Below are 50847 nucleotides of genomic sequence, written 5' to 3' on the forward strand. Positions count from 1 at the left end.
TTTACTTTTTTAAAAAGAAATTATGTACGATATATTTTAAAACTTTGTAATAAATATATCATATTTTATTTTTATAGCAAGATTTTGTAAAATAATAATTCATTTATTTTTCCTTGCAGGAGGCAGTTGAACAAGTTAGCACGGACACAAGAGAAAAATGACTCCATGAACACAATGGTTACAAAGGGTTACAAAGTTACTAGCAAAGAATCTATCGATTGTTATAAATTGTGTGTGGAATTACCTTATACGATGGATTCGGAAATTAGTATCCAGGTAATAAAGTTCATGAAGCCATTAAAGAAAGGTATGTTTAATCAAAATGTTGACAATTGCAATGATAACAATACTTTTGTTATTAATAATAAAGCCCTTCCAAACGCTTCTTGTATTCAAGAAAGCTTGCCTAAAGGCCATCGTATTGTAGACATTGCTACTCAGAACATCAATAACGAATTTATTCGAGAATCAGTGGAATCACTCTGATGTGGATTCGGAAATTGATATCAGAGTAATGGAATGCCAAGTAGATAAAGGAAAAAGTAAAAGTACATACAGTAAAAATGTCGAATATTGCGAAGATAGCTATGATTTTGTTATCGATAATGACCCTTTGGATATGAATCATATCCAGGAAAATGTGCGTGAAGGCCGTCGCATTGTCGACTTTTCTTTCATGTGGAATGAAATCCACAGAATTTTTGATAATCATTTGCGAGGAATAGAGTGCCTATTTAAAGATTGGAAACTCGTAAGTTCTCGTTGCCGTGGGTTAAAGACGCAGTTTTTTTCAAGTACCAAATGTGCAATTATGAAGACAGCGTCTGGTCTGAACCCTCAGAGTCAGAAACAATGGACATTAATACGGCTGCTGTAGCAGGAACTATTACAGTTGGAATTAGTTTTGCCCAGCTGCAAGAGCAGTGTGCAGCCATGAATGTTCTTTGTATGTCCGAACCATCTTATATTAAATACAGAGAAAATTTAGTTGATGATTTTAGAAAAACAGCCTTGGATAATATGAAAATGGCTGGCGAAGTTGAAAAACAACTCGCTCTTGAGAGAAACGATACTATAAACGGTATTTCGTATATACCTGTTGTAGCAGATGGTAGTTGGATGAAGAGATCATATGGTACCGCTAATAACTCCGGCGTTGGAGCTATAATTGGTTACCATACGAAAAAGATTCTCTTCGTTGATGTTCGCAATAAATTTTGCTCAATATGTGATATGGCAGAGTGAAAAAGTATAAAATCTAGAGTTCACAAATGCTACAAAAATTTTGATCGGAACACAAGCTCCACAAAGATAGAGAGCGATGCAATCGCCGAAGGTTTTAAATATAGCCTCGAAATGCATGGTCTGATTTATAAAACGGTTATTGCCGATGGTGACAGTAGCATATATCAGACCATTCTTGATAACAGATCATATCGTGAGTAACTGGTGACGGTAAAACAAATGGAATGCACCAATCATTTGCTTCGCAATTTGTGCAAAAAGCTGAAAACTGTGGCAGAGACGACTCAGCCAAAAACGCAAAGACAGCGTGGCTTTGTACAACTGCGAAATGTAGTGAAAAATAACATTTTAAATATCTGAAAAGATATAGAAAAGGCAGCAAAGCTACGAAGAAAAGAGGAACGAATATCTCAACATTATAAGGCTATGGAATTGCAAAAAGATATCTTGAGCATTCCTAGCCATGTTTTTGGTGAACATAAGCGATGTGAAGCACGCGGTCGTATATGTAAAGAGAGTGGAGATGAAACGAAAAAAAATTATGTGCCATCTCTGAAATTATACGTTCTATATCAAAAAATAGAAAGTGCTATCACATACATAAGCGGTTATTCCGATAGCTTATTGTTGCATTTCACCAATAATCCTGCAGAATCATTCAATTCGATAATCTGCAAAGAAATTGGTGGAAAGCGTATTAATTTTGGCAAACGAGGCTCTTATGATGCTAAAGTTGCGAGAGCAGTTGTGCAATATAATACACAACAAGTCCTTACGCAATTGTATGAAAACATGTGTAAAGTTGTTCCACCTATTGTCGAGAATCTTGAAAAAAGGCGACAAATAAAAGTTGCAAAAACCAGAGAATCTCGAAAGGAACAAGGAAGACAAAAAAAATTCAAAACAGAGCCAGGAACAGATCTTCATTATGGTCCGCAATCGCAAAAACCGGATCTTCCATCTGAGGTATTCGAACAACTTCGACAAAACCATTTAGAAAAATTGTTCGAAAATGCGAAAAACTGGCAACAAATCGAATTCGGAACAAGAAATCAAAATGAATCAGAATTATGGTTATCACTAAGACGAGAAATGTTGACGACATCCAATTTTGGAACCGTATGTCGCATGAGACCGACAACGTCTTGCGCATCAACGATAAAATCCATTTTATATTCTTCATTCACTGATAATGCAGCTGTAAAATATGGTCATGACAATGAAAAAATAGCGAGGAAAGAACTAGCCAAAAAATTAAACAAAGGAGTGAAACCTTGCGGATTATTCATCGATACTGAAAATTCATTTTTGGGTGCTTCTCCTGACGGACTTATCAATAAAAATGGTTTAGTGGAAATCAAATGTCCTCTGTTGGCTGAAAATTTAACAGCGGAAAAAGCCATTGAGACATTGTCTTTTTTACAAATTATTTTTGATAAAAAAGATCCACACAAAATGAATCGAAATCACCAATATTATTATCAAATTCAGGGTCAGTTGAATATAACACGACGAGAATATTGCATTTTTGTCATTTGGACTCCAAAAAAAATGAAAATATTGCGTATTGATGTAGACAATATTTTTTGGAGACAACAAATGCTTCCCTTTCTTAATACGCTTCTATAATGAATGCATGCTTCCACAAATCGTGAACAGTCGTCATAAAAGGCATATGCCTATTAGAAATCCAAGATATATTGTAGAAGCTAAAGAAGAAGCAGCACAAAAAATATTTAGTCGAACAAGTAGACGAAATATAATCAAAAACGAAAATGGCCCAGAAAAGAGCAAAAGATTCAAACCGAACGTTTTGCCATTGGAAGCAACAATAACAGATATTGTTGCTATTACTCTGAGTGAAGAGCAAGATGACGATTGCATCGTTGTTAGTGATTCGAAAAATGAAGAACTAACTGCAGACGATATGACAAAACAAAAAGAATTTCTAGACAAAGCGATTGCTCCTTTTAATTTAGTAAAGGATAATGTATTACCTATATATAGCAAAATAAACGACGAATCATTGGATCGATTTTTACACGTCGTAAGAAATAAGTCTTGTTTCGAAACACAAAGTGTGTTATATTTGGAATATCCTCACTTAATTGAAGCAAGTGGTAGCGACAAAAGCTTACAAATTATTGGGGGAAACTGCAGTGATCACTGGCGATGTATATTTTTTGACGGTACCAAACTTCGAGTGTATGACAGTCTACCCGGTTGTACATACGATAAATTGGTACCTAAAGAAAAAAATTACATTCATTGTCGTTATCCACAAATAAGTGCAAATAATATAATATTTGAAAAGGTTCAAACACAACCTGATGGCACATGTTGTGGAATTTATGCTGCAGCTTTTGCTACAACTATAGCTTTAGGAGGAAATCCTTGTAATGAAATATTCTAATCGGGTTGAATATATGAGGCAACATTTTCTAAACATTATAATAGAAAATGAACTGTCGGCTTTTCCAAAATGGTAAAAATTCTAATGAATATCTTTGGAAAAAGATGTCTCAATGCAAATGACTCATTTGAAATTAGTCAAAGACGAAAAAAATACATATTGGTATATTGTGATTGCGTTGTCATGGGAATGGACGCGATGAAGAGGCCTTTTGTTGTCCATATTTTCAATATACAAATATTGTATAATTCCATGAATATCGCAAATATTGGGCGTTTGCAGGGGGGAGGAGCAATGGAATTACTTGCCTCCTCCCTGGGTAACAATAAAACCCAAAAAACTTTCTCGATTTATATCTACCTTGTCGTGGTGAGAAAGCTTTATACTAAACGGTGTAAAATTATGAAAGCAGCTTTAAATAAATGTGGAGGTGACATTTTATGTCATTTTATGTCACCCTTCTCCTTTTGAAAAAAATTCTGCTTCTATTTTTAAAATATATGAACACACACACACACACACACGCACGCACGCACGCACGCACGCACGCACGCACGCACGCACGCACGTACGCACGCACACATATAAACATACATATCACTGTATACATATACATATAAAGGATGTCTCATTTGAATTGTCGACCTCAAATATTAGTAAAAAATATATTTTACAGAAAAATGTTTTAAACAAAAGTTATTCGGTTCGAAAGAGGCCGCAGAATGATGCCATTAGTTTGATCTTGAATAGTTGTTTGAAGGTCACTATCAAATAAATGGAACTCTCTAATATTCTATTGCAGCTTACTTCGAAAGTTTTTCAAAACACTATGATAAAGTATTTTGTTAATAACTTGTTGAATTATAAAGCTTGAGAGTTGTAGCAAATACAAAATATCTTTATTCATTTTTCGATTATCTTGCTTTATTTTTATGCACAGAATAATGAAACAAATCAATTAGTGAAACTAAAAAACACATAGTTGTCTTTAAAAATATATATGAATTTGTAACAAGCAGTTACATATTTTTTAAGCTTAATTATTTGTTTCAATAATTGTAAGAGCTTTTATGACAAAAGAAAAAATAAACAAATGTACATCATAAATGGATGCAGAAGTTTTATATTAGATTCAAAGTTAGACATATAATTTTTTTATCAAAGTAAAAATTCAGATTGAGATCAAGTGTACATCTCTATCACATACAGAAGTGACGTCTTTATTTATAGTTATTTAAAAGCAATTAAGTGCATATTATGATTCGTGATTATTAACAAGTATATTTTATTGTAAAAAAACAACATATATGCTTTGAACGTTTATCCATTTAAGGTTTCTATCTTAATATTGAAATTGAATGACGTTCACGACAAGATTAATAAATACAATGTGCACGACAATAAAAATAAAAATTTTAATTTTAAATCTCTAAAAATATAACAATTAAGATTATACTAAAGTAATTGATAAGTTAGAGAAACAAAAAAATTTTTGGAGTTTCTAATAATGAAAAAATTAACAATATATGTAAAAAAACATATAATGTAAAGAACTTGATAAGGTTGAAAATATATTATTTACGAAAGTTTTTATTTTCTTTATTATCTTTTACAGGTATAACATTTATGTAACACAAAAATATAGGATTACATATATGATACACATAAAATACGGCCAATAGCAATTTTCTGTGGAGCTTTTTATCGAAATCAATTTTTTACATGAAAAACAAACATTGATTGTACACATTTAATAATAAAAGTCTACAATCGAATTAGTAAAGTACACAAATGTTGATGAATCATTTGCCCATAATAAAAAAAATAAAGGTATAAAATAATTTTTAATTCCTCATAAATGCTTTCCAGAAGTTTTTACTTTAAAATTAAATGTATAGTGGGAGAATTAATTAAACCATATATTGATTTATTACTATATACTATTGCGTTTATTGACCTGACCTCTTTATTATTTTGACTTTAAAAATTGTTTACATATTTATTATGATGTCAAATATTGTTAAATTTCCGCAGCTTAAAGAACAGCAAAATCGAACAGATACAGGTATATTCTCGACATTAATAGTTCACAGAAATAAACACTTAATAATTAAACAATTGTTATTTAAAAACTGAGTTCTTATCAGCAAGCAATTTTAATACATAAGGTGAGTTATCAAAAAAAAAGAATACTTATTTATAGCTTTTTGTCAATAAATAAAATATCTACAATTTATACATTGAGAACAATTTTAATAATTTCAAAACGAACTGGAAAGTAGAAATAATGTAAAGTTTTTATCACTAATCGTTTTTTTTTAATATTATTGAGGCATAGAGAATTTTAATGTAGAATGTTTCAACTCTGTATTATATTATCTTTAAAATATAAACTCAATTTAAAATCAATAAATTAATATTTTAGAAAATTTAATATTGTTATACAAAAATATATGAATTTGTAACAAGCAGTTACATATTTTTTAAGACAACTATGTGTTTTCGTTACACCCCGATAAAAAATTTTTTATGTATAGTTATGCAGAATTGAATATAATTATACAGGATTCTATACAATTGTGTAAAAATATGTATAATTATAGATGACACCGTATAAAACGTTACGTATATTTATATATAAATGGATTGATAGCTGCAATTAGAATTATGTATATATAAGCTTATACATATTTATTCACAATGCTGCAACATTTTATGTATCATTATATATAATTATATATAAAATAAACAAATTTCGTATATAAATTTGTATAATTAGATTGTTTAATTTTGTCTGATTATATATAAAAATTTTTTACCGGGACTAATTGATTTGTTTCATTATTCTGTGCATAAAAGTAAGGCAAGATAATCGAAAAATGAATAAAGATATTTTGTATTTGCTACAACTCTCAAGCTTTATAACTCAACAAGTTATTAACAAAATACTTTATAGTATTTTGAAAAGCTCGCGACGTAAGCTGCAATAGAATATTAGAGAGTTCCATTTATTTGATAGTAATCTTCAAACGACTATTCAAGATCAAACCAATGGCATCATTCTATGGCCTCCTTCGAACCGAATAACTTTTGTTTAAAACATTTTTCTGTAAAATGTATTTTTTATAGATGTTGAGGTCGACATTTTAAAATGGGACATCCTATATATGTATATATACACACACACACACACGCACACACAATAAAATAAATATATATATGTAGGTATATGTGCACGTATGTGTGTGTATAACATACTATGCATATACATATATGCATAAATAAATTTAGTCATATATGTACATAAATAACTAAATGGCTGCGTTCAGCAGAGAATGCAAATTAGTGAGCGCTTAGTGATTCTTTATTGTGATTGGTTTCTGCACTTAGATCCAATAAAGATCTAAATGCAAGAACCAATCATAATAAAGAATCACTAAACGCTCACTGATTTGCTTTCTCTGTTGAACGCAGCCAATGTTATTTGCGTCTAAACTCCCCAGTAAAAAATTTCTCATATATAATTATATATAACAATATAAAAGTATATAGATAATACAAAATTATGCATACTATACATAACTATACAGAACTTATACAGAATTTTATATATTTCTATATAATTTTATATGGTCATATATCATATATGATTATACATAACAAATTTTTTACCGGGTCTAAACTTATAATAATATATATGTCAATGTGAACAGTTCTAATTATGTAAAAAAGTCAGACTCATATTTATATTTTACTGTTATCGATGCTTACATATGCGTATAAAATGATAAATCAGAAAAAATATGCGATGTTGTCTGATTTCAACATTTTGAACACAAGGAGAAATTGTTCTTTATGACATCTATGAAAATAATACATATGTCGATAATGACGTAATTAAAATTATCGATATTGTCGACAATTTTAATTCCGTCGAAATGGCGCTATCCCGTCGGAGTTCGGCCGTCTTTTTAGGATCCCCTTAAAATAAATATTAATCCATCATTTTGTTTCAGAATAAAGAAAATGTAAATGTCTTTGTTTGTAACACGTGCCAACAAACTCCCACGAGAAAGGACAATTTAAAAAGGCACGTGTTATACACTGCAACGCACAGAAGAAAGTAAGTAAAAAACATTATTAAAAAAAATATTTTTTAAAAATTTTAATAATATTAATTATTGTTTTTAATTTTCTGTTGCAGTAATAAACAATGAGAGTGGAAACATTTTATACCGACAATATTTTTTTTCAAGATGGATATATCGCGAAGTGCAAGTAATGTTGAGTACGGCATGTAGTATATACTTTAATAATGTTAGCTCGTTGTTATTATAAATACATGAGATCTCAGTAAACACAAAGTAACGTAACATCAATGTTACAATTTCCCACTCAACAATATAAATGTTATGTACAAAGCATGTTATACTACAATTACATGGATGTTACATTACTGTTGCTTTGTGTTCACTGAGATTATATTAAAAAGTTGATCATTCAATACTTATGTAATTCTTTTTTTTGATACTGAATTCTATGCTTCTTACGTTATGAATTATACACAGTTTTATCATGTAGCACATATAATCGTGTATAATTATATAATTATATAATAATACATATAATTATATACATATAATTATTAACAGATGTGTTTATCTAGACGTAGGTTTAATAGTTGTGATGATAATAATAAATAATTATAATTCATAATCAACTCAGAAAATCGTGATAACGCGAATATATTAAAGAATTTTTAAATTATAGACGTTTCAGATAGATAAATAAATCGAGATCATACATTTTACTGATAAAAATATTTAAAAAATAAATAAAATAAAATTAACACTCTCATAGATATTAGTTTCAATTATTGTAATAGAAAAGTAAATTTCGAAACAATTGTATATTGTACGTAAAATACGAGTCTTCTTGTATACACAGAGGTCGTATAATCACGTCATGGAGAGACTTGGTACTCATTTTAATAATAGTAAAGTTTTTATACTTTTGAGCGAAAAGTAACAAATATTTTGGTTTTCGGCCGTTCGCAGTTATTATTTGTTTTTGATATCTTTATTTGAAAGTTTCATTTTCTTCTTCTTTATTATCTAACATTATAAATTATAACTATCATAAAATTACAAATTTTTTGTACAATATAATTATTTTGTCAATTATTGCAAGCATTATTACTTGCATGCAGTTTAGACATCGAGTAAATAATAAATGTACAATGCATTTCACATTATGGAGTTATAAAGTTTTTGATAATATTACGATTTTTTATTGTATTTATTTGTGATTTAATAATTTCAAACAGGCCATCCTGCTCGTCATGTCACACTTAACAAAATTAACATGACAAAATATATTGTATAGCGTATGCAATGTTTTACAAAATGTTACATCGTTGCTAGTTTTTTTATGATTGCTGCTTTTTAGTTATAAAGAATCAAATTCTAATTCAAGTGAGACTGTTGTCAATGAAAGTAAATGTAGTTAAATGAATTTTTCGACAGCTTGTGTTCAGTATAGAGTGTGTTAAATAAATACATGCGTTTGCAGAATAAAATCTTATTAAAAATAACGCTGGTTCTTATCACAGTAATTACATTAAGATTTACTTAATAATTAAATATAAAGTGTATATAATTATGCATAATTTTAATAATATATTTGAAGCCGCCAAAGATGCTTCCAATTAAAACATTCTCCGTCATGAACTCATTCATTATACGTAAACGAGAGAATAATTTTTGTTGCGGATCATTTGAACACTGCTGTAATCATCACCATACTGTCACTATGTATATTTGATTATCGTTTGCAGGATAAATCTGGACGACTTACGCAATAGTAAAGTAGAATCAGCTCAGAGTACATTAAACAGATGCTAATTCGGAAAAAATCGTCCCCTGTCCATCACTTCGATCGTAAATTTTTAAATTTAGTCCATGTAAATATTAGCGTGACCAATGTTACCAAAAGTTGTCTAGCAATGTAAAAGTTGACTACTAAGTTGATTGCTGGATTCGTTGATCATATTTTACTTGGGTATTCCGTTGAATACAATCGCAGAGATCTCAGCGAGACACAAAACGTCGAAAATGCTGTCCAAAAATAGTCAGAGATTATTTCCAAATTAACGCAAATTAACCATTCTGATGCTGAGGCAGACAAAGACAGCAATAAAAATCTTCTATCTTGTGTCCACATTGGCAATGCAGTGATACACGGTACAGTGTAGTGTATTCCAGATTTGCAGGAAGAGTCTCGACGAAGTGATTTGAAGATCAAATGGAAAATTGCTCATCAATCTCTGTAATGATGCCGTCTGCTATGACAAACAGAGGTTGTTCTTGGAGCCAATTATGTTTTTCAATAGCTACACGAATCTATCTTTCTGATAAAAGTTGGATTTTGCAAGGATAGAATAAGTTGTTTTTTGAAGCAAGCCATCCATCCACCCATTTTTTAACTTGTTCGTAATTGGAGAAGTGTGTATCAGAAGTAGGCATTATTCGAATGTATTTTTATTTAGTTTGTTATTTGAATAAAATTTTATTTGTTATTTGTATTATTCATTATTTGTATTATTCATTATTTGCATTATTCGTTATTGCGTTATTCATTATTGCTTCATTGGTTATTTGCTATTCGTCATTTGAATTATATTACTTTACTTTCCGTTTGTGTTATCTATTATATATTATGTAGTTTTTATAGAATAGTAATTAATAAAATTATAATATTAACAACATTATTGCTATTAGAGCAATATTATTTAAATTTCCTAAATGTAAAAATAAATGAGAGAGAGAGAGAGAGAGAGAGAGATTCTTCCCCTCGATTCCCTTCTCTCCTCTCATCCTATCATTCATTCTCATTCTCTCCCCCTCTTTCATTCTCATTCTTACTATTTTCTTCTCTTCCAGCCCTCTCTCTCTCCACTTCCTTCATCCACTCCTCTCCCTCCCCCTCCTCTCCCAAAACCCATCTCACATTATCTTGCCAGCTCCCCTCTTCTCTCTTCCAGATTTTATAACTCTCCCATACATGCTCCCACGTCTCCTCCTGCTCTCCACACAGTCTACATTGTCTTTTCCTTTCCTCTTTTCAGTATCTACTCTCCTTCATCTCTCCTCCCAATCTAAATCTTGCCACCCTTCTCCATCTGCTCTTTCCCCGATTCTTCTTTAAATATCCCAGTATCCCTTCCCCCTTAACCTCCTTATATCATCTATTAAATCTTGCCTCCTCCACCTTTCTCCTTCTTTCTTTCTTCTGCCTTTCTTTGTCTCTATCTTCTATTCCTTTATACCAGTTCCCCCCGTCTTCTCCTTTTTTTCTATCTCCTCCACTCTTATCCTTCTATCTTTAAGAAAAATCCTTCTCTTTCCTCCTCCCACTTCGACCCCACCTTCCCTTAGCCTTCTCTCGTATCCCCATGCTCTTCTTCCCGCTCTCACCCTTAATTTCTCCCTCTGTAGCTCTTCCCCTTATCATATATCCCGGCGTCCTGTTGTCCACTCCCAGTACCCATTTTAAGTATCTCTCTTCTATTCTCTCTATCCCCTCCCTGTCTTTCCATCCCCATATCTCTACCCCATACCTCAGTACCGTCCATACCAGTCTGTCAAACAGCCATATCTTCCTTCCCTAGTCCCTTCCAAATCTTCTCTTTCCTATCCCCTATACCTGTCCCATTATTGCAGCCGCCCTCCTAACCCTGTCTCTCACCTGCGCCTTCTGTCCCCCATTCCTCTGCGTATATCCTAAATATTTATACTCAGACCTCCTCCACCTCCTTCCCCTTCCATCTCCAGTTCCTCTTTGATATTCTTCCTCCCCTCCCTCTCTTGAATCTCATGATCTTCCCTATCATCGTCTTCCCTATATTCACTTCCAACCCCTTTCTATCCATATACCTCTCTAGCCTATCCATCAAGCTCCTCATTCCTTCTTCTTCTTCCGCCACCAGCACCAAATCATCCGCATACGCCAGCGTGTATATTTTCTCTCCCCCTAGTGCAACCCCTCCCCACTTTACTTTACCCATCTCTTTCTCCAGATCTGCGATCATTATATTAAATAACATCGGGCTTAATGGGCATCCTTGTCTCAACCCCCTCCCCATCCAAAAATTCTCTCCCATTCCCTGTTCTACCCTTACCCTACTTTTTATCTCTCCCAGTATCTCCTCTATTCTCCCTCAGTCCTTCTCTCACTCCTCGCCGTCCCATCATTTCCACTACTATCCCTCTATCCACCGAATCAAATGCCGCTCTCAAGTCAACAAATAATGCCATCATGCCTCCCTTTCTCCCCTCCAATTGCCTCCCTATCAAATAGTTCAATACGTATACATTATCCATCGTCCCCATCCCCTTCCTGAAACCCGTCTGATTTGGCGGTATAATTCCGTTCCCTTCCACTTCTTTTCTCAATCTCTCCGCTAGTATGGTCGCATATACCTTGTATATATGTTGGCATCAATGTCACCCCTCTGTAGTCTCCCACTCCCTCACCCTTCCTCTTTTTTACTGTCGGAACTATCACCCCCTCCTTTCACCCCTCTGGCCACCCTTCTCCTCTCTATACCCTATTACAAAACTCCCATGTCCACTTCTCTAACCCCCTTCCCCCGTATTTCCACATTTCCCCTGGAATCCCATCTATTCCCGCTGCCTTCACATTTTTTATTCTCCCTATTACCCCTTTAAATTCTTCTATATTTATCTCTTCTTTTTTCTCCTTCTCCCTCCTCTTCTCCTTATATCCTTTTACCACGCTTTCCTCAATTCCCCCTAGCAACCTCATAAAGTGTTCTCTCCACTCATCCCTCTCAATGTCCTCATTCATTCTCTTCCTATCTCTTTTCCTTTCTCTATTTACTAATTCCCACACTTCTCCCTCCCTCTTAATTTCCCTTGCCCTTTTCTCCCATTTTTCATTATCTTCTCTCCTTTTCTTTTCACACAGTTCTTTATACTCCCCCTTCTTCTTCTTGTACCTCTCTCCCTCTTCTCCTTTCTTCCTCCAAACCCTTAGCTCTTTCCTCATCTCTCTCTTTATTTCCTTACACTCCACGTCCCACCAACCTTCTTTTCCCTTATCTCTTCTTCCCCTATCCTCCTCCGTCTCCTTTATCGTCTCCTTTATCCTTCTTTCCATTTCCTCCCACTCTTCGTTCTTCTTTTCTCTTCGTTCTATCTCTCCCATCTTTTCTCTGAACTTCTTTTTCCTCTCTGATCCCATATCCCCTCTATAATCTCTCTCCTTTTTCTCTCCTCCCTATCTCTTCCTTCTCCTCTTACTTATACTTCTATCGGGTGATGGTCTGAGTCTATCTTGTCCCCTACCCTTAAGCTCTCTATCTTATTCTCCACCTCCCTATTTCCTATCACATAATCAATCATCGTGTCCCCCTTTCCTCCTGTAAACGTGAACTCCCCTTCCTTGTCCCCGTTCACTTTTCCATTTAGGATTCCCAGTCCCCATTCCTCTAAAAATTCTATCAGACATCTACCCTTTCTAGTCTTCTTTTTATCTTTTGAACGCTTTTCCCTCTCTTCCTCCTCCTCCTCCCCCACTGCTCTTCCTCCCTCCTCCGCCTTTCTGGCATTGAAATCTCCCTTATTAACGTTTTCGTTCCCTCTTCTTCCACCCTCACCCATCTCTTTAATTCCCTTGTCATCCTCCCTACTCCCTCCCTCACATATACTCCTATCATCTTCCATCTTTCTTCCCCCCATTATACCTTCCACTCCCCCTTCTATCTCGCTTCCTTTTTCCATCCATTCTTTCTTTACACCCATCAACATACCTCCTTTCAGTCTCCCTCTCTTTCCCTCCCTTTGCGCTAATTGTACCCCCCATTTTAGCTCCTTCGGTAACCTATTTTTCATTCTCTCTCAACCCTTCTCGTCTAACCACGTCTCCGATAATACCACCACATCCCACTCCCTCAACCCTTTCCAGAATTCTTCGTCTTTTTTCTTCAAACCTGCCACATTCCAAAAAACCACTTTCCATCCTTTCTCTTCCCCTCCTTTCCCTTCCTCTTCCTCTCTTCCCTTCTTTTCTACTTTGTTCTTCTCCTCGTTTACCCTATTCTTTAGTTTTCCCCTTGTTCCTCCCCTCTTCTTCTCCTTTCCTCATCTATCAAGTCTCCCTCTTCCTCATCCCATCTCCACCACTTATCCTCTATCATCATTCTCCCGTACCCCATCCTTATCCTCTTTCCTGCCTTTTTCTCCTTTCTCGCAATCTCTTCCATTTTTCATCTCATCCTCCTTTCTTGCCATGTCCAGTCTTCAAAAATTTTTTCTTTCCTCCCCCTTAACCCACTCTTCTTCCATATCTCCCTTCTCTGTTCCTCATTCTCTAATCTCACTAAAACCATTTCCCTATTCTTTTCTCTGTCACCTCCCAATCTTTTTACCTTTTTTACCTTTACCTGCGCTCCTATGTCCCTTACGATCTCCTTCATCACCTCCTTCCTTTTCCTTTTCTTTATCTTCGCTCCTCTTATTATTATATTTTTCCTTTTCTCTTCCCTATCTTTCATCTCCATCTTCCTTTCCATCTCCTTCACCCTTTCCATCATCTCCCCTCCTTCCCCTTTCCCCTTGTCTTTTTCTAATTCTATTACTCTTTTCTCTAATCCCTTAATACAATTCTTTAATTCCTCCCTTTCCTCCTTCCACCTCTCTTCTATCCCTCTCAACTCCTTTCTCATATCGTCTATCCACCCCTTCATTCCCTCTCTCATCACCCTCTCCATTTCCTCTTTCCATTTCCTCATCATTTCCTCTAAACTTCTCTCTTCTTTCTTATCTGGTGATCTAGCCGTTTTTCTGCTTTTAATAAAAATCTCCTCATTCCCCTCCCACTCCTTCCTCTTCCTCTATCCACTCCTCCATATTCCCCTCGCTCACTTCTTCTCTCCTTTTCTAGCTTCCCGATTCTCCCTATGCCTTCCGCCATTGTTATTTATTTCACTTTCTTTCTTGATTTCTCGCTTCTTTCCATTCTCCCTCTATGTTCGCACTTTAACTGCTTACTAACCGTCTTATCCCTCTGTCTACTTCTTCTATGTCTGAGCGTCTTGCCCGCCTGCCCTTCTTCACTACTCTATCCTCTATGCCTAACTGTCACTACTCTCCGTTACCTGTTGATCCTCTTTTCTTCTTTATACCTCACTCCCTCTGCTCTCATTCACCCGTTACTCTCACTCTTCCTCTCTCACCCTCGCACACTCTCAGTCCTCTTCTCTCACTGTAACCCCTGTACATTTTACTCGAAACAAACTTTCACTTGTCGTATCGTCACTGAACGCACCGGAAGCGGAAGTCCCCAATAATTAATAGTAATTAAATAGTTATTATAGTTTAAGATTATTCTTTTGAGTTCTATGCATTGAGTATAGTTCTCAGATTTTGATATATGTGTGTATTGTTTCTTCATATATTTCTGTGTTTATATATTTTTGTATTTTTATATATACGTTTATATTGATTTATATTGTGTTTATGTTATACTTTAATCGCACCATTTCTGCGATTCTATTTATGTTATATATATATATATATATATATATATTATGTACATTTTCTTGCTACTATAATTATTTCTGTTCGACAACATTTATTTGTTTGTAAGCATACGTTTCAAGTAATATTTTTGTGTTCAATCATTTATACTGGTTTATTTGATTACTTATTATTGTGATAAGTATTTGCTTGATTCAAAGTTTTTATATCTTTCTTTAAATTAAAGATACAGTCCAAAAATTGTTACAACTATTTCTCTTACTCCTATTTGTCTATATTTTATTGTCGTACGTATGCTATATACGTATGTGTTGTTTATATTTTTCAGTCATTGTCGTTAAATACTTTGTCGTTATTATTGAATCGATTAACTAGGTATCCGATTATATCTTATATCCAAAGCCAGCACCTTCGAACCTTTTTATACATAATAATAAATATACAAACAGCTTTATTTATATTATCATAGTTATATAAATAATTGTTATTTTCATATTAAATGATTATTATTATATGTATTTAATATGATGCAATATAATTATTTAATTGTTTGTATTATTCAGATGAATAAAAAATAATACGAACATATTAGTTAAATAATTATTTAGATAAAAATTTATTTAAATACTTATTTAATTGAATACATTTTTATTTGAATACAAATGTATTTGTCATTTATAAATAAATTATATTTTGCTTCTTATTCGTTATTTATTATTCGAATAAAATTTTGCTCACTTCTGGTGTGTATCGGCGAGCGCGTGTTGCATCGATCGGAAAAAGTAATCTAAAGGAACCAAGTCTGGAAAAAAGGCTGGGTGCAAAAGAACTTCCCATTCGAGCTCCAATAGTATTTCTTTCACGGTTTTTGCAACATGTGGTCGTGCGTTGTCATGCAAAAGAATTACTTTGCACCGATTATTGGCTACTGATGGCCTTTTTCACATCAAATCATTCGTACAATTGGTACAATTATTGTTGATAGCCGTCAGCCGTCACTGTTTCATTCAGTTGCGGTAGCTCGTAATAAAGCACGTCTTTCTGGTCCTACCAGAGCAAAACTTTATATAAATATTCCGTTTTGACGTTAATGTGAATGATTGACCGGAGTCCATTCATGATTTTTTCACTTGGGATTATCAAAATAAATCCACTTTTAATCATCAGTTACAATGCGTCACTTAAAACTTTTTTTTTCTTAAATAGATGACCTTGAATTTATAACAAAGCATGATCAATTACAAATGAGTAAACACATCTTGATCAAATTCGGATTATGTGCGCTATTAGCGTGGTGAAAAGAATAACAGCTTAGCTTCAAATAGTGTAGTGACAATTATTTGATGCAATACATTGGTCTTCATAAGCAGTAAGGATGTAAGCAATTAGGCGTTTTGTTTGTATTTTTATTCTTAATCTCTGAGAAATATTATGTTTGCATAATCTCACTCATCAATCAGGAAGCATCAGTAAGTTGTGGAGTTTCAGCCGACATCTTACAGTTCCAGTGTCAAACTATTGAAGCACATAAACACATTCTAGAAATAAAAATTTCTCTTCGATACAACTTGTCTAAGCTTTTTTATCAGTTGTATTGAACGCTTGATCTCAATAAATGCTTCAATACAATTGTTCTAACCAAGTTAATTAAATGAGACTTTTTACACGGAGCGCTACTGATTATTAACCATCCTAGAGAATCAATCATCTGCGAAATTGAGTGCTTGATTATCAAACCAACTCGGCTTGATTTTGAATGAAAAAATATCCTTGTATAGTTATCTAGTCATTAGATATTCAGCGTAGATTGGTCGGAATCCTTCCACACATAAAGATCAAACTGCAGTCAATGTAATTGTTGTTGAATCATCTAAAATGCCGCTAGTAAATCAGCAATGCACTTAGTAACATCACTTCTCCGCTTCTTTGCCAGCTGTCACATCGAATGGTCAGCAATAGAAAACATAAGTTTGTAGGTTATATTTAACTAATATTTATGCATGTCCTCCTTGTTATTGTATCTTACAATACTTGCTGCAAGTCGCGATTGTGTGGATGCATCACGACATAATGATACACCTTCTCGGGGTCAACCATTAATAATCATCAAGTACTTGTGGAACCGTTATCGAAGAAGTTGTTGCATATTGCGTACCAGAAGTAAAGAGATTTTTATCGAGTAATTTACTTAATAAAGTAAATCAAGACATACAATATTAAAAAAAGAAAACGATAGATAGAAGTAGTGATATAGTAGGGATTCTAACTCAGGAGCTCGAGGGGGGTGCGAGGGCAGGGGGGAACCTTGGGTGCGGGGGGGATGACGTCACGCAGGTCCGCAGCGCGGTTGGTAGGCGAGGGGTTTGCGAAGAGGGGAAGAGGTCCGCGGCGCAGTTGGTAGACGAAGGGACCGCGGAGAGGGGAAGAAGTCCGCAGCGCGGTTAGTAGGCGAGGGGACAGCGGAGAGGGGAGAGAGGTTTGCGGCGCGGCCGGTTGACGAGGGGACAGCGGAGAGAGGAGAGAGGTCCGCGGCGCGGTCGGTTGACGAAGAGACAGCGGAGAGGGAAGAGAAGTCTGTGGCGTAATCGATGGGTCCGCGAGTAGGGAGAGGGATAGAGAGAGACGGCGTGATATGTATTCGCAACGCGATAGAGAGAGACGGCGCGATAGGCGTTCGCAAAGCGGTAGACGGAGACGGAACGATAGACGTGTGGTATAGGATAGGATAAGGAGAGCGCTATGTGCATTGTACATAGCGTAGGACAAGGAGAGCGCGCGTAGTGGGAAAAGGAGAAGATTACAATAGAAAGATAGTGTGAGAGAGAAAGAAGGAGAGTGAAGAGAAAGGATAGCGGAAGCGCAATAAGTTGGAGGCTAAGGCGTACGCAAGAAAATAAATTTTTTTTTATGTTAAGTCTTTTATATACTAAAAATATTAACTTATTATATTAAATATTAATTTATTATATCTAATTATATATAATATATGAAGGAAGAAGGATGGGATAGATAAAGGAAGCGCAAGCAAGCAATATATATGTTTAACATAATTTTTATTCAAAAAGTATGTGTATTTATACATATAGTGTGTGCATGCGTGCGTGCGTGCGTGCGTGCGTGTATGTTAAAATTAAAAATATGAAAATATTAAAATATAATGTAAATAATGTAATATAATGTAGTATAAAATATAAAATATAATATAATATAAAATCTAAAATATAATATAAAATATAAAAAGATATAAAAAGATATAAAAAGATATAAAAAATCTAAAATCTAATAAAAATATAAAATTTAATAAAAAAAACTAAAAATTAGTGGGAGAGAGGGAGAAGGGAAACGCGTGACGGCTGCTTCTGTAACAGAAAAATGAACGTCTTTATTAATATTTTTAAAAATATTTAAAATTTGAGCATATTATATTGAGATACTTACAATACAAGGGACTCCACTCCGAATAACCTGCGGAGGCAGAAGATGTCCGTGTACAAGTATGGGTAAAACTCATCTAAGAGGCGGGCACGGGGGCTATCGCCCCACAAATCTTCTCATTCCGCATATTTGCGGCGGAAGGTCCGCACCCGACGCACCTCTTTCATGTGCGCGATGTTTATGTATCCCGGGATGAGATTGTGATAATATTTATATTCCTGTAAAAAAAAGCATAAAAATATAAATATATTATAAATAAAAGATAAAGCGTATAAAATAATAAAAATTACTTATATCACCGAATGGGATGTGGTAGTAACGATATTGGTAATGCTGAAAAAGATAAAAGCGTATAAATATAAATATAAATATAAATATAAATATATTTTGAGGGTAAATATATATATATTTATTATAAATAAGAGCGTATAAAATAATAAAAATTACTTACATCCTCGAATAGTACATTCAGCAACGCTCGGAACAGAGCACGGGCCAAATTCCTGACCCAGCGAAGTTCCACGTGACGGTATCCCGTCTCGAAAATAGCATCCAGAATCGACATTATGCTTGACATTTTTTTAACTTTTATCGAATCACATCACTTGACTGGATCACAGACAGGCACTTTATGACAGCTCCAGCGGAGGCTAGATAACGTCTCGGTAAAAAAAAGGGGATGAGCATGACATAAGAGTTAGCAATAAATGCTTACTCTTTATAGCTGATAAAGAATTAAAAACTGACGCGAACTGTCGCTCCACACAGCATTTATACAGATAATTATAATTATATAGCGACACAATTAAATAAGCATCTGACATCTATTGAAACATTGATCAACATCGATCTAAACATGTTTGAACCCTATCATATATCAAATAAATATCTTAATATCATGACGAAATATAATACCAGATGCAGCTGCATCACTGAAATGTAATATTCACCACACAGATGTATACATGGCTAAGACATGGCTAAGAGATATAATACTTGCTACAGATTGATCCAACTATGTTTGAACCACTATTATACATCAAACAAACATCTATCGAACCATGTTTGAACCACTATCGTACATCAAACCTACGTCGATCAACATCAATCGAATTATGAACAACATAAATTTTGATATTTTTTTTTACGTTTAAAGATGTCAAATATTCCACTTTCATTGTCTGCTGAAATGCAGACTAATAGAAAAATGCAGCACGTACTGTAATATAATACATGCTACAAGGAGAGGATAAAAAAGATAATAATAATAACACACATGTATTGTAACAATAGTTTATTATAAATATGGATTGATCGAACCTTTATGATGATGACTCGACCACTAATTGAATAATTTAAATACATTTTGTAAAGCACAATTTCGTACATATCTATCGCAACGCAGAGTAGCATCTAATTTATTTAAAGCAGGAACGTCATCATAGTCGTTATCCAATGTCTCGATAATAAGACCGATTCTCGCATCATCTTCCAGTAAATTTGTCATCCATTCTCGTTTTTCATGTCCTTTGACATACACTCGAGAAGATGCATCTTTCAACGTCACGGCGTCAGTGATTAAACGTTTGGCCCTGTAGTACGGAATGTTTCCATCTTCTCATTGCAGATTGTGATGTTTTCCAATCAACCATGTAACTTGAGATCTCTCAGATCTCATGAGCAATACGGAATGGTGTAAGACTCGTAAAAATATAATGAGAGAGTACAGAGCCTTTTGTCAGAATCGCAATTTCTTTCACGATAAATTTTCCTCCAACGATAAATCCTTGCAGATCCACGAATGGTTGGCACAACCATAATGAAATGATATTGGCGAGAACTACGACGGACGACTGATGTCGATCATCGAGTATTGCTAGTTTTATGTTATAATGTTATAACATTGGAGGGGATTATTCCTGATTCATGTAATTTTGTGGACAACATTTGTCAACGGGTTATATTCGACAATGCGATCGTGCAAGATGAGGCAATATGCGATAGTATTTGCGGGTACGTCTTGCTTACATTCAAATTCTATCCTTACGTTCACGGTATTTTTGACAGACTTGTTTTGTCGCGAGCAGTCAATAACCGTAAGAAAACTGCACTCTAGAAAATTTGCTATGGTAAATAATACATTATCATTATTGCATCCGTAATAAGATTTACGAAAGCGCGCGTACATGTCGAATAGGATAGCGTATCTCTTTTTATCAAAATCCAAATTTAAATCATTATACAGATAAAATTCAGAGTTTAGATAGAGTTTAATGTTTGCCAATTTGCAGTCGTCGAATTTGGTAATATCTTTCGACGCGACATTTTTTCTATCAGTCTGTAGTGTAAAGATTTCGTATCGCGGTTTCTCCAGCTGAGAGGCAGTTTTCACAATCCACGAATGCTTGGTCGTACTATGTAGCAAAGGAAATTCGTATAGCTCCCACGAGCGGAAACTCATGTTCAAGTATCTACCGCTCTCCAACGCTCGTAGCAAGGACAGTTTACTAATTTCGTTCAATATTACGTGAGGCATACGCCATTGTATTTTGTGTAATTCAATCTTCGCTTCAGCCGCCTGAGCTCCAAATAGACAATTGTTGTCGTTGCGTGAACGTATTAGAATCAATTCATGACGAGCGTTAATCATAACGCGCTTATAATCCTCGCAAAATCCAAGCAACCCAAAGACTTTAAAAATTCACGATTCACCGCGCTGAGCTTCTTTTTAGCATAACCAGACACCTGATTATTGTCACCAGACACCACTCGCCTCCTCGCAAAAGTATTGTCCCTCGTAAAGATATTGTCTCTCGCGTGCTCCGTTTCGTTCAACACGAGCATACTATTTTTGACGTCGTCGTACGGTAATTTCCTCTCTTCGAAAATCGAGCAATCGACTTTCTTGATCTACAACACGTATTGTTAAATCAGTAATGCTTCGCACGACGATCGGTAGATAAATGATTTGCGCGGGTGTTTCCGATATCTTATATCCCGGTGGTACCGCTCGGAGAAAATTCATGTATCGTGTGCGCGCTTGTTATTGCTATATGCATCAGCGGTCACACTGCATTCTATACGAATAATATTTACGTTAATAATATTTATCGATATATCCGATTCGTATCATTTCTGCGGCTGCAATACACGATTTGAGAATCCCAACAAAGATCCTATGTTGTTGGGCTTATTAAAATTTATTCTGTATGTGCATTTAATTTCACTTTTCAACGTATTATGATTAGCGCGAATCACTATTGGATATTTCTCATCATTGTTATTAACAATGTTGTGCGAATTATATTGTAAAATTGCATGCGTTAAATATTCATTTATACTATGCAATTCGTACGATTCCTCGGGAATCGTAATTTCCTTGTCGTCATTGTCAAAGTAAAATATATTATTCGAGGAATTCACGTTCGGTATCGTATGATAAGTTTCAAAATCCGTTAAACCAAGTTCGTAATCATCATCGTTTAAATTTATGGCTGGAAAGTAGCTTACGGCAAGAACGCTACTCTTACCAGTCAACGTAATCGTTTGAAGAAATTGTAGACGCAATTGTCCGCAAATACTAATTATAATAAGTAAATAATAAAGAGGCAATAGGAGCGAGGAGATGTGAATATAAAATTATAAGTTTTTTATATATAGATGATATGTCGCAATTGTATTGACATTAAGTACATTAGTAACATTCTATAGAATGACGGAAATTATAATAAAGATTTGAACGTTTCGATTCATGTTTTGAATCCTCTTCAGCATAATATATAAATTAAATAAATGAATTATAAATAAAAACGAAATTAATGATAAAACATCGCATAATAAAGGCGTAAGACATGTGTGAACAAAAAATCCGTGATCGTATTCGCATGATTAAAAGGATCACTGCCTCAGAACCGCTGTACATATTTATCGCATGTTAGTTGTATAAATTACATATATATAAAACGATCCAACTTGTTCGGCTCTTTTTTTGTACGGCTTGCATAATAATCCCGCGAGGCAATTCTCCGAGGTTTCCAGACCGAGGGAGGTATGCAGTTAGATTGAGGGATTAAGTCTGTATTAATAAAATGAGTATAATAAATACCTGTTTGTAATAAAGTAATTTACCGTTAGTTTGTGTATAATGGTGGTGACTCAGAAAAAGCTTACAGAATATGCACTCCGTTTGTGTGTTGTTGAATCTATGGTATATATATCGCGACAACTGATGTTTAACGTGTGGTTATGCCGATGGTACAGATGGTAATGAGCTCAAGGGCGAAAAATACATTTAAGATGGAAAGAGTTAGATAGGTGACATTAGATCTTAGGCAGTTTGTTTATTATATCATCGTAAATAGCTGGCAAACATTCTATATCTGTTTATAGATTTATGCTATTTATTTGTCGTTTAATGTATAACATTTCAGATATCAGTCTTTTTGTGTAATAGGGCTCGTTGTCTAGTATTTGTGCATTGTCCCAATCAAAGTCATGATTGTATGTTAGGTGGTCAGTGATCACTGATTTGTTGTTATTGGACTTCATTATGTTGGTCTTATGTTCTTTTATCCTAGTATTCAGCTTTCTGCCCGTTCCATTTTTTGACGATAAAATCGACACAAAAATTGAAATCGTACCAAAATTTGATAATCTACATCAGAACAACATATTTGACCTCAAAGACAATTGGTTTATAAATTTATCCTCTACACACTTTCCTAGAGAGATACAAGGCTTTCTACAATTAGGCGATAATTTCAGCGTACCTTCCACCTCTAGATCTAAGATAGCTACCGATTTTATCAAAAATTTTGAAAACAGTCTAAAAAAAGTTCCTGCCGAAAAAAGAACATTGTTGAGAAGTCGAACACAAACCATCATTAAATCACTTTCCACAACATCCTTTCCACAAAATGAAACCACTAAAAAACTAATCAACTTACAATCAACTACTAACAACTTCTTAAAAGAAAACTCGAATCTTATCCTTACCAGAGCGGATAAAAGTAACGTTACTGTTGCTTTGGATAAAGACAAATATACCCAAATAATGGAAAATTTATTGTTAGATAAAGAGACTTATATTTTATTAAACAAAAACCCTATTAATAAACTAATCTCAAGCCTCAATGACATACTGAAACGGTGGAAAAAACAAGAATACATCTCGACCATTGAATATCGTAAAATGTCCTTCAGTGAAGGTAATTTACCGCGAGCATATGGGTTACCAAAAATTCATAAGATTAACATCTCTTACAGGTTGATTGTATCATCTATTAATAGCCCATTATACAACTTAGCCAGTTGGTTACATAAAATCATGTACGACAGCTTCCCGAAACCGAATAGTCACATTGCAAATAGTTTTGATCTAGTCAACAAATTATCTAATTTACATATTGATAATGATTATGAGCTGTTTTCGCTAGATGTAATCTCATTGTTCACTAACATCCCGATCAATTTAGCAGTAGAAAGCATATCAAAGAGATGGCAACATATCACAAATAATTGCAACATCCCAGAATCAGAATTTTTAACAGCAATAAACCTAGTCTTAAACTCTACATACTTTGTCTTCAATAACAAATTTTATCAACAAACTTTTGGTACACCAATGGGCTCCCCACTCTCTCCGATCATCGCCGACATAGTCCTATAAGACATAGAGGAGAAAGCATTGACGTTATTGAATTTTACCCCTCCCATTTACTTCAGATACGTGGACGACATATTAATATCGGTACCTCCAAAATTTATTGACGAGACATTGACAATTTTTAATTCTTTCCATAACAGAGTACAGTTCACTGTAGAAAAAAATGACCACAACAAGATTAACTTTTTAGACCTAACACTCATTTTAATTAATAACCATCTAATATTTGACTGGTACCATAAGAACACATTCTCGGGTAGATATCTCAATTTCTATTCCCAACATCCTAACAACCAAAAAAGAGGCACTGTAATAGGCTTAGTTGATAAAGTATTCTTATTATCACATCCCACGTTCCATGAAAAGAATATCCAATTTATAATAAAGATTTTACTGGACAACTCCTATCCAACCGATTTTATATTCAGAACAATTAACAACCGCATAAAGTTTTTAATCAACAATAGACCATCCGACAGAAAATTACAAACACTCAATAATAACTCATATTTCACAATTCCATATTTGCATACAGTAACTGATAAAATAAAGAATGCTCTAAAAGATGTCGACATCAGATTAGCCTACTATAGTATAAACAAAAACAACAAATTTATTAAGACACACAAAGATCCTATCCCTAGTCCCATGAAAACCAACGTGGTATATAAAATTAATTGTCTAAATTGCGACGCTTCTTATGTTGGTCAAACGGGCAGAAAGCTGAATACTAGGATAAAAGAACATAAGACCAACATAATGAAGTCCAATAACAACAAATCAGTGATCACTGACCACCTAACATACAATCATGACTTTGATTGGGACAATGCACAAATACTAGACAACGAGCCCTATTACACAAAAAGACTGATATCTGAAATGTTATACATTAAACGACAAATAAATAGCATAAATCTATAAACAGATATAGAATGTTTGCCAGCTATTTACGATGATATAATAAACAAACTGCCTAAGATCTAATGTCACCTATCTAACTCTTTCCATCTTAAATGTATTTTTCGCCCTTGAGCTCATTACCATCTGTACCATCGGCATAACCACACGTTAAACATCAGTTGTCGCGATATATATACCATAGATTCAACAACACACAAACGGAGTGCATATTCTGTAAGCTTTTTCTGAGTCACCACCATTATACACAAACTAACGGTAAATTACTTTATTACAAACAGGTATTTATTATACTCATTTTATTAATACAGACTTAATCCCTCAATCTAACTGCATACCTCCCTCGGTCTGGAAACCTCGGAGAATTGCCTCGCGGGATTATTATGCAAGCCGTACAAAAAAAGAGCCGAACAAGTTGGATCGTTTTATATATATGTAATTTATACAACTAACATGCGATAAATATGTACAGCGGTTCTGAGGCAGTGATCCTTTTAATCATGCGAATACGATCACGGATTTTTTGTTCACACATGTCTTACGCCTTTATTATGCGATGTTTTATCATTAATTTCGTTTTTATTTATAATTCATTTATTTAATTTATATATTATGCTGAAGAGGATTCAAAACATGAATCGAAACGTTCAAATCTTTATTATAATTTCCGTCATTCTATAGAATGTTACTAATGTACTTAATGTCAATACAATTGCGACATATCATCTATATATAAAAAACTTATAATTTTATATTCACATCTCCTCGCTCCTATTGCCTCTTTATTATTTACTTATTTATTAATCGGAGCTCTTTATATAATTTTACTAATTATAATTTTAATAAGACGCATAATTGTATTCAATTTTTCTTACATTCTGTCTAAAATATTGCACCAATTCCTCGGGCAGTCGAAGATTTCCAAAACTGTCAAAATATACAACATTATTTCCCCTCTTTGCGTATGCTACCCAATGAGTACCAGGGCCCTCAACGTCGTCCAAATTGACAATGCAGCTCTCGTTTCGTTGCACACCGCTTATCGGTAAATTATTGTGCATGAAAACGCAATAATTCTAAAGAAAGGTATGCGCATACCTCTTGCAAGTTGTTCCAATTGTAAGTTAATTGTTACACCCGTAGGCATTTTTAACGTTTTTTTAACGTTTTTTTTCTTAACAGTCGTTGAGAACCGCTGTCCACGTTTGTACGGAGCGAGATAAAGTCCACGACCTTCCATAGCATGATTGTGACGTTGTATTTCTTCGAATTGGCGTTGCGCGGCCTTGCTATTGTTTACAGCCTTTGCGATTCCCGTTGCTCCACCAGCCAAAGAACCGACTACTCCCAACAATGGTAAAATCGGTAAAATACCACCACGCTTCGCTACTGGAAGTATTCGTTTTTTCAACATCTTTTTCTTTTGTGGTGATTTTTTCATCTTCATTCTCATACCAATTTTCGTTTTTGCCTTCATGGTCGTCCAAACAGCCGTAGCAGCCGCTCTTTCACCAAGAGTCGAATCCCTCGCGATAATACGTTCCCGCACCTTCACAGCTAGTATACGATCCGCAACGTGTCGTTCGCCGAGGTCGTTGCTTCGCGAGTAAGCTATACTGTGCTCGCGACACGCAGCGTCCAATGGATTGATACCTCGATCGCCTCTAGCCAATCGTTCTTTTAAATGAGTTCTTGGTCCGCAAAACTGATATCCAGGAATATGCAATTCGATAGGAAGCGCGTTTATCGCACGATTCAATAGACCGCTACCTCTTATAATTCTCGCTGACATTCGTAACAATTTTTAATGGTGCTGGACCGTCGATATGTGTTTGCTGCCACGGTAAATTATAATGTCGCAAACATCTACGATACCGTTGTACTTCAAAATCAGCCTTTATATGTTCGACAAATTTGTCCCACAGTTGTTCCACGTAGCGGTTAAACTGTCTCAATAAAATAATATGTGGTATATATTGCAACTGTTCAGAGGTAAGCTCGAGAATATGACTGTCGTCCGACAGATGAAAAACCATTTTCAATACTGAACGGTTTCGATTCGGTGCACATTTATAAATAGGTCCTCCCATGACTCATTCTCAAAATGCGATTTGTGCGGCAAGCGACGATAATCAAAGTTATAAATTTTGATAATAGACTAATGCTTGAAAAAAAAATACGCAAGCATGGAAACATATTACCAATTACTACACGCGGTATTATTTGCGGTCCTTCGAATTGTGGTAAGATTAATGTATTGATAAGTCTAATTGAAAGTCCTTATGGTATTCGCTTTGAGAACCTGTACGTATACTTAAAATCGCTTCAACAACCGAAATATCAATATTTGGAAAATTTATTGACACCGATAGACAAAATTGGTTATTTCACATTCTCTAATAATAGTGAAGTCGTTCCTTTAAGCGAGGCGCTTCCGAATTCCATTTTTATCTTTGATGACGTGGCGTGCGATAAACAAGATACGATAAGAGAGTACTTTGCAATGAGTCGACACTCGAACGTCGACTGTTTCTATCTTTGTCAAACGTATGCCAAGATACCCAAGCATCTTATACGCGACAATGCGAATCTGTTAATTTTATTTAAACAGGATAGTACAAACCTGAAACATGTGCACAATGATCATGTAAATACTGACATGTCATACGATGATTTTCACACATTATGCTAGAAATGCTGGCAGCACAAGTATGGATTCGTAGTTATTGATAAAGACAGCTCGCAGACCAATGGACGATATAGAAAAGGATTTAATGAATTTGCGATACCGTAGAGTGGTTAGTCGATGTCAACACATCTAACAACGTCTACAAAATATCCATCATGATAAACAACAATGATGATGATGAACGTGAAAAGATTGTGAGAGAGATTGCAAAAACGAGCGAATCAATTCGCAAAAAATATCACGCTTTAAAAACTGGTAAAATTGAGGAAGACGTCGCTTTGGAGAAACATTTTAGGCCAATCACTGAACCTCTAAAACAAATTATTGAGAATACCATCGATGTGGAATCTGATGCGTCGAAAGTGGAGCCGTTTGATATACCCAGAGAAGAACAAGAGAATATAAAGCAGAAACGATCAAAAATTTCACTGACTTATGAAAAAAAATCAAATGGGGGACGAAAACGATCAAACAATTCATTGATAACTTCTACACCAAATCAATCAAAGCGAATGAAACAATCGACTCCGATGAAAGCTGTACAAAAACCTCAAATAATCTCGTCTCCTTCTGTTGAGGAAATTTTTGAGACCACACCCAAAGCGGTTGTGACGTCGGTTCAACGTCAATTACAAACATCCGAAGGTTAGAATATGTTGCAAGAACATCTTGGTCCGCTCAGACAAAGATATATTGGAGCAATTTTGAGCCAAGATGAAAATAACGAAATGGATTACGTATATGGTGTTAAATTTTCCGACGAAGAAATGATGCTTGGCGATAAACATTTCAAAGTGGATAAGAATGATAATATAATTATCGATGGAGTAAAATATGCGGAGACCCTGGGTCTCTACGAATTAATTTTCAAGAGAATTCCCGACGATGCTGCATATACAGAGAACGATATGCATAAATATAAAAGTATATTACTGGCGACAAACGCACATAGACGTGATAGCAATGTGCGTAATCCAGTATTGGGTAACAAAGGATACAAATATAAATATATAATCGCTTCATTATTTCCTATCAAAATAAAAATTGGAAAAGGTATAAACCTATCACACACTATAACACTGAGTGAGAATAAAATTGAATACGTGAATTGGAACGATCCCAACGAATTGGTAGATCGTTTGCGGCTGCTGGAAGCTTCGCGTCGAGCAGGTAACAATGCCCATGACAATGAAATCTTGTCAATTATCGAAGAGTTTCGCGAGGCGGGTCTTATAAATTAAACAACATTTGGCGATACTAGTCATTCTGTCAAAACATTTGGTATTGAAATGCCAATTAATAAATTTGGAGTATCGCTCGGTAGGTCGAATAAGGCATACTATGAATGAAACGGATTACTAAAAAATTATGTGCGAGATAACGCTCTGTGTCTGACTAGCGCCAGCTTTGACGCAAGATTGCGCAAGATACGACGTGTAGCGCAACCGGAAGATGATAACGATGCTGCTAACAAACGGTACGTTGAAATGAGTGTTGAACTTTTGAGGAATCAGCAGAAAGAAATTGAGGAAACAATTATTGCGTTCGAAACGCACGTGCAAACGCTTCAGATAATGATGCATGAAATGCAGAAAATGCTTCAGACACGTGTGCAAACTACATCCGACTTAAGAAAAGATACATAAATAATTATATATGAACTTTTACATTATTATGAAATATGCCACGATCAAACATGCAAGAAAAGAAAAACAACTCTGAAAAGCGACAGCTCGTGGAAGAATTGCACGCTCTGGCGAGAAGAAATTTTTCGTGTAGACGCGTCATAGTACGCGGATACGATGATCTGTGGCAGGCGGACGTGGTGGAGATGCGTCCTTATGTACGAGCCAACAAAGGTTTCAATTACATACTCACTGTTATCGGATGTGCTGAGCAAGTATAGGTGGGCCATACCGCTCAAAAGTAAGAGCGGAAACGAAATGTCTGAAACAATCGCAAAACTAATTCGAGATGGTGGAAGATGTCTGAAAAATTTTCAAACTGAGAGTAAAGGAATTTTACAATGCAAATGTGCAAAAACTCATGAAGAAACATAACATTAATCATTATTCAACGTATTCTATCATGAAAGCCTCGATCGTGGAACGATTCAACCGCACTTTAAAGAACAATATTTGGAAATTGTTTTACGCTAAATGGTAATTACAAGTAGATCGATGCTTTATCCCGACTCGTTGCAGAATATAACGCGCGAAAACATCGCACTATTAATATGAGAACTATCGATGTTACTCCTACAATCGCTGATAGACTTTTAAATACAATATACAACAATGTAAAAATTGCTGCTCCAGCGAGATTCAAAGTAGGTGATTCGATACGTGTGAGTAAATTCAAGACCATTTTTGAAAAAGGTTACACACCAAATTGGTCGACCGAAGTGTTTAAAATTGTCAAAATACAGAATACTAATCCCGCGACATATCTATTCGAAGATTTGCGCGGAAATCCAGTAGCCGGAGGATTCTACGAATACGAGCTACATAACGTTGCTAACCCCGACGTGTATCTCGTGGGAAAGATGATACGTAAAAAAGGAGATGAAATTTTTGTGAAATGGCTGGGACTTGATAAATCGTACAACTCTTAGATACATAAAAATAATTTATTATAAACATATAACATAATAAAAATATACATAAATTTACATGAATGAATATATATATATAATTTATATTTACAATAAATAAATAAATTATTTACAATTATTTACAATTTTATAATGTCCCCACGGTAACGTATCAGTAGTTGTAGGTACGATATACCGCTTGTCGTCGTACGGACTTAGAGCAATTTTTGTTTCGCGAATGGTGTATACCTCGTGTAATCTTATACACGATTGACTATGCGTTATTTCAATCTCTTCGTTCAAACACCGCGTGTAATCGTCAAACGTTATCGTTCTCGCAACAACGTTACTCTTGACGCCTTTTATCTTTTTCGTATCCTTCTTACCATCCACGCGCAACGCATACATTTTTGCTCTAAGCCCGATAAATTCGGTCATTATGGTACCGTTGTTTTCATCCTTCATTAGACCCGGTACCTTTTTATTCACGAGCGGTATACCGTACGCATTGTCTATCGCATAGTCGCTCGTATCAAATCTGCTGATGTCGCGTTTCATATTCTCGTACACATCGTCGCACTCAATGTGATATATAAGACTATCCGTGTCAATGTACATGACTTTGCATCTCTCCCGATACATTGGTACCATATAATCGTGGTGAAATTCGTACAAACATGTCTTGGATATATCGAGAATACACATACCCACGTAAATTGGTTTGTAGAATTTCACCTCGAGTTTACGTAATTTTACAGTGATTAGATTTTCCGAAAAAACGCTCCTGCTATGAAAATTTGGTTTTGCAATTAATGCCTCTGCGCCGTATCTTCCGTTCCATTTTGTTAAAAGTTTAACATCTACGCGATTGCGCACATTTTCCATCGTTTTGCCAAACACGGCATTATTTATTAGCTTGTACAAATTTTTTTCAAATTCATTTTTCGCCAGTGTTCTAAATTTTGTGTTAAGTTCTATATAAGTACGGAGCCACGGAGATTGAGTGAATTGTAATATACGATGAATTTTTGCAACACGAAGACCGTGACGGGAACATTGCTGCAGGTTGCGGTAGTGTATCACGTAACGCTTCTTATCGTATAAGGTTGCGAGAAGCTTGTCCTCGCGCTTGCCAGGTGGTTTGTCGCGTGTCGGATAAAACGGTAGGTTGGTCAGTGTGCAAATTGTGAAGATGCTGCGGATACTCGAGGTCGACTTCGAGGATGTAGCCTGTAGACGAATCGAGCGGATCGATGATACATCAAAATTAGAGACATTATTGACCCACTGAAAATCGGTATAGGGCAATGGTTGACACATTGCCCATCCGTATAAATTATTAACATCGAAATACATCAAATACGTTGATGGTTTCGATGAGTCATACGACTGCATGTACTTGTTATTAGCACGCGCGTATCTGTTGGAACATTGACTCAGACCACCGCGTATACCTCGTTTGATAAACATAACCATGTCAATGTCTGTGAGTAATTCAAATATAATTTTCGTATGTTTTAACATGGCGTCTCACGTGTAGCCGGGAAGAGTATAGTGTTACGTCCCAGCACCAAAATTTTTTCCATTTACTTTTAAGAAACACCAAACTTATAATTTAAATCCAAACAACAAGTTACCGACTACATTTTAGCCGATAAGGTATTCACTACAACAAGTTATAGTGAACTACGACAAGTTACCCATTATAATCGTTACCGACTCTAGCCGACAGTCCGAAATGTTAATCATAAAATAGCCGCTCTCCCACCACCATAGGACTCCCCCGCTATTCCGAATCCTTAGATAACCCTTCTTACGCGTCCATCCCACTCTTCAACCCTGACCCGCACAAACCAAGGGACCTTGAAACAGTCCCAAAAATCGACACATCAATTCGAGACTCTGAGCGATGCACTTCTCTCTCTAGAAGTGCTTCTCATCCTTGCAATTCTATTTCGATTCCATTTCCATACCCTGTTCCAAGTCAACACGCTTTCCACATCCACATTCGTTTCCATTTCAGTACGCGATCCTATTCCACATACAGTTCTATTTCAACATCATTCTACTTCACGCGAGCGCATATTATATCGTTACTTCATTATACTACGTCCGCACAGCCTGCGTCAGTTCTCTGTGCCGATAACTCTCTGATTTATATTCACGCGTCACGACTGTAACCATCCAATGTAAGTTTAGTCAAAATATACTATACATACATTTACGAAATTTCATTGTGTATTAATACCAAAACGTACCTGAACCTAGTCCGCATTTTCTACGTTCGGCGTCATATTAAGTTCCTATCCAACCCTCAACAGACCTGGTTTCGACCATTAACCAAACCAATGACATAGCGGTGCAGACAATTGCACGCTCGTTACTACCCCTACCCAGCCGATATCGTGCTAATATTCTGCACATACGGCACTCCTACCCTAAGACTAAAGCTTACACCTTCTCCTGATAGCATCGTGTTAATATTCTGCACATGCCACCTCCTTACTTCAAAACCAATGGTCGAACCCAGCGAACACGTGAAACTAATTTGATCTTTTTGTAGATGCCAAAAATAAGAAGAGGCGGACACAAATTCCACGCGCGACGTTTATACTACGAATTCAAATATTCGCCCCCGTCAGTGAAGCGGATAGTGAATTCTTAGGGACGGATCGCCTATATTTTGACTTAGAATACGAGGCGTACTTTAACCCGGCTCTACGAGTGAAGCAGGTCAAACCTCTGAGGACGGACATCCGCATAAAGTCTATGGGATATTTCCCGTGGCCGCGCAAACTAATACCGTTGGACACGCAGCTACCGTTTCCCCCTCTGCCGCCCGCGAATTACGTACCGAGAGATCCGAGGAAGACCCGCTACCTCCAGATACGCGACGAGATATTATACCTAAACTACGGGTGTTCCATCCCCGAGCACTGGGGTTCCGCGGAACAACCGATAATAATAGATTAACATTACGCGGAACGAAATATAATAATATCTTGTAGTAGCGTCACTTAAAATACGAAACTTGGAAAACCGAGTTTTCTTGTGCCGACACTTTTTACGACCGACCCTTTTTTTTTGCTTCCTGCGCTTTGCTTGGGCCAGCTTGCCTTCGGCTAAACCCTTCCGAAATAGTATTTTCGCTCCGCGCTACCGAGGTCGGTTTACGACCGACCCTTTTTTTTATTATTTCCTGTGTTTCGCGTTGACCACTCTCTCTCTTGTCGAGATTTTCCCGAAAATAATACTTGCTTCCAAATTAATACTCGTTCCAAATAATGTATAACGTGCGTTTTATTTTATTCATTAAATTGTAAACAATCAATATCTAAACTGAATAAATACAAGAAACCTATCTTTCGTTATTTAATTATTTGTACTTCTTCCTTGTTCCGACCGCAACTAACAACAACACTTTATACGGACAACAATAATAATATTTAACCATAACTTATTGACAACACACCTACATGTGTTACAGACGACTGCGTCCCGCACAGGAAGGCCACCCCTCCCCTCCCGTCGTCGAAGCGCGTCATCGATTAGAAAACGTCCGTTGCACCTACATCTCGGGATTCGCTCACAAATTAGAACTTACCCCGTATTGCGCATTTTGCCTTGTAAATTTCGACAATATTGATAGAGACTCTTACGCGTACTTCAACGTACACCTCGCGATCGACAGCACGCGCTATTCCGGCGTGTATTGCACGGCCTGCCTCCGTAATCTAGCAGAGTTTTTCCCGTTCGACTGCGACCGGTGCGTTAACGCTTACGCCGACTTCCTCAGAGATTTAAGAAATATAAACATCTCTTACTATTCGTTAGCGGACCCTATTAAAGTCTTCGTTAGCGGAACCATTCCCGAGGGGTTCACATCGCGCGACTTCCCTTAGTCGGTAACCGCCATTTCCTTTTTTTTGTGTTTGACATTGCCGCATCATCATATACGGTAACACCACCTCCATATCTCTATTACATCGCCTTTGGTAAGGGAAAAAACATTTATTATCCGGATAGGCCTAGTTGCGGGGAATCCCCAGAAGCTTAGCTTCTGAAATACGCGACCGGTCAGGCGAAAGGTTCGAGCACTCTTAGGAGCCGCGACCCCGCTTGACGTAACAATAGTAATACGCGGGGTCGAGCCCATAACTCTTGATACAACTCTCGCGGAAATTTTCAAAAATGTCGACTAATAACAAGACATCAATTTTGAGGTATAAATCGCTATATTCGCCTAGCGTTTGAATTGAGAATTCCACACAATCTCAGCGTGCGCGTAATCGCTCTCGGATACTGTGTTACCTGTCAAAGAGCTGTAAAATGATTCTCGCGCATCTTGCAATTTATCTACGCAGTCAATGTACTCGTACGGGAAGACACTTTTTCTTGTCAGTAAATTGAAATCCTCGGCGGATAAATTTTTAAATTCCATTTGTAAAATTTTGAGTTTATCCTTGCTCAGAAAAAATGTCGAGACTTGTTGTGAGAAATTTATATGAATCTATGAAACGTAATTTAATGTGATTTCCCGGTTTGTCATTCGTATCCTTAATATCTTTTGTAAATGAAATATATTTTTCTTTTGTTACCGGAAGTAAATCGATTTCTCCTTCGAACGCTGTGGCTATTTCCTCGATTATAAAGTGAGAATCATAACCGGATAAATTGTGAAATACTATTGGAATGCAAAAAGATTCTTTGTAATTTAGATTGCAATTTGAATGCGCGGGACCTCTGTACCGTCCGGTCAAATGACAATGATCGCGTACGCGCATATCATCATTTTCCACGAATGGTTTCTCACATATATGACACTGAGTCGCACTTCGAAATTCTTTCCATTCATCTTGCGTTAAATTTACCATGGGGACATTGGTTGTTAAAATATTTTCTACACGTTGCGCCAAATTTTTAAGTTCGTCGGCGAACCACGCAACGCAATTGGCTTCGCGACGAGAATGATACGCGGATAACGAATTATCGTACGAGCAATGTACATAATAAGCGATACTACATACTTAGTGATGTTGATAAAAATTTTCTTCTTTTTTCACCAAAATGCACTCCAGATTGGCATATACGACGAAAGGTAGTCGCTCCTTCCTGTTGTAGTTGGCGAATGCGAGCCACCTGTCTTTATCGCTCGGTAACCGGATAGCGCAGTCGTTCATCTTTCCACAGTCTACTGTATGCGACTGTAGTTTCTAGTCCGAGTAAAAATAGTGCATGCATCTGTAAAATAAAAGTTAAAATTTTTATATCCTTGTTTTAAATATTTTTAGACAGTTTTATTAAATATACATACGGATCGCAAATATATTTTTTAGCCTTGTGTTTGCTGAGTTGTGAACTCACGAGCCTGGATAAATTCTTGATCCACGCGAAATGTCCGATCTCGCATCTTGCACGTAGAGCAAGTTGACGTGCTTGTCCCTCTTTTGCTCCGTAAGGCGTAACGGGATAATGTTTTCATTTTCGATGGTATACACATTGATTGAAATATCATTATAAATTTCAAATTTTTTAATTTGATTAAGAGTGACTAGAAACTCAATATCTTAGAGATTCAGTACTGTTGTATAATGTGGGTACGATGATTGTCGGTCTGTGTTTCTTTTAACTGGATACAGAGCAGCCACCACCGCCCACGCAAAACATGCATTGTCTTGAGGTTGCACGTTAACCATTGCTCGTTTTATTATTATCTTTCGCGGTAATTGCACGCAACATCTGGCGTGCATAGGATTATATTTATTTATATTTACAGTCAAATTTAGTATATGCGATAATGCCCATCCGTTATCGCGTTCCTGAAATTCTTCGAGCGATGCAAGGGTGGGCTCGATGACTCGCCGCTCATACCACTCGCGTAAATCGGATGTATGAAAGAGTTCAAAGTTTCGCGTATTAATTGATTTATCGGCGCGCTTATCGCCCGCCACAAACTCGTCGTTAAACACTGTATTCACTTTCACACTGCTGTGTTTTTGCATAACGGTTTGCACGTGCTCGAGCACAATGTCGCTCGCGTCTTCCAAAAATTGATGAGGTTCGATGTGATTATAATTTATAACCGCACCTGTCAAGATACGACCTTCGAACGCCGTATCGATCTCTCGCCAAATCGATTCATTTTCTCGCGAACTGCATCCTGCATCCACGTGTACGAAACGCCTGTGCAACACATTTTTCAATCCTTCGAGTCGCGCGATTTGAGCAATCAGCGATTGTCGATTTCCGATCGATAATCGTGGTCGTTTAATTCGACTTTGTTCTTCCAACGACTTGATACATTCGTTACATTGCGCCTCCCACGCAATGTACTCCTCCACTGAATTTACCCGGGTGGATTGCTCCCACACAATTTTCCGCCATGTTTTTTAGACCGAAGAAGATGCACGATTCGAAAATAATGGAGGTGCACCTATTTGCAGCGATTTTATATCGCGATTCATAGACGTTTCTATCACGCATTTCGCGATTTGTCATCTAACGATGACGTTATGTCAAAAAAATTTTTTTGCTTTATTTCAAATATTAGCAGCTGCACATCGATGCTCGAAAGTTTTGCAGTATCAAATTACATACAGCTGCATTTCGCGATTTGTCATATCTCGTTGGATTGTTACCTATGGGTGACGTCATCTCAAAGATTTGTCATATTTCGAATATTAGCAGCCGTATATCGGCGCTCAAAAGATTTGCGGTTTCAAATTACATATAGTTGTCATTTAACCTTGACAATTTTGCGGTTTGTCACGCACACTTTAAACATTTTAGTAAGATTCGTTAGCGCATGGATAATTTGTAGTTTCAAATTACATGCAGCTGCGAGTTACTTTTTGATAAATTGTTACATTTAGAATATTCAGGTGTGATTTCATTAGAAAATGTTGTACCTTGGCGCATGGAAAATTTTAAGCGCATTTAGCTAAAATCTTTGGGGATGTAATTATTAATTAGCAGCTGTATATAGGCGCTTGGAGAAAAAAAGCTTGCTGTATCAACAATCATCCCCTCCACATTGCAGTGTGTAGTGCTAAATTGTGTTTTAATACTTAAAATAATTTAGTATTGTGTCAATCGTTTGTGGTCTCCGCTAAAGGAAGCAACATGAATTATTACGTCCCGATTACGGACACTCTGCCAAAGAAAGAGTAAGTTTTATTTTTTTTTAATAATATTTTTATTATTTATATTAGTATTAAATAATATTTTTAATATTTATATATTAATATTATATTTGTAATAACATTTTTCTAAAATTTTGTAGCATTTCATCCGAGTCTCGTCGCGCGGGTCGTATCTTGGGAAGAAGGTATGCTCCAACCCCGACATCATACAAATACTTGGAGATTGGAATAAGCGTCGGAGCTATGTCATATGTAGAATAAAAAACCGAGGCAATCAAATAGTATTGCCTATCATTATCTGGCACTCATTGATGCAGAAACGTGCTGATATTGAACAATATGTACAATCGACTGAAAGTGAGCTATTATAGATCTGCGATCTATCTATCCAAATGATTACATTAACTGATTCAAGATTGTTAAATTAACATTATCTAATAATTCTTTGTATATGCATCCGCAAACATTGGTGCATTTATTCGATTTTGAAGATTGTATCGATCATATACATTTCTAGCTGTGTCAGAATACATATATTGTTAATGAAAAGTTTAAACAATTTGTTAGCATTTTGCAACGCAACAATATCACTGACGTTTACGGTGCGGTAAAAGTGATACGTGAGAGTGATGCGTTTGACGGCAAATCACTCGTAGATTGTGAATTGTTAACATGTGCTGTAAATGATTTACTCTATAATGTTTGCAATAAATAAATTACCGTTTTTATTACTGATTTTTATTATTTCTTTCTTCGCCTATTCTTTATAAAACGTATGATGTATATAGTTGGATCTACATTCATTCTGCTAGAGATGTTGAAAAATGCTGATGTAGATGAGACGTGATACTCGAGTTAGAGGGAGATGAGAGATGTGAGATTAAAATATATATTTGGGAGGAGCGTGTACCATAAAAGAGTTTGCGACCATCCTTGTGACAATCTTGTCGCATCTGATAAAGAAAACGCGAGTTTGCGATCATCCTTGTGACATTTTTTTTGTTATATCTGATAAAAAAAAACTTTGTGCTTATGGATGACTTGATGGACATTTCATCCGATTCGTTCGAGTCGTCCGAATCATCCGAGTCGCTTGATTCACTCTTGATGAACATTTCATCCGATTCGTTCGAGTCGTCCGATTCGACCGATTCGTTCGAGTTTGCTGAGTCGTTCGATTCGATGGACTTTTCCTCCGAGCATTCTGATTCGGATGTAGAATCCTTACACGATAGTGTTCTTGACGGTAATTTTAGTGATTTCAGTGATGTTGTAGAACCTATTATTCATACGTTAAATGATGTACAAGTACGTACATATAATGAAATGAAACGACTGTGCATTATATCTTTTTATTATAAACCTGGGATTTCTGTTAAACACTGTATATCGTGTTTCATGCGATTACCGGAGAGGTCACAGATTGGGAGTGATGTGGTGCGCACACATCAAAGTGAAGTTTATCAACAAATCCGTGATTTACATGAATGCGATGGATGTCTGAGACCGCTGTATCAATTAATACCGTGTAATTTTTGTCCATTTTGTACGAAAGAAGACTAATGCATGAAAAATAAAACTATTATTGTGTAAGTGTTGCGATAAGATGCGGTAGAGAGAACGCTCCGACGCCCTCGGTGGTTCTGTGACTTCTGTGGTGCAATTTTTGCGAAATCGTGAAATTGGTTTGCTAAAGAATTGTGTATTTATAATCTATATATATAAGTAGCGTTCGTCTGTATGTATGACCGCGAACTCCTTCCACATTTGTGGACCGATTTTCGTGAAATAGGTACCAAATGTCGCAAATTTTTCGGGGTTGGCTACTGTGTGGTTTTTTTTAAATTTTCGCCCACCCACGCATCCACCCACGTGTATGCGCATTTATGGACCGATTTTCACGAAATTGGCATCAAAATTTCGCAATTTTTTAGGAGAAGATTGCTATGTGGTTTTTTTAATTTTCATCCCACCCACGCGTCCACCTACGCACCCGTCCACGCGCGTGAGTATTTATCTACCGATTTTCAAGAAATTGGTATCAAAATTTCGGAAATTTTTCGAAAAAGGCTGCTATGTGGTTTTTTTAGGTTTTGCCCACCTACGCATGCACCCACACATCCGTCCACGCTTGCGAGGAATTCTATATATAAGTGCGGTCCGTCTGTCTGTCTGTCTGTATGACCGCGAACTACTTCCGCATTTGTGGATCGATCTCCACGAAACAGGTGTCAAAATGTTCCTAATTCTTCTGGGATTATGATGATGTGATTTTTTTTTAATTTTCATCCTACCCACGCGTCCACCCACGCATCCACCTACGCTCGCGTATATTTATGGACCGATTTTCACGAAATTGGTACCAAAATTTCGCAAAGTTATAGAAAAAAACTGCTATGTGGTTTTTTTTAAGTTTTGCCCACTCACGCGTCCACCTACGCATCCACCTACGCGCATGCGCATTTATGGGCCGATTTTCGCGAAATTGGTTTCATCTCATCCACGCATCCACCTACGCTCGCGCATATTTATGGACCGATTTTCACGAAATTGATACCAAAATTTCGCAAGGTTATAGAAAAAGGCTGCTATGTGGTTTTTTTTTAAGTTTTGCCCATCAAAAGGTGAGAAAGTAATTTCAAGGCTATACACAGTGAGCATAAAAGATAATGAAAGATTTTATCTACGTCTCCTTTTCCTACATGTGACTGGAGCTAAATGTTTTGAAGATTTAAGAACTGTAAACGGAGTTATTTATGAAACATTTAAGAATGCAGCAATTGCGAAGAATTTAATAGAAGCTGACGATCTATGGTCAAAAACGTTAGAGGAAGCAACAGAATCAAAAATGCCTGCACAAATTCGAGAGCTATTTGCCTATATTTGTATATTTGGAAATCCAATAGATGTACCAACACTTTGGAATAAATACAAAGATCAAATGATTGAAGACTTTGTAAACAACAATGTTGTCGACCCTGAAAATATGGCTTTAAATCATATACAAGAAATTTTGAGAAATAATAGAAGTAGCTGTGAAAACTTTCAATTGCCAAATCCAATTCTAGTGAATATTTACGTCACAGAGTATAATGTCGATGAAGAAAAAAGACGTGGTGAATATTTATTATCAACACTTAATGATGAACAAAAACACGTGTACGATATAGTCATTAGAGCGATTGACAATGAGAATGAACCTCAGCGGTTATTTTATATTGACGGATTTGCAGGAAGTGGAAAAACTTATTTATTTAACACATTTTTGAGTGTTATTCGAGAAAGAAACGAAATAGTTATTCCATGTGCTTCAACTGGCATTGCTGCAACACTTTTTAAAGGAGGAAGAACTTATCACTCTCTGTTTAAGCTTCAATTCCAATTGATGATGGAGCTAAATCAAATATCAGAGGAAACTCTCAAGCACGAGAACTGATCTCTACAAAACTCATCATATGGGATGAAGTGAGCATGACTGTTGGACATGCCTTAACAGCAGTTGATAAACTCTTCAAGGATCTGATGAAGAATGAAAGACCATTTGGAGGAAAAGTAATTTTATTTGCAGGAGATTTCAGACAAAATCTTCCCGTAGTGCCACATGCACAAAAAGCAGCTTTAATTGAATCGATGTAAAATACAACCCTATATGGAGAAATATAACTCAGGTTAAACTACAGCAAAATATAAGAACTGGAGAAGAAAAAGAATTTGCAAATTGGCTAATGCAACTAGGAGATGGTAAATTATCAAATACTGATGGACTACATCTCGATACAATTGAAATTCCCCAGGATTTTATATCAAAAGAATCTCTTATTACTGAGATTTTTCGTGATAGAATTACCATAGAGCGGAATAGAGAAAATTCAGATCGAGCGATTCTTTGTCCTAAAAATGAGGATACTTTCATAATTAATGACGAAATCCTTCGTCTAATGGAAGGAGAAGAAAAGGAGTATCTCTCAATTGACTCTATTGTAAGTGATGATCCACAGGAATAATTAAATTTTCCAACTGAATTTTTAAACTCTTTGACACCTTCTGGAATGCCAATTCATTGACTTAAAATAAAAATCGGTGTTACAATTATTTTATTAAGGAATTTAAATACTAAGAAAGGATTTTATAATGGCACAAGATTCATTGTTACTAATTTGAAAAATAATTTAATTTATGCGGATGTTCTAACTGGTCTTGCACGAGGACAGATTGTTATTATTCCAAGGATAGATTTAATTACAAGTGATTTGGAACTGCCATTTAAGTTTAAACGAAGACAGTTTCCTATTTGAGTGTCATTTGCTATAACAATCAATAAATCTCAAGGACAAAGTTTAGAAAAAGTTGAGATTTATTTGCCAAATCCTATTGTATTTGCTCATGGTCAACTTTATGTGGCATTTTCTAGAGCAATTAAAAGGGAAAGTGTAAAAATTAAGATTGATGAATTCAATAATCAAGGACATTTAATTGAAGGAAGTGAAAAATGTTTTACAAAAAATATAATATACAGAGAAATTTTGTAAATTGATAAATTTAAAAAATTGTACTAATTGAAGGAAGTAAAAAATGTTTTAAAAAATATATAATATATATAGATATATAGATATATCTATATATATAAAGATAGCGCGAAATAAAATATCAGAAAATGAAAAAAGAAATAACATAGTAGTTATCCTTAAAAAATTTATAATATTTTGATATAAATTTAGTGAAAATCGGTTCATAAATATGTAAGTAGCTCATGATGACCGTGCGAAGCGCGGTCCGAAAAGCTAGTTTTTATAAAATTTTAAAGATGTTAATAATGTTTTTTTTCAGAAGACGCTGTGGCTCCCTCCTCTTATTTTAATTTTTTTTGTCTTTTTATATTTTCTATTTTATATTGTATATTTTCATATTTTATATTTTTATTAGATATTTTCATATTTTATATTTTTATGCTATTCAATTAGAATTATCTGTATGAATGCTATGTGAAGCGACAGTCCATGTCAGCTTTTAATTTTTTTATCAGCTGTGAAGAGTAGGCATTCGTACTAACTCTTATGTCATGCTCATCTCCTACCCCCTACCGAGACGTTATCCAGCCTCCGCTGGAGCTGTCATAAAGTGTTAGACTTAGTGATCCAGTTATATTGTGATATAAGAACAATGTCGCAAATAATTGCATTCATTGAGGTTATGTTTGAGACGGGATACCGTCGCCTGCAGCTACCTGAGGGAATTGACCGGCGGTACCATCCCCAGTCAATTCGAAGAGTGCGAAATTTGACCCGCGCTTTGTTCCAGGCGTTGCTGGACGTTTTATTCGGAGATGTAAGTAATTTTTATTATTATTTTATACGCTTTTTTATTTATAATATATTTATATTTATATTTATATTTATATTTATTAATTTTTTATAGATTTTCCGAATAACAGATCCGAATACAGATCTGATTCCTGGATACATCAATATAGCGCATATGAAGGAGGTGCGCTGGGTGCGGACCTATTGTAAGGAGAGCGCCGAATGGGAAGATTTGTGGGGCGATGGCTCCCCGGGGCTCGAGAGTTGGAGGCGGAGTATCCGCATATGTATGCGGATATCTTCTCCCTCCGCAAATTATTCGGAGAGGAGCCCCTCGTATTGTAAGTATCTCTATATAATATGCGTAAATTTTAAATATTTTTTTTTAAAGTACTAATAAAAATGTTTATTTTTTTTTGTTACAGAAGCAGCCGTCGCGAGTTCCTTCTTCATCTTTCTCCCACTAATTTTTAGTTTTTTATATCTTTTTTATATTTTTAGATTTTTAGATTTAATTATGTTTTATATCTTTTTAAACTTTAGATTTTAGATTTTATATTTTCATTTTTTATATATTATATTTTCATATTTTTGTATTATATTTTAGATTTTTTAATTTTTATATCTTTTTATATTTTTAATTTTATATCTTTTTATATTATATTTTCATTTTTTATATTATATTTTCTTATTTTTATATTATATTTTACATTATATTTTTAATTTTCTATTATATTTTTAATTTTAAAACACACACACACTCTTTATATGTATACATACACACACCTTTTTTGATTAAAAATTATATTTATGATAAAATACGTATATTGCTTATTTGCACCTTCTTCATCAATCCCATCCTTCTTCCTCCATATTAGATATAATTAGATAATATTTAATATATATATATAACAAGATAATTAGATAATTAGATGTAATAACTTAATATTTAATATATAAAAAAAACTTAACATAGAAAAAATATAAATTGGTATATTATTTAAGCTCTCTATAAATTAATAATACTTAAGAAAAAACAAGGCTTGAGAGCTTATCGACATTATTAACTATACATAAAAAATAATAAAATAAAAATAGAAAATAATAAAAATATCAAAATAGAAATAAAGAACAAACTGAAAAGACAACAGATTGGTAAAAACAATATAATTATATTAATGTAAATCAAGTAACATGAAAAATTGACATGAAATAATTAAGTAATATGAAAAATTATAATTAGTGTGCGGACGTTTCGACTCCTTTTTTGAGTCGTCTTCAGCGCAATATTATCAATAAATAAAATTATAAATAAACAGAAAGTGACACAAGAAGTGAACATATGTAATTCGCAAATTAAGGATATTACTGGTTCGGTCGGGTCTTAATTTAATTAATCGATGTACGTAGAGTTAATTACAGAAACATATTTTTGAGAACAGCCAAAAAAGCCGGTGGATAGTAAGCGGCGTTGGTGATTTCATAATTCGATTAACAAAATGTTAAACAGTTTTTTCAACTTTGAAGTTAATGAGGTTAAAGCCGAAAACTATGATGGTTGACTGTCTGCAAAGACAACACGCGAGCAATGTAGGTTCAAAAAAAGTATACTATTGTAAAGACACATAAAGATGGTATCCCGACCTATTCTAATACGAACGTAGTGTACAAGATTGATTGCAATGATTGTTATGCATCTTACGTCGGACAAACTAGTAGGAAACTAAGTACTAGAATCAATGAACACAAAAAACATATAAATAAAAATACAGCAAATAAGTCGGTTATCACGGAACATAGGTTAAATGAAAATCATGATTTTAAGTGGGATGAAGTGAGGATATTGGATAAGGAAACGTATTATAACAAAAGATTGTTTTCTGAAATGCTACACATTAAACGACAAAAAAACGGCATTAATTTACAAAAAGATACAGAATGTTTTCCAGATATATATACTGAAGTAATAAACAAGCTTCCACCGATTTGAGGGTCATGCATGGAAAAAACAAAAAATAAAAAAACATAATACACAACAACTGTTATTTTCGTCATTCGTTTTCCGAACACTGTGAAGAATAGTCAATACATAAATAATTATAAAATAATATACAACAATTCTCTGTGTGGATCTGATGGCGATGGGCCGTTATGCGGAGATGTCTACCGGCCGCGCCGCGGATCTCTCTTCCCTCTCCGCTGTCCCCTTGCCTATCGGCTGTGTCGCGGACCTCTCTCTCCTCTCCGCTGTCTCTCGTCCACCGGCTGCGCCGCGGACCTCTCTCTCCTCTCCGCTGTCCCCTCGTCTACCGGCTGCGTCGCGGACCTCTTCCCCCTCTCCGCAAACCCCTCGCCACCCAACCGCGCCGCGGACCTCTTCCCCCTCCCTGCGTACCCTTCGCCTACCAACCGCGCCGCGGACCTACAGCTGTGTCGCGGACCTCTCCCCCTCTCCGCGTACTCTTCACCTACCAACCGCGCCGCGGACGTCATTCCCCCCGCACCCGCGGTTCCCTACTGTCTCTGCACCCCCTTCGAGCTCCTGAGTTAGAACCCCTATATACACACTACTAACTAGAATAAGAAAATAATATAAAAGAAAACATATAACATATATATATATATATTGGGAAACTTAAGACTTAAGAAAAAGAGATAAATTCTTTAAAATAGAAAACGTCGTGCCTCCGTTTTCTTTTCCAACGGGAGAAGGGTGTTATAGCCCCAGAAAAGGCTATATATTAAATAAATGAATATATATATATATATATATATATATATATATATATACATATATAATTATAATAAAAGAGACTCGAATTGATGCAGGAATGCATCGCGACCGAAGCGATAGTCGCGCAAGCCGCTGATGCAGAGAGCCACGCGCGCCCGAGACCGGAAAGCGCTCTCGGAAACGCACAGAAAAGGTGTCGCCGAATTGCAAAAAGTACAAGCGAGGAAATTCGACTTTGAACTTCCTCGTCTGCACTAAAACGCGAACCCGCGAATTCAGCAACATAACCATATTTGGTCATGTTGCTAAGGGATCCCCTTTGAAAAACTATGCAGTTCGGATGGAAGAACAGCACCCGCCGCGATGAAGCGACGGGCAGTCGTCGATTAGATCCTAACGAGTAATCGTCACCGGCAATTATTAAATAGATCGAGATACACGAATAACTAAGAGATATACGCGCGCCTGAGATAAGTGTCAGACTACCTGTATGACAGTGTATACTAGAGATACCGCTCTCTCACTCTAACCGATAGTAAACGCGAGTGATATAGCGTTCGCTGGGAGCAGTGACTAACCATCATATTGTTGAATTTAATTAAAATATCATTTATTATCATAAAATAAAGGGAATAATCAAAAGTTAAAAGCCATTAAATTCAAAAGGGTAGTCCGACGTATTCTCTTCCAGAACGATCCTAAAAAATCCCCGTGCCCCCTTCGCGGAGGCACAACAAAATATATAAATAAATAATATCAGGGCTCTCTTAAAAATAAACTCTAGTCACTGAATATAATAGGCAATAGAGAGCAAATATATCGTACGAACAGGATAGGTAACAATTAAGATCAATAAATTAAATCAATAATAAGATGTAATTGTTCCTTATAATGATCAATATTTATGTGATAACAAAATTAAGTTATAATTATACATATGTCGCAATTAGATTCGGTATAAATTATTAACGGAAGTATTATCGCAAACACGCATTGTAATCGTAAAATCGACGTTATCGAAAACACCACATGTAAATCAAATTAAATTCAGTTAAATTAAATACGAACGTTTCGAGCTCAATTTTAAGTCTTCATCAGCGCAATGAAATAATTATAAATAAATAAAAAGTCTTTGGCGAAAATATAAACAAATATTAAGCAATATTACGTTGCTGCAAAAAGATACGCCGAATTATATCCGAACCGAGTAAAACATCCCAGGCCTAATGTTATACTTGAGGCAGCTCAAAGATTACATGAAACTGGGAGCGTTTTACCGAAGAAAAAAGACACTAGTAGACATCGTGATGCAAGAAATTTACAAAACGTTGAAACAATCCTTCGTGCTGTTGAGCAAAAACCTGAGAGTAGTATTCGGGACATTGCTCGAAAGCACCAACTCTCTTATTCTACCGTCCAAAGAGTACTTAAAGAAGAAAAATTGCACGCCTATCATTACACTCGCGTACAACATTTGCGAGAAGAAGATTATCCTCGGAGGAAGAGATTTTGTGAGGATTTTCTGAGAAGAGTAAACAAAGATCCAGAATTTCCTTCTCGCATAATATTCAGCGATGAATCGCTGTTTATGCGAGAAGGAGTTTTTAATTTGCACAATATGCATATGTGGAACGAAGAGAATCTTCGAACGACACGACTCAGAAATTACCAATTTCGTTGGAAGTTGAATGTCTGGGCTGGAATTATGCATAAAAAAATATTAGGTCCATTTATTCTTCCAGAAAGATTAAATGCCGCATCGTATGTGCAATTTCTGGAAGAAAATGTGCCAGATTTTTTGGAAAAAATACCGTTATTAAATAGAAATAAAATTATATTTCAACAAGACGGTGCTGGCCCACATAACGCAAGAATGATCACAAATTTTTTAAATCAGCAATTTCCCGAACGTTGGATGGGCCAATATGACCCGATACGTTGGCCTGCAAGATCTCTAGACCTCAATCCATTGGATTTTTTTTTGTGGGACTACTGTAAGGAAATAATTTACAGGCGGCCTCCTGAAGACGTCGAAGGATTGAATGAAAAACTTCATCATACTATATTTTCCATTGAAAATGAAGTTATAGAGAAAACTCAAGAAAATTTATTAAGACGTATGAGAGCTTGCATCACAATGAACGGTGGACACTTTGAACACTTTATTATAAAAAGAAAATTACTTCAAAATAATTAATCTGTCCTTTTCAGGGCAACCAAATATTTTATTTTCGAGGAACATCCTTTTAGAATTCGCAAATTATAAAGAAAAATCGATACTTTTGATTTACAGGCAGACACATATTGCACTTTTGAAAATTCTTCGAAGCATTCTACTATCATTAATCTGATACCATCTATCGATATCAATCTGATACCATGATAATACCAGAGAGAAGATAGAATAGAGCGTGAGAGTAGTGATGCCAGAAAAGTGACGCGGCTCCCGGCTCACATGACGCACACATAAGTGCGAGCCGTGTAGATGTGAGTTCTGCGCATGTCGACGCCACATATACACGGCTTGCGCTTGGTGTGCGTCATGTGAGCTGGGAGCCGCGTAACTTTTCTGGCATCACTGCGCGGGAGCCAGTTAAAAGAGTATCAGACGATTAAAAAGAGACAAAGTCAAGTGACCTGGCTATCCTTGTCTGTTAGCGCATGCGCAGAGAAGAGCGTACAGCTGGGTCCGCTCTAAAATATCAAAAACTGCGCATTACGCATGCGCGAATAGACAATGACAGCTAGGTTACTTGATTTTGTTTCTTTCTAATCGTCTGATGTTTCCACTTACACAATTATATCTATGTGGCTCCCGCGCTTTATTCTATCTTCTCTCTGGATAATACAGAGTATTAATTATCGACAGTATTATACCATGACTTATCAATTGATTTATTGACTGCAGTTATCAACTTAACGGTCTTCAGTGTAAATAAAGCATAATCTCTGCTTGTAATTGCGTGTAATGTTTATTTTTTCTTAATAAAAATAAACCGCGGAATTGCTCGTGATTAATAATAATTAATAGTAATAAATGATCAGTGATTAATAGTAATAAATCGATTTATAAATCAAGTGTGTGAGTAAATTCGATACGTGATATCAGAAAGAAAAAATTTATAACTTGAATCGAAATGCATTTATCACATGTGAAGTGCAGTGTAAAGTGTTATTGTTTATTCCCGGTTCCCGGTAAAATTATTCATCCGTCAAGCAGAACATGGAATGAAAACATCGAATCTGTAAAAGGTAAATGAACGAATGAATGTATGCGTATGAGAAAAAGAGAGAGAGAGAGAGAATTGTGTATGTGTGTGTGTGTGTGTGTAACAAGAGACCGTGCGTAATTGTCGCGTATATTTGATCGCAAGAAGGCCCCGTAGATATATATTTTTATCATATGATTACACTTATGTGTAATTCGTGATAAATATATGATAATATAAACATACTGTAATATAAATTTAAATATAAATTTAAATTTAAATTTATATTTGTATTACGTTTTGGCTCTGCTAATTTCAATAATTAGTGGTAATTGCCAAAATAGTTCAGCTGAATTTTCGGAAATATTTTTTCCGAAAATTCGTACTAGTTTGAATATTATATTGAGTAAAATAAAAAAATAGGCTTTTTTCCGTTCTTTTTTACTATGTTCTTTTTCTATTCTGTTTTTCGCATGTTCTTTATGTTTTTATATTTAATATCTGTCTTTTATCTATTTTATCTATCCTTTCTACTATCCTGTCCTCTCTACTCTCCTATCCTCTTTTCTATCTACATTTTTTGGAAATGTAAAAAAATGATTTTCTTTAATATTATATTACAATTATTATATGTAGTATTATATATAATTTTATAATATCTAACATAATATAAAAGGAAACATTTCTTTACATTTCCTCTTGATGGAAGAAACCACCACCTTCTCGCGGTTTCCGTTGAGCAACAACATGTACGTTGTTTATTTAATAAATTGATATAATATTATTAATTAATTGATAGATATTATTAGAATTAGATATAAGATTTTATTAAAATATTATCCACTTCAATATTACTAGCATACATGACCATTTTAAGAAAAAAAACGTACACGTTGGCCAAGAGTGGATTTTTATAATTGTTTTATTTTTTATCTCTTAATAATTCTTTTGCTATTATAATAATTCTCTTAATAAATAATTCTTTTTCTATTAATAACTCTTTTAACAATGCTTTTGCATTTTTATATACATTTTTTATATATTTAGAATAAATTATAAGGGTAATTATAATTAGGAGATTTTATTTATTTAATTCATTTATTTAATTAATAATTTGTACACGAGATCTAACAGACGAGTCAAATCGACAAGTCGTTAACGTGAGTCTCGATCTCGCGCTCGAGCCATAGTTCGGCGTCAGCTTGATACTCAAGAGAGAAAGAGACAGCAGATTGTATGTCTGCATTCTTCTACTGCCCGAAGTTGGCCGAGCGCCGCGCGACACACGTACATGGCTCGCTTTTAGTATGTGTACCCCCACTCCGCGCTCAGGCAGCGGGCAGCGGCGCAAAATTAACATCACTGCTTACGAGGAGTAGCCGGCGTTGCCACTCCTCGATCAGAGTGCGCCGAGCCTGGGCGCTTCACCGCCGCGCTCTGGGGGTAAGGATGCCAGATGTTAGGGATTTCCGGGAAAGTCCCGGAATTTGTCAGCTTGTCCCGTGTCCAGTAATTCAAGTCTTTTGTCCCGGAAAATCAGAATTTCAATAAAATCATAGCGTTCATGTCTTTAACTGGTACCTAATTAACGCATTTGTTGCAAGTACATAGCGACAAGCGGCAGGCGGCATCTCCTTTCATTTTTTAGTCGACCGTCCACTGTCCGTCATCGGCGCCGAGCGCCAACCGCCGGCGGCCGCCGTCCACACTCCGCACAATTTTTGTTTCAGTTAGAGCTTTTCGTAGCATAGGCCGTATCACTTTTCGATAAGCGTTCACCGTGTTAAGCGAAATTTACGAGTTTAGAATCGTTTATACAATAATATACAATAACATTATGGAATCACAATTTTCCTCAAGTAAAAAGAGATTTACGGGTTTTAATGAAAAATGGAAAAATGATCCTGATTTCAAAGAGTGGATCGAAATGAAAAACGAAT

At 35.6% G+C, this 50847-nt stretch overlaps 2 pseudogenes; both read left to right on the top strand.

The window, feature by feature from the left end:
- The first annotated feature begins 568 nt into the window (after positions 1-568).
- LOC140669626 (uncharacterized) lies at positions 569-3734 on the top strand (annotated as a pseudogene).
- A 24350-nt stretch (positions 3735-28084) lies between these two features.
- Positions 28085-29170, top strand: LOC140669627 (uncharacterized; annotated as a pseudogene).
- Positions 29171-50847: the final 21677 nt, after the last annotated feature.

The sequence above is a fragment of the Anoplolepis gracilipes genome, chromosome 9, assembly GCF_047496725.1.
Source record: "Anoplolepis gracilipes chromosome 9, ASM4749672v1, whole genome shotgun sequence".
Taxonomy (NCBI): domain Eukaryota; kingdom Metazoa; phylum Arthropoda; class Insecta; order Hymenoptera; family Formicidae; genus Anoplolepis; species Anoplolepis gracilipes.